Source organism: Petaurus breviceps, unplaced genomic scaffold (assembly GCF_028583685.1).
Source record: "Petaurus breviceps papuanus isolate PSGF00001 unplaced genomic scaffold, PetGlider_PUasm1.0 404, whole genome shotgun sequence".
Taxonomy (NCBI): domain Eukaryota; kingdom Metazoa; phylum Chordata; class Mammalia; order Diprotodontia; family Petauridae; genus Petaurus; species Petaurus breviceps.
This window is the reverse complement of record NW_027186317.1, coordinates 1-57549: the sequence shown is the minus strand read 5'-3', so window position 1 is coordinate 57549 and position 57549 is coordinate 1. Positions and strand designations below refer to the sequence as shown.

Below are 57549 nucleotides of genomic sequence, written 5' to 3'. Positions count from 1 at the left end.
GTGTGTGTGTGTATGTGTGTGTGTGTGTGTGTGTGTATCCTGGAGAGAGCAGATAGCAGTTTGGAGTGGAGCACAGGCATGCAGGAAAGGCTAGCAGTCATAACAACATTTAGAAGGTTCGGACTCTGCACTGAGCACGTTACCATAACTGTCTGAGAGGAGGAGGTGATTATTGTGCCCATTTTAAGTAAACTGAGGCATAGCTAAAAAGAACCTAAAAGTGAACTGAGGCAACTTTTTGAGAAAAGGAAATAGATGCTCGGACCTGTGCCTGCCTCAGCCTGCGCCTGCCTCAGCCTGCTCCTGCCTCAGCCTGAGCCTGCCTCAGCCTCTGCCTGCCTCAGCGTCCTTTCCTTCTGTGTCCTCTCATGCACTTCTGAGCCTGAATCATGAATCAAAGACACTAAGGGCCTACTTTGTGTTAAGCCATGCTTATACAAAAAAGAATTCCTGCCCTCAAGGAGCTTACAGTCTAATGGAAGAGACAACATGCAAGCAAATATATACAAAGCCAGCCATGGACTGTATGCTAGGGAATAATTAGCAGTGGGATGGCAGCAGCCTTGACAGGGGGTAAGGAAGGCTTCCTGTAGGAGGTGGGATTTTCATTGGGACTTAGAGGAAGCCCAGTACTTACTTAGAGGTCAGTAATCTGAGCAGGAGAGGGAGAGCCAAGCATGGGGAACGGCCAGAGAACATGCTGGGAGGCAGGAGATGGAGGGTCTTGTTCTTGTAGCCCCCAGGAGGCTGGTGCCACTGGATTGAAGAGGAGGTTTTGGGGGGTAAGGTGTGGGAGATTGGAAGCTAGGACAGGCTGTGAATGCCAAACCCAGCCTTTCGTATTTGATGGGAGGCAGTGGGGCCCCACTAGTGGGGGGTGACGGGATCAGACTTGCCCTTTAGTGGCTGATGGAGGATGGGATAGGAGAGGGCAGGGACATGAGGTGGGCAGACCCCCTGCAGCTGCTAGTCTAGTGCAGGGGTGAGCTGGGGAGGCCTGCCCCTGGGCAGGGGCAGGGGTCTCTGTCACCTGCTCTGGAAACCTCCCAAGGGCCATAGAAATGCTAGCTGTTCTTAAAGACCTGTTGCCTTCCCCACTGGCACCTTTTCCCTTTTGCCAAGCTTGGCCCATGGTAAGTGATCCATGCTCCCAGGCAGGCAGGGTCTTCCTCTTGTCCTCTTGAGGCTGTCTGTGGCTCCCAGCTGGAGAGTTGGAAGGGACCTCGGTGACACCTTGTCCTACCCAGGCCCCAAGTGTGTCCCCACCAGGTCCAGGAAGTGGTCGTGCAGCTTCCATGTGAGGATGGGGGAGCTGCCTGTCCCTGGTGAAGGGGCTCCTTCCACCTGGGACAGCTCTCACTGTTGAGGCCAGTTCAGTTTCATTTTTTTCCTCAGAAGTTAAGCTCTGATCGGCCTCTTTGTACCTTTCACACGTCACTCCTGGGCTTGTTCTCCGAAACAGTACATGTTGCTTCCATGGTAGGATCTCTCCTTCCAATACTTGAACAAGGTGCCGTGGGCTCTGTTCTCTGTCAAAGCTGGCATGAAGTGTCAGCGCCCTGAATTACTCAGGTCCTGTCAGGCATAACGCCGTTCATCGTTAAGGCAAGTGTAAATGCCTAGAGATGCTGTTGGGCAAGACTGATGGGAGCTGTCCGCCAGGAGCTGTCCACGCTTACCAGGGCACAGCCCCATGGAGCTACTGGGTTGTGACTCATCTTGGGCAGTCAGGTGGGCTCCCATATCCCACTGGCAAATCACCTTAATGACAAAGCTGACTGGTCTGTTCTGGCCAAGGCTGGCTGACCACACTGTTCAGAAGGGCACAGTTATGTGGAGGGAGAAGGGTTGGAGCCTTATCTGGGGCAGCAGAGGGAGCTCTCACAGTGCCTCGGGGCCCCTTAAGCTTAGCCATATGAAACTTATGCCCAGAGGGTAGAACCAGTGGGGGCAGCTATGACTGTGCTAACTCACGTTTGCTTTATAAATTTTCAAAAGGAGTAATTTGTCGAAGGGAAGGGGCACGTGCCTTGCAGTTACATTCACACATGAGATGGAGGCTTGAGGAATTCTCTGGATTCCACATGTCCTGACACAATTAAAAACCCCAAGTTGGCCCTTTTTTGTTGGCCTCAGACTCAGACCATGAAGAGCTTGAGCATTTCTAGCCTTGGATTTACTTGTCATTGGATCCTCCGACTCCTGTTTTTGGCTCCATTTTCTGTGCATTTTCTTTTCAGACTTACATTAGCCAGTGAGTTCTCTCTCCATTGATGTTGGTTTCTTGGGATGACAGTTATTTTTCTTCTTATTGAGATTCTTTCCCTTTGTGTCTTGATGACTAGCTATTGGAATGTCCTTCATTACTCTTGGGCTGACATCCCATAAAGATCCGAAGGGATCATCTCTATCTTTTCTTGGAGTGAGTCCCAATAACCTGCCTCCTCCCAATCCGGTTCAGGTCAGTCCATTCCCAGATTTCTCCTCCTCTGTCCCTTTTTCCAGGAGGGCTTTGGCACTTGCCCCCAAGGGATCCATCATTTCCATGCCAGCAATCAGTTCTTTCCTTGAAGTGACAGTTTCAGAGTGAAATGTCTCCTTTTTGATATCTTGAAGACTAGTAAGGACATTATTGACTACTCTCTTTGAGAGAGAGACAGACAGAGTGCATACTCCAGCCAATGTTTGTTCAGTAAAGATTCCTCATCACTACTCTCTCCTGCCTCTGGGCCAGCCTAGATGTCCCCTTTCTTTGGAAGTACAGTGACTGTTTCCTTCCTAGACAGCAGATCTGGCTCCTGTTGCATGAAGTTTTTCCTCCCTTCACTAATGAATGCCAATGAGCCAGCAGGAATCAGAGAAATAGTTTTCTTACACCGTAGAGTGCAGTTCACCAGATCTTGAAGGCAAGTTGTATCATTAACAATTCAGCTAGTGGTGTTTATACACTGCATAAGAAGAAGGAAAATCAGTGAGTCCTCATTCTATTGTAGCTGGCTCTGCAGACCAGAAGGTGTGCTTGTTAAGGAGAATGAGTCTCATTGGTTAGAGGAGATAGGTGAGCAATGGTCCTTGTTAGCATGGCTAGTGGCACTAAATCCAAGGGAACTCTTTGTCTGACTAGATAAGAGAGGAGGCCATTCTGGTGGTAGTGGTTTCTGACCTTTATTCTGGAAGAGGACCAAACATCATTGTTATGTTAGAGTCAAGGCATGGTGTGTCCATCTGTGACCAACACAAGCTTGGAATGCTCTACCCTAGGTTGGGCACAAAGACTCTGTGTGAACATTTGGGGTGGATTCTCCAAATTTTCCCATCCTGCATTTCCTTTGAGCTTTTCAATTCTCTTTGCTTATAGAGCACGGCACCTTCCCTGATGTGGGCACGCCATGTTGAGCAGTCCTATGCCAGTGTCTCCCATGTTGTAGCAGCAAGCACCCCAGTGTCCCCAGGGTGCCTGCTCACACAGGTTCTTGGATCTGCTTTGTTAAAGGAAAGCAACTCAAAATGGGTTAACAAGCTTACTTTAATCAGTCAGACATATATCGTTTACCTTGTTCAGGAGAAAAGGTCAGCACCCTGAACCTCAAAGTATACAGGCATAATTATCAAGACAGAAACATCAAGTAGACAGATTTCCAAACTGTGCAACCATTACATCCATACCCAGTCAACATCTGGGTTTCCACATTCTGGGTTTTTCAAAGCCGGGGGACTCTCAACAACGGCTTCCCAGAATTCAGATCAAATCACAGAACACTTCTCAAAGTGAGTCCCAAAAACAAAGCCACACTTCAGGGCTTATATAGCCTTCTCCTGGCTCAGAGAATGTAACAACCTTATTGACTCACTGGCCAATCAAGAAGTATCTAATGAAAAACAAGCCTCCCACCCCAGGCTCCAGGTGCACTCTAGCCTAGGGGCAGGGAAGATCTTTAAGTTTGCATTTCCATTACACATGTCACCCCATCAATTCCAAAGTTCATAAGAGACACCTTGGGAGTGTCCTTATATTGCTTCTTCTGACCTCCATGAGAGTGGAGTTCTCCTGTGTGAGTTCTCCATAAAATGGTCTTTTTGACAAGCGTACTTTTACATTCAAACAATGTGGCCAGCCCATCAGAGTTGCACTCTCTGAAGCAGAGTTTGAATGCCTGGCAGTTTAGTTTGAGTAAGGACCTCAGTGTCCAGTCCCTTATCCTGCCAGGTGATCTTCAGAATCTTCCTAAGAATTCAAATGGAACTGATTTCATTTCCTGGCATTGCACTGAGAGACTGTCCAGGTTTCACAGGCATACAACAATGAAGTCATCACAATGGCTCTGTAGACCTTCAGTTTGGTAGTCAGTCTAATACCCCATCTCTCCCATATTTCCTTTGGAACCTCCCAAACTGAGCTAACCCTGGCAATGCATGAGTCAACGTCATTATCAATGGGCACACCCCTGGAAAGTACACGATCCAGGCAAGTGAACCTATTCACAGTATTCAAAACTTCCCCATTATCTGTAACTTATGCTTCCACATATGAATGGTGTGAAGCTGGCTGGTAGAGAACCTCTGCTTTCTTGGTGTTAATTGTTGGGCCAACATTAGCTCAAGCAGCAGATCCGTACTTTGTTATATCTCAGCTTCAGAGGTTGCACTGTGAACAATAATCTGTGAACAAGAAATCAAGTACCAACTCTCCCTCCACTTTAATCTTGGCTTGTAGCTCTTTCAAGTTAAATAATTGACCATTAGTGCAGAAGCTGACCTTGATGCCATGTTCTTCCTCATTGAAGGTATCTGATAACTTTGCTGTAAACATGCTGAAAAACTTGGGAGCAAGCACATGACCTCGTTTCATTCCATTGGTATCTGGGAAAGCACAAGATCATCCATTATCTAGACCCTGGGTGAGCATGCTGTCATGAATACTGATGAATTTCTTCAGGCAACAAAATTTTGACATAATTTCCCATAAACCCTCATGACTGACAGTATCAAAGGCCTTGGTCAGTTCTACAAACATTGTGTATAGACCTCTGTTCTGCTCCTGGCATTTCTTCGAGACTTAGTGGGCGACAAACACCATATCCACTATTTAATCCTTGGTCCTTTCTGAAGCCACACTGGCTTATAGGTACATGACCATCTTCCAGGTGGAGGATCAGCCTATTAAAGAGGACTCTGACAAGAATCTTGCCAGCAAGGACTGAGAGATCTACCCTCCCGACCCCCATGATTGTCACAGGATAATCTTTCTCCTTTACCTTTATAGAGATAGATAAGGAAGGTGTCCTTGAACCCCTGGGAGATAGCCTCCTCTTGCCCTATAACCTGGAACATGTCAGTCAACTTTCATGTGAACAGTGAACACCCCACCTTGTAAATCTCAGTTGGAATAGAATCAGCACCAGGTACTTTGCCACATGAAAGAAGCCTAATAGCAGTCAAGATTTCTTTAGTTAGAAATTGGTCTCAAGACAGATTGACTTCAATCAGTCAATGGCTTCAGCATTGGTTGATGAACCATTGTTCTGTTGAGAACACTATGGGAGTGTTCAGCCCATCTTCCCAGGATCGTGTCTTTATCACTGATCAATGTGCCTCCATCAGCACTGAGTAGTTGCCATGCTTCATAGGTTGTTGGCCCATAAATTGCCTTGAGGGCACCATAAACATACTTTGGATTACTACTATTAGCATACAGCAGGATTTCATCTGCCTTCTTACTTATTTGAATGAAATGCTCCCTACTCAAATGAGCCTAATTTCTAATGGAGGAGATAACATCAACAGAAAAGTGAATTCAAATAAGTAAAAGGGGCTACATGCCCAGGGGTTTAGTAGGGAGGATACCAACAGCTGGAGACAGCAGGGATGACCATGCAGAAGATGGTGCTTGAGAGGGGAGAAAGGGATTCCAGGTGGAGGGAAGCAGGGAAGGACCTCCAGGTAAGGGGGATGGGCAGTACATAGAGCTGGGAGGTAGAATGCTGTGGGTGAGAACCCAAGAGAAGGCCCATGTGACTGGATGTCAAAGGACAGGAGGCTGATGAAACTGGAAGGAGATATTGGGGCCAGCTTGGGTGGGGCTTTACCAAGGAGAGGGTTGGTATTTGATCCTAGAACAAGAGGGATCCACTGATCACTGTGCTTAAGGAAAATGGCAGGAGTGTGGAGGGTGGACTGGGGTGGCGAGAGACCCAAGGCAGGGTGTGGAAGGAAGGGAAGAGAAGGGAGTAAGCATTTATGTAGCACCTACTATTTTATTCCAACTGCAAATATTAAAACCTTTTTTCAATATTGTCGTGAGCTTTTCATGACTATTGCTCTTGCCGTGATGTGGATGCTGCAGCTCCAACGCGGAGCACTAACCACTGTATGATCATAGCTCGCCACAAAGGAGACTCATGACTATTACTTTCCCTTTCTGGAAGGCAATTAGGGTTAAGTGACTTGCCCAAGGTCACACAGCTAATTTTTGTGTTAAGTGTCTGAGGCCGGATTTGAACTCCGGACTCCAGGGCGGGTGCTCCATTCACTTTACCACCTAGCCGCCCCTGGGCTTTACTTTCCTTATGTAAATTGATGAGCATTAGCCTAGATGAATTCTGGAGTCAATTTTACCTCTAAACCCTGTGACTTTTGATGGTTAGGAGTTGGTGACGTTCCAGGATGTGGCTGTGAACTTCACCCAGGAGGAATGGGGACTCTTGGACCATTCTCAGAAAGAGCTGTACAAGGAGGTCACCATAGAGAATACCAGGAACCTGCTATTTCTAGGTAAGGACCACTTCTGGAGCTATGAATCTACCATCAAAAGGACTGCCTTCATTCCTTCCCTGGTGCGCATGGTTTCTAGCAAAGGTGAATTTTTTGTGTCCAAGAGACAGAACCTTCCTGCTGCCTGGTTTTCCTGTAAAAGGGCTTTGCTGTGTGTAACAGGGATCTGGGGTCCCCTTTATCGCTCTTGAAGTTCTTTCTTGCTGGTTCTAGGGAGCTTCAGGTCAAAGATCAAAATCAGTGTTGAAGAAGCTCAGACTTCGAAGGCAGCACAGAGGCTTTATCTAATGAATTTCTACTTCAACAGGAATTTTATCTGAAACCTGCTCAGACAGCTTTTTCACAAAGACGGGCAGTGAAGGGAAGCCCCTACGTCCCAGAGTAGCCCCTTTTTCTTTGGATTGGGTCTGGTCTTTGGCATGTTCTTGTTAACAAGCATAGATTTATAGCTCACTACTCATAGCCTTACTCTCAGAACCCTGGTCTTCCTAAATCCCCAGGATTCCAGTGCAAATTGTAGGAAAGAATCAGAAGGGAATTAGCTTTATATATACCTTCTATGTACCAGGCACAGTGTAAAAAATGTTATCTAATTAGAACCTCACAATAAGCCGATGAGTTAGATGATAAATGTCCCCATTTTACAGTTGAGGAAACTGAGGCAAACAGAAGTTAAATGACTTGCCTGAGGCACTTAGCTAATAAGTATCTCATGCCAGATTTGAACTCAGAGTTTCTTGAATCGAGGCCCAAGACTCTCTCCACTATATTGCCAACTGCCTCTTAATTTCTATATAATGGAATCTATGGAGTTTGCCCATTGCTCTATGAAGGAATTGGAGAAAACAGAATTTTCTGATTCCAAATTGGATTTCAAATGATCTTCCTATCCTTCTGTAAAGTTCCCAACTAGAAATACCATGTTAACAATCCTTGAGGAGTCCTGGGAACCCTCTTGTGAGGCCCCTTTCATGGCCCCTTTCCCTAATGAGAGCTAAGTTACCTGTGTCTCTCCATTCTCATCCTTTCCTTATTCCCACCCCCAGGACTTCCAGCTCCCAGAGAAGGTTTGATCTCCCACTTTGGACCAAGGGAAGCACCGTGGACCCTGGAGCCAGAAGACCCCAGAACCTCCTATACAGGTGAATGAAGGGAAAGTGGGTGTATGAGGGCTGTTATCACAAGCAGTAGCTACATGGCACAGTGAAGAGAGTGCTAGATTTGGGGTCAAGAAGACCCAACTTTACAAATATTTTTTGAGTGGAATCCTGGGCAAGTCACTGAACCTCAGTTTCCCCATCTGTGAAATGAAGGGGTTGGACACTATGGCCTTTCTCTTCCCTTCCAGCAATAAAACTATGATCCTATAATATCTACCGTTTGAACTTTGGGTCATGGAGCTCTCCTGAAGGAATCCAGAAGGGGCCTGGGCTGTCTGACACAGGCTCTTTCCTAGACCCTCTTCAAGTCAACAAGCACTTGTTAAGTGCCTGCTATATGGGAGGTCTCATGTTAAGTGTTGGGATTCAAAGGAAGGCAAGGGACATGCCCTGCTCCCAAGGAGCTCACAGACTAGTGGGGAAGACATGGACAGAGCCATGTACAACATGCTATATACATGTTAATTGGAGCTAGTCAAGGGAGGGAAGGCACTTAGATTAAGGAGGGTTGGCAGAGCCTCGTTGTGGGGGGTGGGCTTGAGCTGGGGCTTCAAAGCAGCCAGAAGAGCATTCCAGGCATGAGGGGAGCCAGGGAAAGCCCACGGAGACTGGAGACAGTTTGTCCTGTTCAAGGCATAGGAAGGAGGCCTTTGCTGCTGGATTATAGCATGTGTGAAGTGGGTGTGAGATGAAAGAAGACTGGAAAGGGAGGGGAGGGGCAGGTGAGGAAGGCCCCTAACAGGCCAGTAGAGGACTTTCTGTGCTACCTGGTGCTGGGGAGCCATTGTGATTCATTGAGGAGTCAGTGACGGGGTCAGCTGTGAGCTTTAGGAAGGTGAATTTGACAGCTGGGTAGAGCATTGACTGGTCCAGGGAGAGACTGGAGACAGTGAGACCAATCAGCAGGCTTTAGCAATACTGCAGGTAACTGGGGCTTGAAGGTGTAAGGTGGCCGTGTTGGGAGGGAAGGGAGTTTTGTTAGGAAGTCAGAGTAAAGGAGCTGGAGACCCCAAGTGTACATGGCAAACTCTAGGTGTTTTGCCATGAAAGGGAAGAGAGACATAGGATGGCATCTACTGGGGATGACTGGATTGAGATGCATCAATGCTTGGAGGACTGGGGAGAAATCATTTCATTTGTGGCAATAGGGAAAGAGCTAGTAGAAATGGAGATTGAAAATTAGTGAGAACAAGGAGATGGTAGAGTGAAAAATACACTGGAAGAGGAGGTGAGATGGAATGAGATCACTGGGGCGTGTTTGCCTTGTCAATCTGGAGGGTCCCCTCTTCACCAAAGAAAGAGATAAGGAGGAAAAGGCATTTGATTTATGTGAGATGGGGGGGGGGGGTAGGAGAGTCCTTGGTAAATGTCCAATTGTTTCAGTGAAATACAGAGCCAAGTTTTCAGCTGAGAGGGTTGGTGGGAGCAAGCCATATGGGAGGGTTGGGGAGGAATGAAAAGATCTGGAAAAGCTGCCAAGGTGAGTGGGAACAGGGGTCATTAGGGAGATGTCAAGGATTGCCTTGCCCCAGTCAGGGCCCAGCTGTGAGGTGTTACCTAAATCTGTAGTAGACCCAGGCAACCTGGTTTCATGGTTTTCTCTCTTTTCATTCAGCAGCCCATGAGTAGCACCAATGACCAGGGTCTTACCTGGATGTAATCCAAGGCTGAGGTTTGCATAAGTCATCAACCCAAGCTCCTTTCATGATCTGTATGGTCCAGTTTTTTCTCCATTCTTGGGGAATCACTGGCCAGATTTATGTAGGTCACTAACACCCTCAGTTTAGGGAGAAGGGAGGTAGAGACTCCCAGGTGTCCAGTGTTGGGTCTGGTCAGGTTCTATTTGCATTATAACCAGACTCCTTTAGGTTATAAGGTGAAAGAAGGAGATGGAAAGCATAACTGAGACCAGAAGCTATATTTGACCAATGGAGAGAGACTTGATTGCAGGATTAAGGTAGTGGGTAGGGTCTTGTATGGATCTGGGCCCAGACAGTCAATGAATAAACATTCATTCAGTGCCCTCTGTTCTAGGCACTATGCTATACTCTGGGAATACACAGGAAGGCAAGAGCCTCTGTTTCCAAGGAGTTCACAATCTACTATCAAAATAGGGAGATGGTTTGAGAAGAAGCAAGAAATCATGAACCTCAGTTTTAGATGATGAGGCAAAGGAGGGTGTTTTGGTATAGTATTAATTAAGTTCAACAGGGGCATAAGGAAACAAAAGGAGAGAGGAGAATTGGCAGTTCAAGAAAGAGAACGGAATTGAGGAGAAAACTGTCAAAATAATGATGATGATAATAATACTAACAATTATGTAGTGCCTTGTGTATGCCCAGAACTTTACAAATATTGTCTTATTCGATCCCTGTGAGAATCCTAGGCAATAGGTGCTACCCTCACTTCACAGATAAAGAAACAGACAAACAGACACACTGGGAGTCGCCCAGGGTCGTGTTCATGAAGCGTAAGCAATTGGCTCTGGAGCTGGGTTTTCTTGACATACCCATTGTGCCACCAGCTGTATTTTGACTGATAACTAGACTGCAATAAAAATGTTCTCTCATAGAAGAAGGGGGAAATGCGAGAATTTTACCAGTTATCTTCCTGAGAATTGGGAATCTTTTGTTTTTAACTCATCAAAATCAATCATTTGAATTGCTAGGTGCCACGCAGAAAATTGCTTTTTCTATTGACTAATGACAAGTAGTGTATTAAATGATGACTGTGCTTGAAGGCCAATTGCACAGACTTCTTTGGGTTTTTCAAATAAGGAAAAAATTTCTTCAGATGTAACTTTTTTATTTCTACCACTGCCACCCCTGGCTGTACTCTCACAAAAACTCTTCTGAATGATTGACCTCTGTTGTCAACCAATTCCACTGGAAATCTACCAGACTGAACAGACAGCATTGACATAAGTGGAGGACAAGTTCAAGTCATAAAATAACATTAAGGCTGTAATGAGGGTCAATATAAGGACTGTTTCCATGGAATGGTTGTCATGGTCCTGGATGCTTTCAAGATACTTGAAATCACGTGCTCGTGATTCCCAAAGAGCCTGCCATCTGTGAAAGTATTTGTATCTTGATGTGGTAACTATGCTGCTGATGAGCTGTGCTTCCAAGGTCACCTGGGCACGAGCGGACTATTCTGGTGGAGTGGCAGGAAGCAAGTGACCACAAGTGCATGCCTGGGACCATCCCCTGGCAATTGACTTGAATGTCAAAATTTTCTGGCTGTTGGGAAACAATTTGAGTGTCATGATGAAAAACTGAAGGAACGTGTTGCACTTAGAAGTGGTCATGTTTGGGTGTAATCATTACCTGAACTTGAAAAGCAGTGCATGCCTGATGATGAGGGTTTGGAATCACTGGAGAAAGAAAGCTATTGTGCTCAGAACATACACATGTGTGTTGTTCCAGAGGAAGGCATGTATATACCTTGCTTTTATTCTTATTTAAATATTTTCACAACAAAATGGGGCAATTATTTTCTGCTAAGGATCCATAAAGAATTTTTAGTGCAAACCCCTGAGACCATTACTGTGAAGCCCCAAAGGGTTTGTCAGCCACTAAAAGGCTAGGGCTGCAAAAGGACCGATAGTGAGGCATGCTGCCTACTCCCTGACAGAAGGATAAGCAGACTACGGTATAAGACACAGTATATTTGCACATGGGAAATACATGGATTTTTTAATTGTGATTATTACAAGGTTTTTCTTTTTTGAATTGGGGAGCAGGGGCATTGAAAGATAAATTGGCATTTGAAAATGGGATTGAAAGTATGAGGAGTTCCTGCCTAGGGGTGTGGAGGGGGGTGAGGCTGGGCTGAGGAGTCAAATGCCTCCTGGGAGTGTAGGCTTCTTCACTCTGGGAGGTCTCCAGAGGTCTGGGGGCCTTAGTGGTTGTGGGTGTTGCTGTGAAGACCAGCAGCTAACAGGCCACTTGTGAGAGAGAACAAGGATCTCAGATACATGCCCCCCACCCCCACTTCCCACTAAGTTTTCCTGCTCCTCACAGTGTCTTGTGCAGCAGGAGCCACCTATGGCTTCTGTGTTTATGGCTCCTAGGGGCTGTGTGCCTCCTCTGAGCCTGAGGCAGAGATCTAAGACTTCTCTATTTTAAGGCTTTCTTACACCAAAAGTATGGCTCCTATAGTCAGTGCAGAGAAGCAGAATCTTAACCTCAGGGAATCCCCCGGCGATGTTGACAAGTTACTGAGGGGCAATGAGGTAGAGGGTTATACAGTCATTAAGAAGGAAATGCTCACCAGGAGACTGGGCTGGAACTGATTGCATCAGGGACCCTTGTCTACTCCTGCTACTTGGTAACGGGCTCCTTCTATTCCAAGGTGAGATATGGGTCCACTCCCTACAATCAGGGAACTTGAAGTGATGCTTTCCCAAAGAAACTATTTTTCAAACAGCTGAATGCAAAATAGTAATCACTATTAATAATTTATTATTAATAAGTAATAACAAGCACCGTGAATCTACAGAATGTGACAGGAACTATACATTTAAAGCATCCAACCAAATTTGTATTTCAAAAATGTCCAAACTTAAATAAATTAGTTCTTTATAGAACATTTCTCATACTGTTTATTAACTCATATTTCTGCAGCAATACCCCTAAAATAATGTTACCAACATGCCAAGTGTCCTCCTTCCACTGAGTATTTGTTTAGCCTACTGCTTACACAACAGTCCATACACATATCTCCAAATACAAACAAGGGAACATGCAATAATAAAATAGTTTTACTTTACCAAAAAAAGTGCAGAGGAGAAAGGCCATCTAGTACCATGTACAGTGCTTGCCCCATCACTGAGTTAATGTATCTTTTGTAGAGATGTTGGTCAGGTCACTCACCCACTCTGAGCTTGTGGTCTGAGTTGTGAACATGATGAGCATGTTGGGCCTGTCTGTGTATCGGCTTTGTTGTGAGGATCTGGTGTGATTATTTGTAAACCTCTGTGGAAATTAAGTCATTTTGAGGATGTGAGCAAAAGGCACTTTCAAATGATTGATTCTGCCCATGTAAGTTTGAAGACTCTTCTCTTTCCCTAGGAAGGAAAGATTCCAAATCAGTTTCCTTTCTGTCAATGGAGAGAAGAGGATATATTTGTGTATATGTGTGGCTGTTATATATGTGTGTCTTTGTTTGCTTTAGATGGAGAGACTAGGCTTGAAGAGAGGAAGATGACTGCCAAGCTGAACATTTCTTCTGAAGACTCACAACAGCAAAGATTCGTGAATGGTCATTACTATGACCTCAGTTTGAGAGAAATCTGTGATTCCAATATCAATATTGATAAAAAACAAAAGAGTCACTGTGGATTTGATAAAGATGCAAGGAGTTTCACACAGTATCCAGTCCTCATTCACTGTAAGAAAATGACCTCTGGAAATGGCTGCTGTCAGGATAGTAAATGTAAGGAATGCTCTACTGAGCAGGTGGGGATGGTTGAGAAGCCTCCCGAAGTGCAAACTGATCAATGGGAGAGGGCTTTCAGCTTGAATTCCAACCTAATTAGACCTCAGAAAAGCCATACTGGAGAAATGCTTTATACAGGGAATGAAGGTGAGAAGACCTTCAGCAGTAATTCACAACTCATTGAACACCAGAAGATTCATAATGGAAAGAAACATTGTGATTGTAACGAATGTGGGAAAGCCCTCAAGGGTCAGTCATCCTCTGTTCAGCATCAGAAATTTCATACCAGCGAAAAGCCATATCACTGTATGCAGTGTGGAAAGACCTTCAAGAAGCAGTCCTCCCTCATCTCCCATCAGAGAATTCATACTAAAGAGAAACCCCATGAGTGTCATGAATGTGGTAAAGTTTTTGATGAAAAGTCATCCTTTATTGTACATCAGAGAAGCCACACTAAAGAGAAATGTTATGAATGTAATCATTGTGGAAAGACTTTCAGACAGAGGTCCAATCTTGCTGAACATCAGAGAATCCACACTGGAGAGAAACCTTATAAATGTAGTCAGTGTGGAAAGACTTTCAGACACAGCTCTAGTCTGGCTAATCATCAGAGAATCCACACTGGAGAGAAACCTTATGAGTGTAATGAATGTGGAAAGGCTTTCACACAGAACTCCAATCTTGCTCAACATAAGAGACTTCACACTGGAGAGAAACCGTATACATGTAACCAATGTGGAAAGACTTTCACACACCACTCCAGTTTTACACTACATCAGAGAATCCACACTGGAGAAAAACCTTATGAATGTTTTCGATGTGGAAAAAGTTTCAGACAGAGTGTCAGTCTTGCTGTACATCAGAGAACACACAGGAGGTAAATCTAATAAATGTGATCAATGTGGGAAGGCTTTCAGATGCAGCTCCAGTCTTGCCATAAATCTTAGGATCCACACTGGAGAGAAACCTTATGAATGTAATCAGTGTGGTAAGACCTTCTAACAATAGTCATTCCTGATTTCCCATGGGAAAATTCATTCTAGATATAAATTTCATCAGTATGATGAATGAGGAAAGACATTCAAATGGAGGAAGGGCTAGCTAGACATCAGAAAATCATTCTGGGCACAAGCTCTATATGGACTCAATGTGGGGAGATCTTCCTTGAGAGAGCATGTCTTCCTTTACATCTGAACATTCATAGTGGAGTAAACAATATGAATGTGCTCAGCTGGGGCGTCTTTTGTGGGAAGATGGAGATCCAGCACGTTCATACTGGAAAGAAGGCTTCTAAAAGCAGCAATTGTGGGAAAGCCTTGACATGAAGGTCATCCTTGACTACACATTGGAGACATTATACTAGAGATAGAACTTATGGATCTAACTAACAAAAGAGAAGGCCTCTTGCTTGAGCAGCCCTAACTAGATATCCCAAGTTTCATACTGTGTGTGGCCTGTCAATGTACTGACTTTTACTCTGATGCTGCCGTTTTTCAGCACTCCTCCATATTCTGTAGCGTATGCCACAACTTCACCAGCCATTTCCCAATCAGTTAACACTCCCTTGTTTCCTGTTCTTGGTTGACACAAAAAATTCTGGTAAAAATATTTTGGTAACTGTTGGACACTTATTTCTGTAATGATTTCTTTTGACTGGGAGGTAGTGCAGTGAATAAAATACTACTCCTGAAGCTATATCACCTGAGTTTGAGTTCAAATTCCATTTCTGGCCCTTACTATAACTATATGTGTGACCCCAGGCAAGTCATTGAACCTTTTAATTCCTTAGTTTTCCCCATCTGTAGAATAGGTATACTAAGGGGTGGAGCCAAGATGGCAGAGTAAAGGCAAAGACCTGATCTCCTCCAAATCTCCCTCCAAACAACTTTAAATAATTCCTCAAGATGAAATCTGGAGTGGTATCACCAAGAAAAGGATGTGGGGAAACAGTTTTCCAGCCCACAACTTAGAAAGATCTGTCTCCCTGGGGTCAGAGTGGACTACACTCCAGCGAAGGCTGTGCCCTGGCAAGTCAACTATGGGCCCTCAGGAGCAACTGAATCAGCAGGCCAACAGTGACTTCAGAAGCTCTCAGCCCACATGTGGTAAGCATGTTGGACACCTGACCAGAAGGGTACACTTTACTGCCGCTGGGCGCAGGACTCCGTTGCATTGTCCAGGGTTGCTATCAGGTGAGAAGCACACTACAGATTGCACCTATAGGGGAGTGGGTACTTTGGTCACTATTCTAGTGCTGAACATGATTCCTAGAGTGGTAAACAAACCTTTGTGTAGGTCTTACCACCTTGGAAGAATTGGAAACTTACAGATTCCCAGGTCTAGTTCTGCAGATAGGAGCAAGAAAAACCCGAAACTTGGAACAGTGCCTTCTCCACCCCAGGAACAGAGCCCAACTTTAACATAAAATTAAAAGTTAAGAAGTAGGTAGGGAAAATGAGGAAACAATGAAAAAAGAACCTAACCAAAGAAAATCACTGTGGTGACAGAAGATCAAAACATGAACTCAGAAGAATGGCAAAGTCAAAACTGTTTCATCCAAAGTCACAAAGAAAAATGTAAATTGGCCTCAGGATCAAAAAATAATTTCTAGAAGATGTAAAAAATATAAAATAAATAAAAATAAAAACCAAATAAGAGAAGTAGGAAAAGAAATGAGAGTGATAGAAAACCATGGGGGTGGGGGGTGGCGGGAGGGGAAGAGTCAGCAGCTTGGTAAAGGAGACAGAAAAAATACTGATGAAAATAACACCTTCAAAAACAGAATAGGTTATAAACAGGCAGTTTTCACACAAAGTAATCAAACCTATGTATAGCTATGTGAAAAAATTCTCTAAGAGAAATGCAAATTAAAACAAGTTTGAGGTACAAACACACCTATCAGATTTGCTAATATTAGAGAAAAAGAAAATGATAAATGTTGGAGGGGATGTGGAAAAATTGGGACAGTAATGCACTGTTGGTTGAATTCTGAACTGATCCAACCACTTGGAATTTTTTATTATGCCCAAAGGGCTATTAAAGTGTACATACCCTTTGATCCAGCTATACTGCTATTAGTTCTGTATCCAAAAGAGGAAAGGGGGGGGGGAGAGAAAGTACTATTTGGGTATTTTGTTGCTGTTTTCCTTTTTAGTATTTTATTTTCCCCCAGTTACATGTAAAATTTTTAAAATTTGTTTTAAAATGTTGTGTTCCAAATTCTCTCCCTTCCCCTTTCCCCCCATTGACAAGGTAAGCTTTTGATAGAGGTTATGCATGTGTAGTCATGCAAAACATTCCTGGAAAAGTCATGTTGTGAAAGAAAAATCTCAAGAAAAATACAGTTTGCAAAGTGTGCTGCAGCCTGTGTTTAGACACCATCAGTTCTTTCTCTGGGGATGGACAGCATTTTTCTTCCTAAGTCCAGGAAGGTTATTTGTACAAAAATATTTATGCCAACTTTTTGTGGTAGCAAAGAATTGGAAGTTGAGGGGCTGTCCCTCAAGGGGGAATGGCTGAACAAGTTCTGGTATATGATTCTAATGGAATAGTATTGTGCTATAAGGAATAAGGAGCAGCATGATTTCAGAAAAACCTGGACTTAGATGAGCTGATGCCGAGTGAAGTGAGCAAAATGAAAACAGTATTCACAATAACAGGAATATTGTACACTGAACAGCAAGGAATGGCTTAGCTATTCTCAGTGATACAACAATCTAAGACAATCCCAAAGGATTCATGAAAAATGTTCTCTGCCTCCCAAGAAAGAACTGGTGGCATCTGTCTACAGAATTAAGCATACTTGTTTCCCCTCCTCCCTAGGTTTGATTTTTCTTCCAGAAAATGACTAATATGAAAATACGTCTCACAAGCTTACACATGTATAACCTATATCAGATTGATTACTATGACAGGGAGGGGGAGGGGAAATGTGGGGAAGGAGGGACTTAAAACTAAATGAATTTTAAATATCAATAACATATAGTCTGTAGGTAGAAAATAATGTAAGATGAAAGCAAAATTAGTGGCCTTGAACGGTTCTGATGTGTGACAAACTTTACCGAGAAGAATATAACACTCAATTTTTAATAAAAAAAATATCTTATTTGAATCCTTTGCAATGAGCTAAAGAATTGAAAGATACATATTAAATAAAACTTCTAGAGTTAAAAAAAAAAACCCAAACCTGAATAGACCAAAAGTTAAAGGAGGCACAAAAATCCAACCGAAGGGGACTTCTTATAAAACCAGAATTGGCTAAATGCAAGATCATGTACAAAAATTCACTGAAGAGAAGAACTCAAAAAGTATAATTGGTCAGATGGGAAAGAAGGTACAAAAGCTCACTGAAGAAAATAGTTCCTGAAAAATTAGAATTGGGCAAGTGGAAGCTAACGACTGCACAAGACATCAAGAAACAATAAAATAAAATAAAAGGAATGAAATAATAGTAGAAAATGTTAAATATCTAATCAGGAAGACAACTGACCTAGAAAACGGATCGAGGAGAAATAATTTAAGAATTATTGGCCTACCTGAAAGTCATTTAAAAAGAGAGCTTAGTCATCATCTTTCAAGAAATTATCAAGGAAAACTGCCCTGATATCCTAGAGCCAGAGGTTAAATTAGAAATTGTGAGAATCCATCAATCACGTCCTAAAAGAGATGCCAAAGGGAAAACTTTCAGGAATGTTATAGCCAAATTTCAGAGCTCCCAAGTCAAGGAAGAAATATTTCAGACAGCCAGAAAGAAATAGTCAAAATATCATGAAGCCATAGTCAAGATCACACAAAATGTAGCTGCTTCTATATTAAAGGATCAAAGGGTTTAAGATATGATATTTCAGAGGGCAAAGGAACTAGGTTTACAACCAAGAATCCCCTTCCCAGCAAAAGAAACTCTAATTCTTCCAGGAGAAAATGGATATTTAATGAAATTGAGGGCTTTCAAGCATTCCCAATGAAAAGACCAGGACTGGATAGAAAGTTTGACTTCCAAATACAAGACTCAAAAGAAGCATTAAAAAGGTAAAAAGGAAAGAGAAACTATAAAGGACTCAATAAAATTAAACATTTCTGCATGGGGAGATGAAATTTATAAGTCCTAAGAACTATCATTATTAGGACAGTTAGAAGGTACATAAGCAGACAAACAGTATGGCTATGAGTTGACTATGATGGTATGATATCTAAGAAAAATAAAATTAAGGGGTTAGAAATAGGGATGTAGTATGAGAAGGGGAAAGAGGGAGAATGGAGGAAATTATCTCACATAAAAGTTTTTACAGTGGACGGGAAGAGGCAGGAGGCAGAGGAGACTGCTTGAACCCTACTCTAATTAGAATTGGCCCAAAGAGGGAATAGCACACAATTGGGTATAGAAATTTATTTTTCCCTACAGGGAAGAAGGAGCAGAAGGAAGTAAAAGGAGTGGGGGCTGACAAAAGGGAGGGCACATTGGGAGAGGAGGTAGTCAGAAGCAAAACACTTGAAAGACAAGGCCAAAGGAGAGAAGGATAAATGGAAAAATGGGCTGGAGGAAAATACACAGTAATGATAACTGAATTTTTTTCTGACAAGTTCCTCTGATAAAGGCATCATTTCTCAAATATATAGAGAACGGAGTCAAATCTATAAGAATATAAGTCACTACCCAACCGATAAATCATCAAAGGTTATAGACAGGCAGTTTTTGGATGAAGAAATCAAATCTATAATCATGAAATAATGCTCTAATTCACTATTGATTGTTGTTCAGTCATTTTTCAGTTCTGTCTGACTTTGTGACCTCATTCAGGGCTTTCTTGGCATAGGTACTGAAGTGGTTCATTTCCTTCTCCAGTTTTTTTTTTTTTTAACAGATGAGGAACTGAGGCAAAAAGTGTTAAGTGACTTAACCCAGAGTCACACAGATAGTAAGTGTCTGAGGCCAGACTTGAAATCAGGTCTTTCTCACTCCGGGGTCTATATGCTCTACGCACTGTATCACCTAGCTGCCCTCCCAACATAGTTCAGTGTACTTAGATTACAAATTGCATGGAGAGCAGTAAGGTATACGAACACTGGGGGAAAAAAAGGTAGGAAGGGTCTGTGGGGTTAAGAGCTTTAAATATCCATAAAAATGACTTTACATTTGATCCTGGAAATTATAAGGAGTGACTGAAGTTCATTTAATTGAAAACTAATATGGTTAGATATGCTCTTAAGGAAAATCATTTTGGCAGGTGAATAAAGGATAGACTGGAGTGTGAAGACAGGTGAGGCAAGGAGACCAGTTAGAAGACTATTTCAATAGCTTGTGTGTATGTGTTTGTACAAAGCAGAAAAGAGAGAGAAGTAGATGGATGGAGAAGTGATCACTAGATACATAGGAAAGAAGGAAGGAAATGCCTTCTGTATGCCAGGTGCTATGATAAATGTTTTTTACAAATATTACATCATTTGAACCTAACCAGCCATGAGGAGGGTGCTATAGGTAAAGCATTGATTCAGGTCTTTGTGCTAGATACTGAGCTAAGCAGCGTGAATCCAAATACAAGGTGGAAAAAAAAAAGTCCCTTCCTCAGGGATGTGCTAGACTCATAGCAAACCCACTTTAGATAGCCAATGGTTAAATTTTCAGTGTGAGGATGCCTCAGAATCAGCAAGTCCAAAAATCTGGGTTCCATTTGTTAATTGGGCTTTAATATAAAAAATATCAATAAATGTGGTTTCAAGTAGATGCAGAATAGTCTTGTGTTATTTGGATTTCTTTTCCTTTATCTTTGAGGGTTTTTCTCCTGGTTTCTTGAAGAATTTGTTGTTTGTCATTGGATCTAATAAGTCTAACTACTATGCATCTTCATGTTTGCAGCATTTTTTCCCCTGTAGTCTGTGGATTCTTTCACCGAAAGAACCCTTTACATTTTCTTCCATTGAAAGGACCCTTTACAACTGACATAAGTGCCAGAAAATTTTCTTGTATTATTTCTTGTATTGTGGTGTTCAGAATTTTTTGACTTGCTATATTTGTCTGGGAGAACTATAACCTCTAAATTGTTTCTTTCTGCCCTGTCTTTTAGATTACTGTGTCCATATGGAAGTCATGTTTCCTTTTAATGTCATTGCTTTATTGCTTTAGATCAGCATTTACTAAACTGTGGGTTTGGGCTCAGTTCTCTATATTTGAGAAATGAGATTTTCATCTGAGAAAGTTTACTAACATAATTTTTTTTCTTAGTTTCCTAATTTTCTTCTATTTTGACTGCATTGTTTTGGTTTATATAAACCCTGTTTATTTTCATGTAATCAAAATTACCCATTTTATCTCCTGTCAGCCTTGATCTCTTACTTGGCCATGGGCTTTTTCTCTACCCATAGATCTGACAGGTAGTTTCTGGCAGGCTACACTTATTTGCTTGTAATTATCACCATTTATCTAAATCACACATCCACTTTGAGTTTATCTTGGTAGATGGTACAAGATGCTAGTAAATGCCCATTTCTGCCAGACTACTCTCCAATGTTAACCAAGATCACCTCACCTTTAAGGTGGCAGCTGCCAGATCTTACTTCAGCTCCTTGGTACTGGAACTTTCTTCTGGGCCACTTACAGTTTTTTTCCTCCCTTTGACCCAGAAGTCCTGGTTTCTCTATGAAAATCCTGGAGGTTTTCACTTTGGGGTTTCTTTCAGGAGATGATGAGTGGATTCTTTCCATTTTCACTTTTTCAACTGGTTTTGAGTTCTGGGCAGTTTTCACCTATTTCTTGAAATACGGTATCTATGATGTTGGTTTGTTTGTTTTTTTGGTCATGATTTTCAGATAGTCTAATAATTATTAATTTATCTCTTTAATGTGTTTTCCAGGTCAATTGCTTTCAATTTTATATTTCTCACATTTTATTTTTTCCAATTTTATAATTCTATTTTAATATCTCTTATTGCCTTGTTCGATTGTTTGTTTGTGTTTGGTTCATTCTAATTTCCTGGGCATTTAGTTCTTGTGTTAGGATTTTCACTCCAAATTCTCAGCTGTCTATATACGTGTATGGGGTTTTTTTGCCATTCTTTTCTTCCTAGCTATTCTACTTTGTATCTCGTTTCATTTCTTCTGGGTATTCTTGTACTCCTTGTGGCTCAGATGTTGATGTTTCTTGCTCTCTGAGGATTTAAGTAAGCTCATGAGACTTCTCTCCTTTGGAGGTCTTACCCCTTGGGCATCTCTCAGTCAGTTCTGCCATTAAATCACCATGCTATATAAAACAGGACAATAAAAAACCATAGTGCTCATGGGGGAAATGGAATGAGGAAGACAATATTCCCAGCCACGAACATTTATTTTTCTGGCATTGTCTCTGATAGGCCACAATTTCTTTATGCCTGTTGCTTGACAGATACCACATGTCCTAACTTTTTTTCAAAATGTTTTATTTAAATCTTCTATTCAATGCTTACAGCATTCCTTCTGCATACACTGCTTGGTGGTTTTGAACCAGGATGCTTAGAGATATGTTGAATGGATGGGGTTCTATTTTTTTTTTTTAATATAAAAAGGTTCGCAAATGCAAAAGACAACTTTGCAGGATAACCCATGTATGTGGTGAACTGGGGTAGATGTCTGAGGTGTGTGTATGTGCGTTTTGTGTATTTCTATAAGGCTTGGTTCAGGTTGTGCAGTCAGACAAAAGTGCAACAAACATGAAATTAATATTGTGCTCAAATTATTCCCCAATATATTAATTGCATTGGGACAAATTATGTTTTCAGTACAAGTGTTCTAGCAGAACTGTATTTGGAGTTTTCCTTGGTTCTGTCATCTAAGTAGCTTCAGTATCAGAGTCTAGATTGGGAGGACTGATCGGGTCCAGATTTGATATGGCACTCTTCTAGGCCAGAAGGGCCTGCCTCATCCTAATCCTGAGTGTAGTGGTCAAAGCTAGGTCCCTCCTTCAAGAGACTCCAGGCTCTTCCAGGGTTGATCTCCCACCACAGAGCTCTGGGGTGCCCCACTTTGCCAGGGGCCCTTCCCTCCAGCTCCTGGGCTCCCACTGTAACCTTAGGATCTGATCTTGGCCCAAGGTCTTTCTCCAGCTCTAGGGTTTAGGACTATTTCCTTCTGTGCTGGCTCTGGCAGGACCCTGCTGGGCTAGAAGCCCCTGTCCAGGTGCTCTGGGGCTGTTTTGTGTTTTGTTTTAGAAGCTTCCAGTTCAAGCTTTCTTGTCTCTGGTCTACATGGAGTCTACAGGGGATTCTCCTTTGCTATTTAATCAGGGTGGGGGTTACAATTGGGTTTCTCCAGCTCATAGCACAGCTGCCATCTTCCCCAACCCCCATTTGGCCTGTAAGGCCCTTAACAACCTCACCCCATGCCTCCTGCCTGCCACACAATTATTCCAGCCAAACTGGCTCACTTGGATTTCCCCTCTACACCATTTCATCTCATCCCTGAGCCTTGGTAAAGACTGTCCCCCATGCTAGTCATACCCAAGGGTGTTGTTGTGAGGTTTAAATAAGCTGATGGAGACCTGGTGAGGGTAACATGAGGAAGAGGGTAACTAGAACTTTAAGGTTATAGGAATGTACTGGCAAATGTTTAACAACCAGGCTCTCCGGAAGACAAAAAACATAAGTACACATGCTTTTAAATTTCATTGTCGTTATTAACACATTCTTAAGTCTATATAATCAACAAAAGAATAAATCAAGCCCCGACTAGTATCAATTGCTGATTTCACTGCTGACAGTGAAACTTTTTTCCCAAGCCACAGAGAGCTGGCTGCAGAACACCACTGGGGAACTTCAGATCAGTCTTTCAGAGACCAAGTTCTGCCTCCTACAAGAGGACTATCCTGAATCCTTCAGCTGTTACTGAAGCCCCCACCCCACCAATTACTTTACATATGTTTATCTGTATGCATAGGATTTCCCCAAGAAGGAATTAAGCTTTAGGAGAGCAGAATTGAAACTACATTGCAGCTAATCTCTGTTCTAATTCCTATATTTGTTGATTGAAGCATTTTAGCACTTAGAAGAGAATACATATTCTAGGGACAACAGACATCATTTAATCCAACCCCTAAGAGAACAAAAAAGAAAACCCTTTACAACATGCTAAAAAGTGGTCATCCAATGTTGGCATGAAAACCTTTAGTGGGTAGGGGACTCACCGTCTTCCAAGGCATCCCATTTTGCTTTTGGCTCACTCTAATTGTTAGGATATTTGTCCTTACATTAAACCTAAATTTATCGTTCATAACTTTGGATCAAAAAGCTGTTAATATAGCCTTTTTTTTGGAGGGGGGAAGGCAAGGCAATTGGGATTAAGTGACTTGCCCAAGGTGTTAAGTAAGTGTCCAGTATCCAAAGCCACATTTAAACTCAGGTCCTACCTAGCTGCCCCTGTTAATATACTTTCACCATTGTATATTAAGGAATATTTTTTATTAGACATGTATATTAATTCTGCACAAATATTTAATATGACATAGAGATAATGTACTGATCTGTATGAGAGATATCCTTAATCTAGGAATAAATCGTTATAAATATTCGTTGGAAAGCCGGGAAGGTTTTCATTACCTTTATCTTACATTTATTCTACACTCCTAGTGAATGGGCACCTCCCGAATGAAGAGTACAGAGATTCAGACAAATGTGAACACTTTTACGCTGCTTCCATTAGAATTTCCCACCTGGCCCTCCATTGGCTAGCTACAACCTCCTGAATTGCCCATGTCATGCTCCCTCAAACAGCTGGTCAAGCATGCTTCTGCTGGATCACAGTTCTGCTTAGAACCAGTCACCCCTGACCCACATTCTGCTGTCACTCAAAGACAGGAGGCACTTAAATCCTGTGCAAACAACATTCCTCCCATCATCCCGCCCATCTACAAGCATATTTAGGAAGTAAAAGTTGGGTTTTCTCCCCACAATCTCTTTTATTTCTTGTTTGGTTAATTTTCCCCCAGTCGTAAATGTAAAAAGTTACTCCTACCATTTTTTTTTTTTTTAAGCAATCGGGGTTAAGTAACTTGCTCAAGGTTACACGGCCAGTTATTTCTGGGTGTGGTGCTGAGTGTCTGAGCCCGGGATTCGATCTCCAGGTCTCTCAACACTGGAGCCGGTGCTCTTACTCGCTGTGCTACCTGGTCGCCCCTACTCCTACCATTCTTAAAAAACAAACAAACAAACAAACTGATTTGACATTTGTATCATGTATCTATTTGGAACTTAGTATGGACATGGCATAAGATACGGTTCTGAATCCATTTTCTGCCAAAATGCTTTCTAGGTTTCCCAGCAGTTCTTGTCAAATCACAAGTCCTTCCATAAGTATTTGGACTAGTCAAATAGTGGGCTATTGAATCAGTGCTACTTGTCTGGGTTTATAAGATCCCCCCCCCTAAAACCAAAAGAATTTATCTGATCCTCCTTAGCATTTTAATTCCTAAATTCAGAAGTAAATGTCTCTCTAAATAAGCGATTCTGTAGTAAATCAATGTCCATGCTAGGGAAGAGAAAAGGAGAAAGCCCTTATTAAAACAATGTACATATGAAAATCCCATTTTTGGAAATAGTTCACCCAACTCAAGCCTCAAGAGGGTTAGAGACAAGAGTGCTGCAAACCTCTAAGAGGCACAGCACTGGGTAAAGACTTGGATGTCTGAGAAACGGGTTCAATACTAAGTATAAACTATTAGAAAAACATTAACTAAGCAGAAAAACCCAAAATATCCACCAATCCACAGTGAAGCACCCTATGGCTCCTCCTCCCTTTGTCTGAGTTAAAAAATTACCCAGGGAATTTTTGGGGTCCTTGTGGGGATCCATCATTGGTGTGGCTGCCACACTAGACTGAAGATTGTTACTCTCTTGGCAGGAATCCATCATACTGCCCCAATGTAAGCAACCCAATTGATTAAGCTACTACCTACCATCAATCTGGAGTTCCTTGGCCTCTTCCTTTGGTATCAAACTTGCTCCACTGTTTGGGAGGGAGGTATAGGATTCCCCAAGTGGGGGAATTCTGGACCTTATGGAAGGATATAAACATTTATTAAATGCCTACTATGTGCCAGGGACTGGGTTAAGCACCTTACCAAAAGATCATCTTATTTAATCTTCACAACTCACAGAGGTGGATACTATTATCCTTCCCATTTTATAGATGAGGAAATTGAAGCAAGAGTTAAGTGACTTGCCCAGGGTCATACAGCTAGGAAGCATTTGAGGTCAAATTTGAACATGTCTTCCTTTCCTCAGTCCCAGTACTCTGTGAACTGTGGTGCTCCCTAGCTGTCGCTAACAAGGGGATGCATACATTTTATTTGTGATCCGAGTATGAGGCCATTCAGATCCAAGTGAACACATCTATGAAATCATAATTTTGAAAACAGGAAGATTTTCTTAGTTGTATTACAAGTGTAAGAACAAAAAATAGGAAGAAAAATTATATACACTTGCAAAAAGCCAAACAAACAAAAAGCAACTGGCATAAGCACAAGTCTTGGAGACCTGTGATCCAACAAGTCTTTATTAACAATTTACTAGGTGCTAGGCACTGTGCTAAGGACTTGGGATATAAAGCAAAAATAAATAAATAAATAAAAGATCCCTGTCCCCAAGGAGTTCATACTCATAGTGGCAAAGACACTATGTAAATAAGCATATCCATACAAGATAAAAAGAGAGTGGATAAAAGGTAATCTTAGAGAGAAGGCACTAGCAATAGGAAAGTCCTGCAGATGGTGGGATTTGTGGTTACTGCTGTTTGTCCTTCATTCTCACAGAGGGTCATGACATCAGGAAAGTGATGCCATGACTTGTAAGTGAATTGGATTTAAGTGAGGGAGGGCTATATAAACTCATCAGCCTCACTTTCTCCTGTGGGGCCATCTGGGTCCAGTGGCAAGATATAAATCAGGATGACTGGAGATGGCTCAGTGAGATTTGAGTTGAATTATGAAGCCAAGGAGATTAAGAAAAAGTATCCCAGGCATGGCAGAGAGTCAGTATAAAGATGGAGTATGGAGACTAGTGTAACTAGACCCTAGAGAGTGGGGAGGAAAGCAAAGTATAAGAAAATAAGGGCATCAGGTCATGAAGGGGTTAACTACCAAGAAACTTCATATTTGATGCTGGAGGCAAGAGGCAGAACCATTGGGGAGGGGTGATAATCCAGTCCGATCTGTGCTTTGGGAAGCGAGCAGAGGAGCACTGCCAAAGGGGCTCCAACATGACCAGCTTGGCTATTACCAGCCACAAGGCCCACTCTTTTAACGTAATAGGGAAAAGAACCATCAAGGGCCTAGTTTTCCTTTTGTAAATGAAGGGGATAAAAACTCAACAGATTTCAAAACTAATGTTAAAAGAAAAAAAATCATTTTACTAGAAAACATTCCTATGGTTTTATTACAAAGAGATTTTTGGTAACATAGTCATTTCAACAACTCATCACTCTATAAGCTGTGCTAATAGCACGCCTGTTTTACCACAGCCGTGACAGTGCATAATTGTGTCACTTTTCAATATCTTTTGCCAATTTCATGGATATTGTAGGGCAAACTTGTCAAACTTGCTGTCTGGCCTGAGAGCATCAAACAGTCCAGAAATGTGGGGAACCAGATACAAATGTAACTGGGAAACATCAAACTAAATAAATAAAGCTACAGCGCAATAGAGATAATGCTCGTTTGTGATTCTCCAAGCCAAGACGCGGCTGGTAGAGATCAGTTTCTCCGTTCGACACTGTTAGGAAATCTGATGTTTTCATTTGAATTCTTCCAAGTAGCAGAGATTTAGAACACCTTTTCATGTGGCTGTTGATATATTGTTTCTCCATCTGAAAACTGTCCATTCACATACTTTGATAATTTCCCTACTGCAGAATGGCTCACACTGCTGTGGATTTGTCAGATGCGTATCAATTTCTCATGCCAGACTTTTATGAGAAGGTTGTGGAGTGGGGAAAGAGCTCTGTCCAGAAACGACTTTGATGTAAAAACAGAAGGCATCAGTAAACCTTACTGAAAAGTGTGAATGCACTTATATACATACATCTGAATATTTCAACTTGCTTTTAAAAACCAACATTTTTTTTAAGCAATTGGGGTTAAGTAACTTGCTCAAGGTTACATGGCCAGGTGTTTCTGGGTGGGTGCTAAGTGTCTGAGCCCGGATTCGATCCCCAGGTCGTCCCAACACTGGAGCCAGTGCTCTTACTTGCTGTGCTACCTGGCTACCCCAAAACCAACGTTTTAAAAAATATTAGTTTAATCGCTATTGATTCTGCACAGAACACACCTGCAGCACTGACTTGTGGAACCCTGCTGCTATGTGGAGGAAGTCAACATACTGTGGTGGAGGCCTAAAGGGAGGTGTAGTTACTTTTCTTCCCAAACACCACAAAAATCTTATGACTGACAGCAACTCAGCATCCTTGACTTTCCAGCACTGACCAAATGGCAGGTTGCCATGATGCTTTCCCATCATTATCAGATCTCCATGCACATCATAGACTGCAAGGTAGAAGGTACCTCAGAAGTCACGGAGTTCAGGCCACTCACTTGCTTGGGCTCAGAGAAAGGAAGTGACTTTCATACAGTTGTACACTCAGAAGTTTCTGTGGCAGGATTTGAGTTCAGATCCTCCTGACTCCAAGTCCAGCACACTATTCACTATACCACGCTGACAGAGTTATTGAACTGTGATGGCAGAAGGAAGGGGAGGCAGAATATATTGTTCATTTCCTGCCATGCATAATGTGGGGGTCTTCAGACTTTAGACTGGGGGTCTATTTCAAGTGAAAAGGGACTGTCACAACTAATCCTTATGGGGAGCTTTCCCATCCCTCAGTTCTTCTCCAAAGCCAAGCAAAAGATGGAGTGCCCCTTGGAGTAGATGATAATGTCTCTGCATCCCCTCCCCTGGAACATAACAACTCAGCCCCAAGGCTAGGGGCTGATCATTTGTGAACTCAGCATGTGTATGTGTTTTCTGTCAGTCACATGCTGCTATTGCATATAACAAGGTATGAAATAAAGTCATTCACTGACTTATCTTCTACATTACAATAAAGTGGGTTCTTTTTTTGGACTGCATAATCTTTTTATTCTGAATTAATTCTCTGAAAGGGTTCAACTAGTGCTAAAGGCTTTCTCATATTTAATTGCATGTATAGAGTTTATCAGTAAAGTGTCCTTTCTGGCTGAAGATTCCATATTCATTGTTTTAATGTATTTTTTCTCAAATAAGAGCTCTCTAATATAGTCAAGCATGAGGCATATCTAAAGGTTTTTCCATATTCATTCTGGACAAAGGCTTAGCCCCCAGTGGGAATTCTGTTTTGTAAGTTTTCTTCATTCTAGAAAAGCTTTCCTACATTCATTACACAAATAGGATTTTCTCACAGGATCACAGACTTAGAGTCTGTGGAACCTTAGAGGCCACTAAGTTCAAATCACCCATTTTATAGAGGAGGAAACAGGCTGAGAGAGAGGTTAAGTAATTTGCACGGTGTCATACAGCTAGGAAATCTCTCAGACAAAATTTAAACTCAGGTCTTCCAGATTCCAAGGACAGAACTCTTATTTACTGGACCACCTAGTTGCCTTCTCAGCATTCCATATCAATTCTCACATTTGATGAGTGATGGATGACCTCTGGCTAAAGTTTTCCAAATTCATAACACTCAAATGGTTTCTCTCAAATATGAATTCTGGTCAGTAAAGTTATCCTTTCAGGTGAAAGCATTCTCCATAATTATATATAATGGGTCTCTCCAGTACATTTTCCTGAATTTTCTGGTGTTCATTAAGCTGAGATTTGTAGTAAAATATTTCCCATTAATTATCTTCAAAGGGCTCCTGTCCAGAATGAGTTATCTGATGTGCAATAAATGATAGAGTCTCCAAATTCATTGTACTCAAAACGTTTCTCTCCTGTATGAATTTTCTGATGTTTAATAAATGATGACCTCTCACTGAAGTTTTTCCCACATTCTGTACACTCCAAAGATTTCCTTCTAGTATGAGTTCTTTGATGTACAGTAAGCTGAGATCTGTTGTAGTAGGCTTTCCCACATTCTGCACACTCAAAGGGTTTCTCTCCAGTGTGAATTCTCTGGTGTGAAATAAGAGATGACTTCCAGCTGAAGTTTTTCCAACAGTCAGAACATTCAAAGGGTTTTTCTCCAGTGTGGGTTCTCTGGTGTTTAATAAGTGATGATCTCTGGTTGAAGTTTTTCCCACATTCCTGACACTCAAAGGGTTTCTCTCCAGTGTGAATTCTCTTATGTGAAATAAGGGATGATCTCAGGCTGAAGTTTTTCCCACACTCTGCACACTCAAAGGGTTTCTCTCCGGTGTGAATTCTCTGATGTTCAGTAAAGTGAGATTTGTTATAGAAGGCTTTCCCACATTCAGTGCACTCAAAGGGTTTCTCTCCAGTATGAATTCTCTGGTGCTGAATAAGTGATGACCTCACAGTGAAAGTTTTTCCACATTCAATACACTCAAAGGGTTTCTCACCAGTATGGATTCTCTGGTGTTCAGTAAGTTGAGATCTTCTGTAGAAGGCTTTCCCGCATTCATTACACAAAAAAGTTTTCTCTCCAGTGTGAATTCTCTGGTGTAAAATGAGCTGAGATTTGTCATAGAAGGCTCTTCCACATTCACTGCAAGAGAAGGCTTTTTTCCCAGTATGAATGCTCAGATGAGAAGTGAGTGATGATCTTTGGCTAAAGTTTTTCCCACATTCATTACACTCAAAGGGCTTTTCTCCAGTATGGATTCTCTGATGAGAAATAAGAGATGATCTCTGGCTGAAGGTTTTTCCACATTCATTACATTCAAAGGGTTTCTCTCCAGTATGAATTCTCTGATGGGAAATGAGTGATGACTTCAGGCTAAAGTTCTTCCCACATTCCTTACATTCAAAGGGTTTCTCTCCTGTATGAATTCTCTGATGTACAGTAAGCTGAGATTTGTTGTAGAAGGCTTTCCCACATTCTGCACACTCAAAGGGTTTATTGCCAGTGTGAATTCTCTGATGTGAAATAAGGGATGACCTTTGGCTAAAGTTTTTCCCACATTCGCTACATTCAAAGAGTTTCTGTTCAGTATAAATTCTGTGATGTGCACCAAGTGTACATTCCCACTGAAAGGCTTTGTCACATTCATTAGAATTAAAGAGTTCTTTCCCAGCATGTGCTTTCTCATGTTGAAGAAACACTTTCCCTGATTCATTAAAAAGATGGAGTTTCTTTTGGGCATGAATTTTCTGATAATCATTAGGGCTTCCCAAATGACTGAAGGTTATCTCACTTTCTTTAAATTTACAGGGTTCTTCACCATTATGAATCATTTTCTATAGAAGAAAGAAGGAATTATTAATGAAAGCTTTCTAGCATCCATCACATTCACAGGCTATCTCTTCTAATATGTATCCTTTCTATTTTTACTTAAGGCTTTCTCTAGTCCATAGGCCTATGAAATGCATTATGGGCTACATGTTAAGTGAAGGAATTTCTACATTTGTTGGCCTTACAAAGTATCTTACCTAGGGACATTCTATTACAGCTAAAAACTATTTGCAGCTCCGGCCAACTATGTCCTATTTAGAATGATGCACTCCAGACGGCAATTCCCAAATGTACTGGATTCAGACATTCTATTTATCACAAGTATTTCATGAAGGGAATTTCTGCTGTTTCCTTAAACTGAAATCACATTCCCAGTTTCTCTGAGCATTTTGCCATCCTCAAGACCAACCTCTTGCAGTCTCTCCCGGAAGGAGGCTATCAGGCGAATGGCCTGATGCCCAGCAAGGTCCTTGGTGTCACGTTGCTCTTCCTGACAAAGGGACCCTGAAGGAAACCAAAAAGTCAATATTCACTTTTATCCGATCAAGCAAAAAGAGAACTGTTGGACATTTAAAGTGTTAGACTGTTCTTTCAAGCAGAATGAGGAATTGTCTGCAAAACAAAGAACACTGAAATAGAGGCAGGGAGACCACAAGGAGTTAAGGAGGGGCAACAGAGGACACCGATCATCAGAACAAAGTGAGTCACAATCCAATACACTGAAACCACCGACACATAGGCTGGTTAGTTTTCTAATTTTTTTTTCTGTAAGAGGTAACATTCTGTAGAAGGATAGGAGGTGGGCCAGACTGGGAAACAAAGGGGCTACAAGAACCAAAGTTATCGATGAGGTTTAACACTCAGAGAGCTCAGCCAAGAACTATCCCTGATCAGCTTCTTTTTAAAGCAAATGAGCAGAATGCCCAACACAGATGCCAGGGAACATGCAGTAAAGAGGAGACATCTTTACTCTTTCTAAGGAGACATCTCTTTAGACATGGTCAACTTAATGACCACTCTCTGGTTCCAGGGTTCAACAACTTCCATGTCTACCTAACTCTACAACTGTAAGGACCATGTCTTTCCATCCCTCCCACAAGAAAGAATATGAAAGATGTTATCAAGTGCTTTGGGGAAATCCAGGTAAACTATCTCCAGCATTTCCCTGATATACTAGGTTAGTAACCTTGTCAAAAAAAAAAAGAAAGTTAGGCTCAGATTAACCATTTAACAAAGTTTTACTGAAATCTCTGGTTTTTAAATCACTTTAATTTCTGCATTTATTGAAGTAGCAGTAACTGGAATTTTTACAGCTCTTTAAGGTTTGCAAAAGACTTGGCAAACATCTGATTTTATCCTCACAACAACCCTGGGGAGTAAATGCTGTCATTATGCCCATTTTACAAATGAGGAAACCGAGGCAGGGGCAAAGTGACTTGCCCAGGGTCACACAGGAAGAGTGTGAGGCTGGATTTGAACTCATGTCTCCTAGACTTCAGTCCCCACACTGTGTATACTATGGTGCCCCCAGCTGACTGCTGTATCCCCCTCTCCTACCCAACAAGCCTCCTTATAGCAAGAATAAAAATTAAAGGGAATGGGAAATACTTCAGCAAAATTAAGCAGCACATCGGTGGAGCCCTAGAGCATCTGACATGATCTGGAGAGGCGGCACAGTGGGTAGAGCCGTCACTGGGTCTGGAGTCAGGAAGACCTGAATTCCAATATCCCAATCCTTGGCAAGGCCTTTGACTTCCCTATACAGTGTCAGCCTGGCAGGACTGTTGCAAGGAACAGATGAGAGGGTCTTTGTAAAACGCCAGGAAAACCTTACAGGGCTTTATAAACATGAGCTCTTACTCTTATTATCATTGTTGTAATTTTTACCACGTTCTTTCCAGATGATTACTAACCAACTCTTTAAAAACAGGTCCCAGAACAACTCTGGGAGTCCAAGTCAAGCTCCCCAACCTGGAGTCTATCTCTTTAGAAATCAGAATGACTGTCCTTTCTTCACACCATCTTTTTTTTTTTTAAATAAAAAATTATGGTTTTTTATTTAAAAGCATTTTATTTTTTCCAATTACATGTAAAGACAATTTTCAACATTCATTTTTTGAAAGATTTTGAGTTCCAAATTTTTCTTCCTCCCCTCCCCAAGATGATCTAGGTTATATATATGCAATCATGTAAAACATATTTCCACATTTCATGTTGTGAAAGAAGAAACAGGACTAAAGGAAAAAAGCCATTAAAAAAAGTGAAAATGGTTTGTTTCAATCTGCATTCAGACTCCATCAGCATGTTCTCTGGATTACGCCATCTTGTGAAAATCCCTTGGGACAGTCCCAACTTGGCAGACACCCAAAGAAGCAGCCGCACACAGGTATGGGAGAATCCAGCCCCCTCATCCCCCAATCCCAGGACACGACAGCTAGACCCTGGATCACTGTGTCTGGAAGGCACTTTCCTGGGAATCTCTGTTCTGTTCTCCAGGACTGGAGACTAAGAGCCTTCCCTAACTTTCACTGTGGGTAGGAAAGTGAGTCACCCTGGATGAGCTGAGGTCTTTATCACAGACCTCATTACATGATCTTTTTTTACCCCAAACCCACTCCTGTTCATTTTGTGTGTGTCTGACTCCCCTTTACCTAGTTCAGGCGAGAGTGATGACATTCTCTGCCTGCTCCCTCCCTCCGCCCCTTCCTATGTGTGGGTGGGCAGACTCTCCTGCACCCCACTTCCAAATTTCCCTATGTCATGGGCACCACCCCCTTCTTGTCACTCAGGCTCACAGACTCAAGGTCCTCAATTTCTTTTACTTCACCTCTCCAAGCAGGGGTAAAACCATGTTGTTTTGGCCTCCCTGGCCCTTGTCACTTTGTTTCTTGATTAAGTCACCTGACTTAAGTAAGACACCTATGGACACCTGACAAAGCAATTTTCCTCAAACAGAGTCAATGACTCTTCTACCCTCAAATCTCCACAGCCTTCTACTACTGCTGAGACCAAATATCAGCTCTCATTGACAGCTACAGGTCTCCAAAACTAGGCCCCAAATAGTCATCCACTGTCACCATGCATTGACTATTCCCCTTCTGCACTCTATGGCTGAGCCAGTGTTACCTTGGCGGTGTTCTTCACACTCATACAAAAACACGGCTAAAATATCCAAATGGGAACAGGAATTTAGGGTATGAGACAATTGGCTCAACAGCACCACGGAGATAAGGAAGAACGGGCAGATACTGAAAACCAGACACAATGCGTGTGGGTACACAGAGTGTAGGAGCGACAGAGGGATATGCTCACAGTGGGGGTGAAACTCACTCACCTATGGGTTGATTCATATCAGGCAACTATTTAAAAATTTTTTTGGTTACATTTGAGTTCCAGGCTGTTTCTCTCCCCATCTCTGCCCCATCTCAAACCTGCACTAGAGAAGGTTAACATTTGACACAGACATATATGTGAAACTCTACATTGTTCCATATATCAGTTCTTTCTTGGAAGGTGGAAAGCATTTTCCTTCGTAAGTCTCTGCAGCTGATTGGAATATTCACATAGCTCAGAATAACTTAGTTATCCATGTTTACTCTTTAAGCAATATTGTTGTTACTGTATACAATGTTCTCTTGGTTCTGCTCATTTCACTTTTCATTATTTCATGCAAATCTTTCCACGTTTTTCTAAGGTCACTGAGCTCATCATTCTCACAGTGATAGTCCATCACAATCACATACCACAACTTATTTAGTCATTCTCCAATTGATTTGCTTCAGTTTACAATTCTTTGCCACCACAAAGGAGCTGCTATAAATATTTTAAAACATGGAGGTTTTTTCCTTTTTCTCTAAGCACCTTGGGAAACAGACCTAGTAGTGGTATTGCTGGATCAAAGGGTGTACAGGCAGTTTAATAACTCTTTGGGCATAATTTCAGATTGTTCTCCAAAATGGCTGAATTAGTTCACAATTCCACCAACAATGAATCAGAGTCCCAAATTTTCTACATCCCTTCCGACATCTGTTACTTTCTTCTCTCATTTTAGCTAATCTGATGGTACCTCAACGTTGTTTTAATTTGCATATCTCTGATCAATAATGATTCAGAGTATTTTCACACAACTCTATACAGCTTTGATTTCTTCCTCCCCAAAGTGTTAGGGATATTGGGTATTAAAAAAAAAAAAGTCGTTTAGGCGGAGCCAATGTGGAGGAGTACAGGAAGCCCTCAGCTGAGCTCCATCAACATTACCCTCTCCACATAACTCTAAAATAATGCCTGAAAGCAAATTTTGGAGCTGCAGAGCCAACAGAAGGCTGGGGCAAGACATTTTTCCAGGAGATGGACAGGAAAGGTCTGTGACACAGGAGTGGAAGCCTGCCTGGAGTGCTGGCAGCGGCAGCACTAGCAACAGGCTGTGGGGACAGCCCCAACAGCAGCTGCAGCAGCAGCTTCCAGAGTGCTCAGACCACAGACAGGGAGAGGGCAGAGATTACAGGGGACCCACTGCTGGCACTGGCGCTTCTGGTGCTGACTGTCAACTCTACTGCCCATACACAGTTCTGGGTCACAGATCAGAAGAGCAGTGACCATGTCTCTCCCCAGATCATATGACCATGGAAGCACCAAAAACTTACAAACCCTCAGAACCAGCTTCGAAAATAGCAGCACAAGGGGGCGGCTAGGTGGCTCAGTCAATAGAGCACCAGCCCCAGAGTCAGGAGGACCTGAGTTCAAATCCTGCCTCAGACACTTAACACACAAACTAGCCGTGTGACCTTGGGCAAGTCACTTAAACCCAACTGCCCTACAAGAAGCAAAAACAAACAAACAAAAACGAAAATAGCAGCACAAAAAAAGCCACCCTTCCCACTCTAAGGGAGCAGAGTCCAACTTTTACATAAAGTTCAGCCAAGAAGGAGCCTGAAAAAAGGAGCAAATAACTAAAAAAGAATCTAATCACAAAAATCTATTATGGTGGCATGGAAGACCAAGACACAAACTCAGAAGAAGAAAACAATGGGAAAACACCTACAAGCAAAGCCTTTAAGAAAACCGAAGTGGATGTAAGCTCAATAAGAATTCCTGGAAGAGTAAAAAAAAAAAAAAGGGCAAAAATACCTTGATTTTAATAATCAATGAGTGGTGGAGTTAAAAATTGGGAAAAGAAATGAAAGTGAATCAAGAAAATCATGAAGAGAATTAACCACTTGGCAAAAGACACAGACAGACAGACAGACACACAAAATACTAAAGAAAACAGAAGAGGCACAAAAACTCACTGAAGAAAAGAATTACCTAGAAACAAGAATTTAGCAAGTCAATGCTAATGATTTCATGAGACATCAAGAAACCTGAGGAGACTTATATAAATTGAAGCAAAGTGATCAGAACCTATCAGAACCAAGAACTATTATACACTGTAACAGTAATACTGTAATGACAATCAGCTGTGAAACTCTTAGCTACTCTGATCAATACAATGATTCAAAACAATCCTAAAGGACTCATGATAATAACTGTTATCTACCTTCAGAGAGAACTGATGGAATCTGAGTGCAGACTGAAGTCTATTTTTTTTCTTTTTCTTAATTTTTCAGCAACATGGCTATACGGCGATAGGTTTTGCATGACTTCACATGTATAACTGATATTGCTTTCCTTCTCAATGGGTGGGGGAAGGACTAGAGGGAGGGAAAGAATCTGGAACTTAAAATTTTACAAAATGAATGCTAAAATAAAATATAACTATGAAATTGTTTTTTAAAAAGATCCATTTACTCAGCTTGCAACATTGTTCTTATTAACTAAAAAATTAAAAAGAATTAAATTAAATGAAAAATTAAAAAGAAACTACTCATATTTATATACATTTCTCTCACCAAAATATTAATTTATTCATCATTTGAATATTTAAATATGCTTCATTATATTTAAAATTCATAATAAAGTGTTTCAAAATAATGTTTACTGCCTCTTTCTCACACTTTAAAAAGTTCTTTTTTGCATATGCTTAATAATTGTAATAACTATTACATAAGCACTTACTAAGTGCCAAGAGCTAAACACATTAAAAATATTATTTCATTTGATCCTCACAACACCTCAGAGGGGAGGTAGTATCATGATCCACATTTTAGAGTTGAGAATGCACAATACTGAGCTTCTCCGGGCAACCAAATCTTGCTAGTGATCTCCAACAAGCTCTCACGACTAACAGTATCAAAGGCCTTGGTCAGATCTACAGACACTGTATACAGGCCTCTGCTCTGCTCCTGACATTTCTCCTGGAGTTGTCGGGCAGCAAACCCCGTAACGATGGTTCCTCAGGCCGTTCTGAAGCCACATTGACTCTCAGGTCTATGACCATCTTCCAGGTGAAGGATCGGCCCATTAAGGAGGACTCTGGCAAGAATCTTGCCAGCAGGGACTGAGAGAGAGACCCCTGTGATGGTCCCAGGACAATCTACTGTCTGTCCCTTTACAGAGGTAGGCAATGGAGGTGTCCTTGAACCCCTGGGGGATAACCTCTTCTTGCCATAGAAAATGTCACAAGCTCATTGTATGAGCAATGGATGCCCTTCCTTGTAAATCTCGGCAGGAGCAGAATCAGCACCAGGCGCACAAGAAGAGCCTAATGACATGCAAGGCCTCTCCTTCAGCTGGAGCTTCAGTTAGGGAGGCAATGACTTCGACCTGGGGGGCAAACAGTCAGTGGCCTCCGCACTGACTGATGAGGAGCTGTTGAGAACACTCTGGCAGCGCTCATCCCCTCTCTCCAGGATCATGTCCTTATCACTAATCAGCACTGAGTAACTGAGATGCACCACAGGTCTCTGGCCCATAAACAGCCTTCAGAGCACCATAATCGCACTTTGGATCGTTACCATCAGCATAAAACTGAATTTCCTCTGCCTTCTTCCTGAGCCAGGAACCCTGCATCTCTCCATCTCTCTAAGCTTTGCTGGCACTTTACTTCTGATGGAATGAAATGCTGCCTTCTTAGAGATGGATGAACTAGTCTGCTGGTAAACCATGTGGAGTTCTCGTTTTACAGTTAGCCAAGAATAACTTACCTAGCAAAGCTGAGTCTAATGCTACAGTGGAAAAAATGAACCCTTAATGAGAGAGAGGACTTCTCAGCATTGCTGATGAAAAGACCGGAGATGAGGAGAATCTTTGAGCTTCAAACACAGGAGTGAAGAGAAAGAGAAAAAACAAAAGTAAACAGAATGAACAATGACTAAAAAAGGATAAGCTGCCTGTGTTCAAATACGGGGAGAGAGAAGGAGAAATTCCACATCAAATAACTAGGGGGTGTGTGTGACTTCTGGGAGCCTGCCCTTCGCCCTGAGATGCCACAGCAGCCATCCACTGTAATGGTTTTAAGATCTGCTGAGCCGTTTACATCTACATTGCTAACCCATTTTACAGATGAGAAAATAGAGGCAGACAAGAGGCCAAGTGACTTGCCCAGGGTCAGACAGTTAGCAAGTACCTGATTTGGCTGGATTTGATCTCAAGTCTTCCAGACACCAGCCCTGCTCCCTATCCACTGTTCCATGCACAGCAACTAAATGAATACAACTACAAAAGACTGTTTGCAGAAATACAAACCTAGGTAATCAGAGAAATATTAACTGGTTGTAGGGATTCTGAATCTATATGATACAAATAACAATGCTACCTTAATTCATTTACTTACTCAGTGTCAAACAAATCGAACTATGGAAAAATTACCTTATAGAGGTAGAAAAAAAAAACCAATACAACTCATCCAGAGAAACAAAAGGTCACACATTTCAAAAGAAAAATGAAAAAAAAGCTGGGAAAGAAGGGGGCCTTGTAGCACCAGATCACAACCTATACCATAAAGGACTGATATCATCAAAACCTGGTACTGGTTGAAAAACAAAGGGGCTGGACTGTGGAACAGATTAAAGAAGCAAACAGAGTATTCAATAAGCCCAAAGACCCCAGGCTCCTGGTGTAAGAACTTACTCTGACAAAAGTCTTTTTGGAGAACTGGACAGCAGCTTGACAGAAGAAATTAGGCTTACAGCAAGACACACCATAATCCAAATGCATACAACTTAGATTAATTTAAACAACAACAAAAAAAAGGCCACACTCTAAAATTAGAGGAACAGGGAAGAAATTACCTTTCTGATTAACTGGAGGGAACAAGTGCCTATTCTGTGTCAAGCACTGTGAGGAGTGCATTTGATCTCCTCAACAACCCTGGGAGGTCCATGTTTCTACAGAAAGGGGAAGAGTTTGTGATCAAACAAGGGACCAAGAGGAATCAGAGAGGTTTTGCATAAATAAACCTAAGGCGGCTAAGATTAGAAGGAAAATAATTAACTTGGGGAGAAAAAAAGCCCTTGCTGCAAGTTTCTCTTCTCTTCTCCAAGTTATATAAGGAACTGATTCAAATTTATAAAAATAAAAGCCATTCCCCAATTGATAAATGGCTAAAGGATATAAACAGGCAGTTTGTCAAGGAAGAAATCTAAGCTATCTACAGCTGGATGATAAATGATAAAATCATCCAAATCACAAATAATTTGAGAAACATAAATTAAAGCAATTCTGAGGTTTCCTCCTCACACCCATCAGATTGGCAACATTGGCAAAAATGGAAAATGACAAATGCTGGTGGGGCTGTGGGAAAACAGGCACATTGAGGCTCTATGTGTGGAGCTGTCCAGCTATTCCCCAAAAGTTATTTAACTATGCATACCCTTGACACAGCAATACTACAAAGCATGTGTCCCAAAGAGACCCAAGAAAAAGATTCTTGTGTATGGAAATATTTGTAGCAGCTCTTTTTGTAGTAGCCAAAAACTAGGAACAAAGGAAGATGCCATCAAGTAAGGAACAGTTGGGCCCATGATCATACGTGAAGATAACAGAGCACCTTTGTGCCAAAAGAATGGTGCAGAAGATGGTTTCAGAGACCTCTGGGACAACGTGGGTGAACTGATGCAGAGGGAGGGAGCAGGGCCAAGACAGTTTAAAAAGACAACACTGAGTCTTAAGAATGCTATCAATGTGATAAGCCCATCCAACTCTGGCCCATTTCCCCATGCTGTCCACCTCCTGACAGACAGATAAGGGGCCGGAGGTGCAGAATGAGACACACACTTTTGGAGGTGGTCAGCCTGGGAATTTGTCTGGCTTGGCTATGCATATCTGTGGCTAGGGTTTGTTTGGCTTGGTTTTTTTTTCTTCTTTCTCAATGGGGGAGATGTAGAGCTGGTGGTGAGAGGAAAAGAGAATAAATGGACATTATTTGAAAATAAAATCATTTGGAGGGGGGGCAGAATCAAGATAGCAGAGAAGAAACAGGACTTCCTCATGGCTCTGGCTTCCACCTCCTCCAATTCATGTAAAAAATGACTCTAGACAAACTTTGGAGCTACAGAACCCAAAAATGACAGAGAGAAGCAAACCTCCCACTGAAGGCAGTAAAGCAGGCTGGCAGGAAGGGGCCAGCGCAGTGCTCTGGGAGCCTAGCCCAGCCCTGATTGAGCCCAAAGTTTTAGCTTCAGGGCGGCCACAACCAGACACCAGCTGGAGGGACCTCAGATGTGGTGGTTTCCAGAATTATCAACACATAGATAAGGACAAAGTGAGAGGTCAGTGCAGTGTGGACTTTGGGATCCCATAGTTTGGGAGTGTGGTCAGGCCTTTACCCCCCAGAGGGAGAAGCTGCTGAGGCTCCCCGGCCATGCAGCCGCCACGTAGTGGCCTCAGCTCCTGGCTTGCAGATTGTAGGGAGACCAAGAGACCAGTCTGAAGGGTAATCACTCTTGCTTTAACTTGCTTGGATCTGGATTGTGGTCTAGGGTGGAGGTCCTGGGGTACATGATCAGCTTGCCAGAGCATGTGGAGGCTCAGAAAGGGCACCCAACTTACAGTTCCAGCAACTGCGAAAACCCCAGTGATTGGGACAAAGCTCCCCTGTCTGGTAGCAGAGTCCCACTGTGGCAAAAAGTTCAAAAGTCAAGTAATTCTGTGGCAACATGAGCCAGCAAAGGAAGCAAAGCAAGCAGAGCAATTCAACTTTACACTCTTATTTTTGGGACAAAAAGGATCAAAGCATGGAACAGGAGGAAGACAGCACAGTCAGAACCCTTGCACCAAAAGCTTCCAAGAAAAATACAAGCTGATTACAGGCCATAGAGGAGCTTAAGAAAGATTCTGAAAACCAAATAAGAGAAGTGGAGGAAAAATTGGGAAGAGAAATGAGAACCATGCAAGAAAATTATGAAATGAGAGTCAACAACCTGACTGAGGAAAATAATACCTTAAAAAACAGACTGACTCAAATGGCAAAAGAGGCTCAAAAAGGCAATGAGGAGAAGAATGCTTTAAAAAGCTGAATTTTCCAGATGGATAAAGAATCTCAAAAGTTCACCAAAGAGCTATATGTCTATGTCATATATACGTCTATATAGGAGGATATATGGGCACATGAAGACATATGTGAATGTGTATATATACGTTTACAGGTATACATAGATAGAGGGCACAGGACCAGTTTAACAGGAAGGGATGATACTTAAAAGGGGAAATTAAGAGGTGAAAGGAATATAATGAGTGGAGATGGGGACAGACAGAATGGGGTAAACTATCTCATACAGAAGAGGCAAGGGAAAATGGTTACAATGAAGGGGAAGAATAGGAAGGCAAAAGGGAATGGGTCAACCTTACTCCCATTGAATTTGGCTTGAGGAGGGAATGAAATACACACTAAATAGGGTATCTCACCCTACAGGAGAGTAGGGGAGTAAAGGGATGAGAGGGGGGATGATGGAAGGGAGGGCAGGCTGGAGGGGGGAGTTGGAAGCACCCACTTTTGAAAAGGGACAGGATCAAAGTAGAGAATAGAACAAGTGGGGGGTGGGATAGGAGGAAGGGAAATATAGTCAGTCTTTTACAATATATCTACTACGTTATTGTTTTGCATTAGCCACACATGACAACCTATACTGAACTGCTTATCTTCCCAGTAGGGGTGGGTGACAAGGGAGGAAGTGAATGAATCTGGAATTCAAAGTTTTAAAATCAAATGTTTAAAAATACATACATATATACTATTATTAATATTATTTTACATGTAACTGGGTAATAAGATATACAGGTACTGGGGCACAGAAATCCACCATGTCCTACTGGAAAATCGGAGGGGGGATGGGGGAAGATATGGGAGAGAACAGATTGGAGAAGGGGATATCCAGTGGGATTGCTGTTTTGGGGTGGTGGGTAGGGGGAAAACGGGGAGAAAACTTGTAACTTAAAATCTTGTGGAAATGAATGATGTAAATCAGAAGTTAATAAAGCATTTGATAAAGTAAAAAAAAGAAAAGAAAATCATTTTTAAAAGGCACATTTCATTTCATTTTGGGGACGTTACTTGGAGCTAGCTGTGACTCAGTGCTTCTGAGTCCTTTCCTGAAGAAAGCCTTAATGCTGCAGAGGCACGGGGGCCTGTGTCATCTAGAAAGCTTCAGCCTCTCTCATTCCAGAGTTCTTTTCAGGCTTAGTAAGCTAACATTGATTAAGCACCTCCTATGGCCCAAGCACCATGCTAAGTGCTGGGGATACAAAGAGAGGGGAAAAAATCAGTCCTTTCTCTCAGGAGGCCACCTGCAAACACCTCTGTACAAACAAGATACAGACGTGATAAACTGGAGACAATGAACAGAGGGAAGGGACTGGAATTAAGGGGGCTGGGGAAGACTTCCTGAAGAATATGGGATTTTATCTGGGACTTGAGGGAAGCCAGAGATCCCTGTCAGGGCAGAGGAGGGAGAGCAGACACTGGAGCTGGGGGCCCTGAGCTGGAGGGTCTTGTTTGTGGAACAGTCAAAGGCCACTGTCACACCCAGGCATCCTTTGATGGCCCACGGGATTAAGCTCTACCATTGATGCCATTTCCTGGTGGCAGAGGGTAGTATAGGAGACACTCCTGACTTCTCCCTGGCCTACAGCCTCAGGGCGTCACTAAGATCAAGGCTGCATCCTGGCTGGATATCCTTTCCATGACATGGCGAAGTGAATCCCATCTTGGTCACTGAGAAAGCTCACAAGTCTCATTTCATTCCCACCAGACAGATCTGAGGCAGGCCCAGTTGGCCACTCCCCTCACCTATTTCTGACTGTTCTGAAGCAGCCGATCATCAGAGTCTGATGATGTAAATGGAAGAGCTTTATCAAGGTCTCTGGAGGATTCCCCAAACCCTTGACACTAGGCAACACAGAGTGCTCAGAAAAACTGCCATGATTTTGACAATGGCCTCTCTCTGCTGCTGGGTTTAGGACAGTCCCAACCCCTCCAATCCCTTTGCTTACTTCTCCAAGGAAAACCTGTGAGCCAAGGTTCCATGGAATCAGGGGCTCAGGCTGGAAGGAAAAGCCCTCTTTGAGGGGAAAGTGAATTAGCCTACCTGGACTCAGCAAGACGGTGTGCCTTTTTTTTTTTCCCATTAGCTTCCACCATTTATTAACACCATGTGGATGTAATACAGCCGCTGGGGCTTGCCCATGGTTCTCTTGATAGATAATGCCCTCCCATTTTGCCAGTTTTTCTTCAGTAGAGAAACCAAGAAATTGATGGCCAAAGGGATGTTGCAGACAAGCTCATCGTCTGTCACCTTCACATGGCCAACAGCCACCGCCAGACACAGCACCTTCTTCATCTGGAACTTGATAGTAGGTTTAACCTCACCAACCTTTGCCACCGTATTCTCATTGTGGGTGAGCAGAGATGGAAACTTGCCAGCTTTGTTCAGAACAGGGTCCAGGATTCGAGGAATGTGCTTGATCAAAGACTCAGAGGCCAAAAAGGCATCATACTTTTTAGCCAGTTTCTTGACCAATTTCTTGTTCTTATTCAACTTCTTCAGGGCCTCGATGTCCATGTGGGGGATTTCTACAGCCTTGGCTTCATCGCAATGCTGCTGGTCTCCCAGGCACACACAGAAAATTTAGGTCGGGGTGTGGATTTGAGCCTGACGGTGCCAGAGCAACGTTTGTCCTTTGGGGCATCATAGTTCTTCAGACTGATCTGCAGCTCCACAGTTTCCAAAAACTTTCTTTTTTTGTGCTGGGTTCCATGCAGGGCCTCCCACACAGCTTCATAGAGCGGGTTATGTGAGACTTTGCTGCTCGTGGCTCTCACTGGTCACAAGCCGGGAAAAGCGACGGTGTGCTTTCAAACATGTTCTCTCAAGGGAATGGGAAGGAGGAGAGAAAAGAATGGGGTGTGCCCCTCCCTTATCTCAGGGACTGATATACCAGCTGCGGCAGACCCATGAAGGACATCAATGGAGAAACAGTCACAGGGAGGTCCACAGAAACATGGCAACAGAAGATAAGGAAGCCAGAAGATGAGGTGTGATCCCAGGGGCAGCAGGACCAGAGGGAGGCCAGCCCATGGAGGCCAGGTTCCCATGGGATACAACTGGCTTCATGCAGCAAAGCCAACAACCCCTATCTCCTGCCCTGCTTTCCTTCTTTCCATCATATCTGGCCTCAGTCATCCCATCCCTGTCAAAGTCGTACAAAGGGAGAGCCTGGCTTCTTGGAATTATATAACTAGTCTAGGGAAAGTGAGTGAACGCCTAGGGTTTCCTCTGGCCCACGGGTCAGTCCTTAATCTGGGACCCCAGACTTCCAAGGGGTCAATGGCAGATGGCAGAAGGGAACATCAGAGACAGATGGGACTTTGTCTGGTTCCTTCAGCTTATCCTCACATCAACCATCATATCTCATGATCCCAATGCTCGAATAGGTTTAAGTGATTGTTAGAAACAGACACTTCTCAAGAGAAGAAACACAAATATCCAGCAGTAACCAGAAAGCTTGTTCCTTCCCATCCCCTGGGCTCAGGCCCTGTGGGGAGAACATCCTGACTGACATTTCAAAGGTGCTGCTGGCCTAGTTTCTGCCCACCCCTCACTCACTCACCTGGGTCAGGCTCTCTTGGGACCTCTCCCTCAGGCATCCATGGAGCTTCTCCTCTCTCCAATCGGGAGATCACATCTGGTTTCAAAACTGGAAGGCCTGATCATGGAGGGAGAAATGAAGAGGTTCTGGAGACAGAAAAGCATTCAGAATCCTATCTTAGTCCCTTTCCCTCTAGAGAAAAGAGGTCACACTGAGAGGGCCCAGAGGCTGAGGCTCATCACCTGCTGGTGTTTGCAGGTGAGAAGCAGAGACACCCCAGTGGTCAGAGTCTGGCTCAAGGGAGAGAGGAGAGTCCTTACCCAGGGAGACGAGGTTCTCAAAGTTCTCCAGCATCACCTCCCTGTACAGGGCCCTCTGGGTGGAGTCCAGGTGGCTCCACTCCTCCCAGGTGAAGTGCACGGCCACATCCCGGAATGTCATTGATTCCTGAAACATCCAACACATCTCTGCTCACCAGGGCCCTTCCTCTCCTGGTTCCTGGGGGCACAGAGTACCCAGAGGAGGAAACCTGGGGAGAACTTCTCCTGGGTGCCAGAGTTTGAGGCTTTCCACGAAAAGCCTTTGCTGAGTCCTTTCCAATAACCAGCCCAAGCCTCATGTTGTACTAGATTTCCAAGCGTGTAAATGGTTGTCCTTTACTGCTTTATTTAATAGAGCCCAGAAAAACCCTCCTCCACATGAGGCCCGGGATAATCCTGTCGTCTGGTCTGAAAGCCCCCAACCACACACCCATGGACTGCCCTTCAGGTGTGAGTGCTGGCTCTCCTGGTCAACTGGTCACCGTGTTCTGTGGAGACTGACTTAAAAAACCAGAGAGAGGAAACTGAGGATCAAGGTCTCCTTGTTTCCAGCCTGTCTGTCTCTCTCTCTCGCCCTCACAGAACACCGCTCCCCAAGCACTCTCTGGGCCTGGAACCCCCCCCCCCCATTGATCTGATCTCTCCAACATCCCCTATGCGTGTGCAGTGGGAAGGGCCCAGGTGACCCCCGCACAGAAGCCCAGGAGGGCTGTGGCCAGCAGGGTCAGGAAGGCGGGAGCCACGGCGGTGACAGGGGCCAAATGGTGGTCTGTGACGCTGGGAAACCCCAAAGAGGCAACGTGGCCCCAGAAGAGACAGGAGAGGTCTGCCCACCTCTGCGGCCAGGGGAGGGCAGAGTGGGGGCCATGCGCGACGAACACCCCGTGTACATGGGGTGGAGGTGTCAGTCAGGGCCGCTGGGATGGCAAACAGGAGGGGGGCGAGGGGCCGGGCCCCCAGCAGCGCGGGGGAGGCAGGAGCTCACCTGCGCAGGCCGGGCCGCGCCCTCCTCCTCCTCCTCCTCCTCCATGCTGGTTGGGGGCGTCCAGGGAAGGTCCAGGCAGGCCGGGCTGCAGGGCGGAGGGAGACGCGGTGACTGCCCAGGACTGTCCAGGGTCTGCCCCATGAAGCCCCCTCTCCCAATGCCCCAGGGTCCCCCTCCCACCTCCAGGCCTTTGCCCCGTGGGCCCCCTCCCCCGGGGCTGGGCGCTGGCACACTGCAGGCTTCCCGGTGGGGGAGGGGCAGAGGCGGCAGTGTGCCCAGCGGGGAGGGGGGCTCCCCGTGACCACGGACGCCCCCGGGTACACAGCAGGAGCTTCATAAATGCTCCCCAGGGGCTGACCAGGGTTCGAGTCCCCTCACCCCACACCGGCTGCCCCGGGATCCTGGGGGAGTCACCAAAGAGCCCGGGGAGGGCTTTAGGACGGCATCCCAGGTGGGGGGCACGGGGGAGGCAAAGGCCCAGTGGCAGGACATGGGGAGGGGACCACCCAAGCTCAGGGACCGAAACCTGGCGGGGGGGTGAGGGGGGTGGGGGGGGGGCCGGATCTGGTCAGAGGGAAACTGAGGCCCAAGGAAGAAGTGGGGAGGGGCGTGTCCGGCCACCCCTTCCACCCGGGCTCCCGGCTCCGCCCCCAGCAGCACCATGTTCTACGCTGGGGCTCCCCCTCGTGGTCCAAGGGGAGCCAGGGAAGGTTCTGGAGCAGGGGAAGTGCAGTGAGGACAGCCCCCGCCCTCCAGCGGCCCCGCCCCAGAGGGCTCCGCTCCCACCGTCCGGCCCCGCCCGCACTCACCTCCCTACACTCCCAGGACCTCCGTGGCCTGGCGGCTGCTCTCAGGCCCCGCAAGCCCACAACGCATGCGCATTCCCCTCCCCCCAGGAACAGAAGCTAGCCCCACGCCACTGAGCCTGCGCGCACGGACCGCCGAACTACACCACCCAGAATGCAACGGGCATCGTGGGCCCATGTGGAAAACGGAGCCAGGCCATAGGAGGATGACAGCGGAACGTAGATTATGCTGGGGCCACAACCCTGAGCCGCGTATGCGCAAGCCTCCCCTGTGACTCGGTGCAACCTATGTAAAGGGCTCAGGTAAGAGGGCAGAACGGACGGGGCCATAGCCACTGCGCCTGCGCACGCTCCTGCGGCTCCTCCCAGAACGGATGTGAGTATGCGAACAGGCAAGGAATCCTGGGAGATGGAGTCCGTCCTACTCCGTCCCTTCTCACCCCAGAAATGGCTGCGGCCTGGGAGCGAGGCGCGGACTGGTGTCCTCTTCCACCACCGCCAGGTGGAAAGGAGAGCCGCCCGCGGCGAACTCCCACTCCAGCCCAGCAGGCCGAGTCCGGCTCTTTAGGTCACTGAGAGTCCCCACTCCCGCGAGTGAGCGCCCTTTGGGGGCGGGGCTCTGCCCAAATGAAGACTCACCTCCGAGGCGCCGCCCCCTCCTGGCAGCTGCCTGCTAGAGCAAATCAGCTCTGACTGACTCCAGCTCCTCACAGCTCCGCCCCTTGAGGGGCGGGGCTTGGACAGTGAGAGCTCCTCCCAGAACTTCCATTTAAGGAGGGGGCGGGGCTGAAGACTCATTTCCCACGTGGCTGCAGGAGTGATAGGTGCTCCCTAGACTCTGGTCCTTCTCCAGCCTTTCAGCATCTCTTTGCGCATCCCTCCCCGGGCTGGCCTGGGGGCTCCCCGCCCCACTCGCCCTGGGCTCCCAGAACCTAGGACAGCGCCTGTAGCCAGCCTGGCAGCCCCTGCTGGAGCTCCCAGACCTGGCCTCTCTTCCTGGGTGCCCAGGAGGCGTCTGTGTATGAGGGCTCTGAGGGCGAGGCAGAGGCTCTGAGGACCCGCCTCCCTCCCGTCCAGTCCACGGCCCTCCGGAAGCGCCTGCTGCCCTGGGTCACTGGGGGCAAGGACGAGGAGAGCCGACACCTCTCCAGGGGGTGACCGCAGGCATTTACTGAGCCCTGCTTGGTGCAGCAGTGTGCCAAGTGCTGGGAACTCGCGGCGTCTGCCCCCAAGGAGCGCACCATCTAATGGGGAGGCAGCGGGCACACAACCACGGGTGTGTCAGTGCGTGCTGGTATAGCCGGTCCTTGAGGCAGGAAGAACTGAGTTCAAATCCCGCCTCCGACCATTCTTAGCTGTGTGACCTGGGCAAGTCACTGCACTCTGTTTGCCTCAGTTTCCTCATGTGTGAAATGAGCTGGAGAAGGAAATGGCCAATCCCTCCAGTGTCTCTGTTGAGAAAGCCCCAGCCGGGTCGCGGATAGCCCGACACGACTGAAATGACTGAACAACTGTAGGAAAGGCTTACCGTAGGGGGGTGGGGATTTAGCTGAGACTTGAAGGAAGCCAGGGAAGCCCAGGTGGGGAGGTAAGGAGGAAGGGCCAGGCCTGAGAGTGTGCATGAACTGTCCAGGAGTCTGGGATCAGCAGACTGAAGAGTATGTGGGGGGAGCCAGGTGCGGGGATAGGAGACTCAGAGTGCTGCTTTAAGCTTGATCATGGCATTAGGGAGCCACTGAATTTATTGAATGGAGGGAGACGTGGTTGGACCTGTGCTTGAAAAAAACCATTTTGATTAGCGGGGTGGGGGGTGAACTGGACAGTGACCTTGAGAGACAAGGAACAGACAGATGCAATATTCTAGGCATGGGCTGATGAGGGCCGGAACCAGAGTGGGGTCAGTGCGAAGGGACAGAAGAGTGAGGAGTGCAGGCTGAGGCCAAGGGTGAGTGTATGAGTGCCTGGGAGAGTGTGGGTGCATCCAACAATAATGGAAGAATTAGGAAGAGGGGAGGGTCAGGAAGGAAGAGGACGAGTTCCATTTTACATGAGCCAAGTTGAAGATGTCTATGAGGTGTCTAGTCAAGAAGTCCAGTGGGCACAGGGCAGCGAGGTGGCACGATGAATAGAGCACCAGCCCTGGAGTCAGGAGGACTTAACAAGTCACTTAACCCCGATTGCCTTGCCTTCCCCCCTTAGGAAAAGAAAAGAAGCCCAATGGGCATTTGGAAACATGAGACTAGAGGTCAGGAAAGGGGTTAGGCCTGGCCAAGGAGAGAGGAGTGTCACTAATACCCTTAGAGGAGACAATATGCAGCAGGAGAGAGTGATCTAGTGTCTGAGGCTGCAGAGAGGTCAGGGAGAATGAGGATTGAGAAGAGATCATTAGTAACTCTGGAGAAAGGAGTTTGAAAGTCAGAGTTAAGAGGGTGAGAGGAGAGAAAGTAGGGGCTTTGGTTGTCGATGGCTTTTTGAGGAGTTTAACTATAAGGGGCAGAAGAGATAAGGGAAAACAGGAATAGAGGGATCAAGTAAAGGTTATTTGAGGATGGAGAAGACATGAGCGTGCTTGTAGGAATTTGGGAAGCAACTGGTAGACAAAGAGGCTGATAAGTGAGAGAATTGGGAAACAGCCTTCTGGAGAAGATGAGGGACTGGGGCCACTTGTGCGTGAGGAGGGTTTCATGTTGGCCAGGAGGGCCACCTCTTCCCGTGAGACAGCAGGGAAGGAGGAGGAAGGGCCATAGGCAGCATGTGAGATGGGGGGGTGGGGGTGGGGCAGAGGGAGCTCTCAGTGAATGCATCAGTCTTTTCACTGAAATGTGAAGCCAGGCTGGGGGCAGGTGGCAGGAGGACTAGGAATCCTCCTCCTGCTGCAGCCAGAGTCAGATTTATCCCCTTCCTTCAGTTTGCTTTTAAAGTGGAGCTCAGTCTCTGGCCCCTAAGTCGCAGTAGCAGCATCTGTGGGCTGCTCCCATTTTCTGCCAGTCTGCTGTCCAGTTTTCCCTGCAGATCAGAGGTCATGCCCACCCTCACAACTCCACCCCTCCCCACTGCACCCAGTGGCCCTTCCAGGTTCCAGAAGCCCACAGGGAACCTGGGAGAGGGGGACTGCTTCTGACCACATGTGACTCATGGAGGAGGTGCCTTCAATGGGAGATGAAGCCAACGGCTGGCTGAACTTGAAGAAGTCACAGCTCTGGGGGAACCCAGTGTGCTCCTATTTCCTTTACTCTCTGCCTGGGAAGTGGGCTGTATTCAGCTGAGTCTGGAGAGTCTGGGGGCTCAGGGGAAGGAGGGATGGGACATTTGGCCTGTGTCCAGTCACCTTCCAAGCAGCCATGACAACTTGGCCACTGCATTGTTTCCTTTTCCTGATCTTTGGCAAACCAGTATCCCATAGTGGACATGTCCAAGACTGGCAGTAACCTAGTGAGTTCCAAAAGGTCCCGAGGTCCTGGGAGGCCCAGGCATGATGTGGAGGCCTTGTCTCCTGAGCAGCACTAGCTGGTGTCTGGGAGACATGGAAAGAATGAGCACAACACGGGGAGTGGCCTGAGCTGACCCACTGGGCCGCCCAGAATGCCAGGGATGGCTCGAGCAAGGCTGAGTTGAGGTGAGCGGTACTGAAGACCAGCTATGTTTGATAAGGCTTAACTGTTAGCTTCTCAGCCGGCTGTTCAGTAATTAGTCTGTTAACCCCGCGTGGTTCTTTTAAGGTTTAGAATCTCATTCTGTGTTAGCATAAACTACCTGTGCCACCCCCGATTCTTGCCATGTGTCTTTTCTTACCTCTTAGAGTTTTGAGCCATAATGTTTACATCTCAAGCCAAACCCTGAAAAAGAATCATCTGGGGCCTGGGAGGGAGCAGACAGATTCACCTGGACCTTAACTTCCTAGTCTGTAATATGAGGCGAGGCCAGATAAGAGGGTTGGCCCAGAGGATCCTACAAAAGCCACTGGCTGTGACAAACCAGTCCTTTCACACTTCCCTAATCAACTGACTCTCCCTCAACACAGCAGCTCTTCCAACTTTCTCCTCCCCCTCAATCCTCCCATAGTCCCTGCTCCCTCCACCCTCTCAGCCAACAACCTAGTCTCATATTTCACTGAAAAAATTGTAGCTCTTTGCAGAGAGCTCTCTCTTCTCCCCTCCTCCTTCTCCTCCTCTGCTCACATGGATGACTTTGCCTCTTATTTTCTCCTTCAGCTTTATCACATGAAGAGGCAGGAAGGCCAAGGCAAACCCCTCCACATTCCATCCAGTCTCTGACAACAGAAAGCCTCTGCCAGCGATCTCTTAACTGCCAGATTTAGTGGCTTTTCCTCAAACAGCCCTCTTGTCACCTCTCAGTCTTTTCCCTTCTCCAGGATGCTCTCTCCTCTCTAGGTTTGTGGGCCACCACTCTTTGATTCTGCTGTAACCACCTGAGTGTTCCTCCTCAGTGCCCTTTGCTGGACCTTCATCCAGGTCACACCCTCCAAGCATGGGCGTCCCCAAGGTCTTGGCTGTGGGCCCTCTTCTCCTCTCTCTGCTGTTTCATCCAGTGATCTCCTCAGCTCCCATGGATTCAACAGTCTCTGTGCAAATGATTCCCAGATCTGTTTGTCCAACCCTAACCTCTCTCCTGACCTTCAGTCTCATGTCTTCAACTGCTTATTGGACATCCTGCCCTAGACGTCCCAGAAACATCTTAGATTCATGGTCAAATCTTTTAAAATATTATGCCACATATTTTCTCATTATTATTATTCTAGTTGATTATAAATTGCAGTCATCACTTTCATGAGAGATAGTTTGAAAACCCTTACATCAATAATAAATCTTTTCCTGTCCCTCAAAATATAGTCTATTCCACTCTTTGTGATATTGTTTTGTGCTCCCCAGATCCAGCTCCACTAATTTTTTTTGTAAAGAAAATGTTCGTGTTATATTGGTGTGAGGCTTCTATATAATCGACTACTTTGGCCCCTCTCATTTCTTTCCCCTCAGACATATTTTTCCTTATAGTTCTCCCCATCCAAACTTTTCCCCAAGTTTGCATGGAAGTTATTAAATGTCAGAGTTAATTTTATTTGGAGGGTCTTAGCAAAATTTCTCTACCACTTCATCCACAACAACTTTTGATGTATCACTTCAAATTATTCTAATACTGATTTTTGGAGGAAAAATATTTTATCATTGGCAATGCATGGTGACCAAATGTCCTAAAAAATAATGTTTCTTGTTACTTCGGAGCATATAGTAAAACCCATTCTGCCAGATTCCTTCTTTGCCTCTCCATGGAGAACATGTGAGCCATCACTTCATTCAGCTGCTACCTTCTTCTGCTTTTGTGAATACCAACTGTGTAAACACTGATAAGATTTAGGTCCTCTAGCAATATGTCATTTATTGGTCATTAGGCAGAGATCTTACATATTTTAAACATAACATTTTAAAAACCTAGTTTAATTATTATTTAACATCCTGCATCAGCCAAAATTGACTTACTGAGTTGTGCAACTCTACTGCCCCCTGATGGCATGCAAAGGGAATTACAGTGAGGAGGAACCATGGAAGATGTGGTCATTTCTCTCTCTCTAAATATCACAAAATATTGTGACTGGTGATGAACCCAATCATCTTGACCCTGCAACAAATGGCAAGTCATTCTACTGTTTTCCTATAATTGTTTAATTGGTGTAGGCCATCACGAAATCAGTAACATCTAATGATGAATTATACCCCAAAATTCTGATGGCCATTTTCATTCATGATCTTTTTCTTTTATGTTAATTCTGCAATACATCCCAAGGATCTGGTTAGTGTTAAAGACTTTCTCACTTTAATTGCATTTATTATTTTCTCATCATTATGTATTCTCTAGTGCACATTATGAAGTCCTCTCTAGCTGAAGGTTTTGACACATGCATTGCTTTTGTGTATTTTATATCAAATACAAGAATTTTGAGAATATAAAGAATGTCTAGAGTCTTTCCCACATCACTTATAGTGGAAGACTTAGACTAGAGCAGGAATTTTCTTATGTTTACTAAGTTTTATTTTAAGTTGGAAAGTTTTCCTACCTTAATCACAGTAGGAATTCTCCCCTGTAGCAATTCTTTCATTCCCACTAAATAAAGCTTTATGGTTGAATTTGTTTTTTACATCCTATACACTCAATGGGTTTCTCATATGAATTTTAAAAATATATTCAGGAAATTGGTCCTTTTAGGAGAAGGCTTTCTCATAGTTACCTCATTCAAAGCATTTCTTTCCACTAGGAATTGCCTGATGGAAGCTAAGTGATGCTATCTGGATGAAGTTTTCCACCCCCCCCCCAATATTCTTCACATTGAAAGGGTTTCTTTCCCCTATGAATTCTTGTAGGTGAAGGCTTTCTCAATGTCATTATAGTAAAGGGTTTTTTAACTGGTATGAATTCGCTGATGTGAGATAAATGATGACCTCTGGCTAAAGTTCTTCCCACATTCATGACATTCAAATGGTTTCTCTCCAGTGTGAATTCTCTGGTGTGAAATAAGTGTTGCTTTACGACTAAAGTTTTTGCCACATTCATGACACTCAAAGGGTTTCTCCCCAGTATGAATTCTCTGATGTGAAATAAGTGATGATCTTCTGCTAAAGTTTTTCCCACATTCATTACATTCAAAGGGTTTCTCTCCAGTGTGAATTCTTTGGTGAGAAATAAATGATGACCTCTGGCGAAAGCTTTTTCCACACTCCTTACACTCAAAGGGTTTTACTCCAGTATGAATTCTCTGGTGTTCAGTAAGGTGAGATTTGCTGTAGAAGGCTTTCCCACATTCATTACACTCAAAGCTTTTCTCCCCAGTATGAATTCTCTGATGTACAGTAAGGTGGGATTTGCTGTAGAAGGCTTTCCCACAATCATTACACTCAAAGGTTTTCTTTCCAGTATGAATTCTCTGATGTATAGTAAAGTGAGATTTGAAACAGAAGGTTTTCCTACATTCAGTGCATTCAAAGGGCTTGTCTCCATTATGAATCCCTTGATGAGAAATCAGTGTTGACTTCTGACTGAAGGTTTTCCCACATTCATTACACACAAAGGGTTTCTCTCCTGTATGAATTCTCTGATGTACAATAAAGTGAGATTTGAAATGGAAGGCTTTCCCACATTCAGTGCACTCAAAGGGTTTCTCTCCAGTATGAATCCCTTGATGTGAAGTTAGTGATGATCTCTGAGTAAAGTTCTTCCCACATTCATTACACTCAAAGGGTTTCTCTCCAGTATGAATTCTCTGATGTTTTATAAGTGAAGACCTCTCACTGAAGTTTCTTCCACATTCATTACAATTAAAGGGCTTCTCTCCCGTATGAATTCTCTGATGTACAGTAAGATGATATTTGTCATGGAAAGACTTCTGACATTCATTACACTTGAAGGGTTTCTTTCCTGTGTGAATTCTCTTGTGTTTGTTCAATTGACTCTTCCACATGAATACTTTCCTGCACTCATTACATTCAAAGGGTTTCTTTCCAGTATGAATTCCCTGATGTGCTACAAGTGACAGCCTCTGACTGAAGTTTTTTCCACATTCATTACACTTAAAGGGTTTCTCTCCAATATGAGTTTTTTGATGTTCAGTAAGTTGGTCCTTTTGGGTGAAGTTTTTCCCAGAGTTATTATATTTAATGTGCTTCTCTCCACTATGAGTTCTTTGATGAAGAGTAAGTGATGTCCGTTGGCTGAAGTTTTTCCCACATTCATTACACTCAAAGGGTTTCTCTCCAGTATGAATTCTCTGGTGTGAAATAAGTGATGGTCTCCAGCTAAACTTCTTCCCACATTCATGACACTCAAAGGGTTTCTCACCAGTATGAATTCTTTGATGTTTAATAAGTGATGATTTCTCACTAAAATTTTTCCCACATTCAATACACTCAAAAGGCTTCTCTCCAGTATGAATTCTCTGATGCTTGATAAGTGATGACCTTAGGCTGAATTTTTTCCCACAGTCAGTACACTCAAAGGGCTTCTCACCAGTATGAATTCTCTGGTGTTGAGTATAGTGATATTTGTTGTAGAAGATTTTCCCACATTCATTACACTCAAAAATTTTCTCTCTTGTATGAAGTCTCTGATGTATTGTAAGTTGAGATTTGTTGTGGAAAGCTTTCCCACATTGACTGCACCCAAAGGGTTTCTCTCCAGTATGAATACTCTGATGTAAAATAAGCGATGATCTCAAGCGGAAGGCTTTTCCACATTCATTACATCCAAATGGTTTCTCTCCACTATGGATTCTCTGATGCTCATTAAGTTTACACTTCCATCGAAAGGCTTTGCCACATTCACTACATTTAAAGGGTTTCTCTCCAGTATGAATTCTTCTATTTTTAGCAACATTTCGCCTCTGGCTAAATTCTTTTTCACAGTTTACAAATTCCAAATGATTTTCTCCAACATGAATTCTCTTGTGCTTATCAAGCTGACTCTTCCATCTGAAGATTTTTCCACATTCATTACATTCAAAAGGTTTCTCTCGTGTGTGAATTCTCTGATGTAGGATAAGGTAAGATTTGTAATGGAAGCCTTTTTTACATACATTACATTCAAAGAGTTTCTTTCCAGTGTGAATTCTCCTATGTAAAATGAGAGATGATCTCAGCTTGAAGTTTTTCCCACATTCATTGCACTCAAAGGGTTTCTCTCCAATATGAATTCTCTGATGGTCATTTAATTTATATCTCCTTTCAAAGTCTTTTCCACATTCATTACAATCAAAGGGTTCCTGATTAACCTGAACTCTCTGATGTTTAGTAAAAGTTTTCCTGAATTCATTAGAAAGATGTAATTTATTTTTAGCCTGAGTTTTCTGATCATCAGGGCTTCCCAACTGTTTAATTGTTTTTCTACATGCTTTTGAGTTGTCACTTGTATTAATTTGCTCACAGTGCATAGGGGGTGCATTGTGGCTAAAGGCTTCCCCACATTTGTTGAATTTATAGCATTTATTGCCAGTGTGAGTCCTCTGCTGTAAAAGAAGACAAGAATTATTACTGAAGGCATACCTGAATTTGTTATATTCACATGATTTCCCTCAAGTTTGAACTCTGTTATACATGAAGGCTTCCCTACTGAATAAAGGCTTTTATACATTCATTTTAACATTTAGAGTTTTATAAGAATTTTTTTCCTTAAGGCTTTTTCACATTCATTATATTCATCACGCTTTTCTCCATTATTTGTGTGAAATGGAAGATAGTCCAAGTGCAGTGATACAGGAGATTCCTACATATGTTTTCTCTACCAAGCATCCTCTCCAAGGATACGCTATTACATTTAGTTTAATCTGCAGACTTTGCAGCACCTCCTGAACATATCGTATTTGTGGTGATTTGTTCCTGTAGTAACTCTGTGTCCTGTAGACCAATGACTCATGATTCCAAACTGAAATGCCTATCAAAATCATGAGACTCATCTTATTAAAAGTGTTGCAATCTCAAGGACTAACCTTTTGCATTCTTTCCTTAGAGGATGCTTTCACACAAATGCCCTGATTCAGAGATTGGTCCTCAGGGATACACCGACTTTTCTGACAGAGAGAGTCTGAAGGAAAACATATGGCAATATCCACTGTTTTTTGTGCTAGGAAAAGGAAAAATTTTATATTAGGATTGAGATTCAATTTGTTTCATAAAGAAGCATGATGACTAAAATGCCAAAGACAGAACATTGATAAAGAAAGCTGAAATCCAAGAGGACTAAGAAGTAAATCAGAGAAAGCATGTCTGTATGCCAAGCACAATGCTGGAAGCTAGGGACACAAATTACAAAAAAGCAAGATACTATTCCTTCAAGCAATTTGTATGTATATGGGAGGAGCAGCAAGAGGGAGGCCATCCCTGAGAGGTCAAAGGGATGACAGCTGGAGCTAAAAGAGAAGTCAACTGATGCACATCCTTTCCAGGAATTGTAGGCTTAACTTAATTACTATTCTCAGAGCTGGACATGAAAAAGGAAGGGTACACATGAAGAGGTGACATTTCATAAAGAAGGCTACAACAGCAACAAGAAGCATGATAGGTCTGGGTGAGACCTGGAAGCCACACTGCCCACCCAATATGGGGACACACACCTGGAGCCTTGTCATATGCCACTCCTGACACTAGCCAGACGTAAAGAATCTCCTTCAATAAATCTCTTTGGGACGCGTGAATTTTCCACACAGGCTTCCTTCTCCCCTCCTCACCACAGATTACCACATAATCACTCATTTAGAGAGGGCCATCACCAATTATCCTGACTCGTGTCACTCGCAAGTCAAGACATCACCCTCAAAGCATTGGTGGTCTTATTTGGGAAGGAGGAACAATATTCTGTGAGTAGAACCGGAGACCCAGAGTTCCAGAAGGGGGAGGGGGAGGGTCTCCTCCTGCTGCATGTGGTCCCTCTCTCCATTTGGGCAGTCATACCCTTACATGTGGGTGCTCTATCCAAAGGAATATGCCTTTTGGTTGCGGGTATTTTTTTTTTCAGGAGAAAATTGCTACCAGAATCTTTTTTGGGTGATAATTTTTTTTTCAGGAGAAAATTGCTACCAGAATATTTATTGGGTGATAAATTTTTTTTTCAGGAAAAGCTTTTATTTTTTATTACTTTTTTTTGTCTTTATTAATTTGTTCATTTACTTTGAGTTTACAAGATTCAGTTCCCCAGTTCTTTGAGTTTCAAATTTTCTCCCCATCCCTCCCCTTCCCCAGCCCTCCATGGCAGCATAAAATCAGGTA

The 57549-nt window shown here is 43.8% G+C and overlaps 2 protein-coding genes, 1 long non-coding RNA gene and 2 pseudogenes across 5 annotated transcripts in view; 2 read left to right on the top strand and 3 right to left on the bottom strand.

Annotated features, from left to right (window-relative positions):
* LOC138171026 (uncharacterized) overlaps window positions 1-6772 on the top strand; it is an 8781-nt gene extending 2009 nt beyond the window's left edge. Inside the window, exons 3-4 of the long non-coding RNA XR_011170791.1 lie at window positions 4785-4898; window positions 6645-6772. This is a non-coding gene — a long non-coding RNA (uncharacterized lncRNA). The remainder of the gene's footprint in view (window positions 1-4784; window positions 4899-6644) is intronic.
* Window positions 1-20095, top strand: part of LOC138171024 (zinc finger protein 850-like) — a 113494-nt pseudogene extending 93399 nt beyond the window's left edge.
* Window positions 20096-26715: 6620 nt separating this feature from the next.
* Window positions 26716-47549, bottom strand: LOC138171022 (zinc finger protein 345-like). 3 transcript variants are annotated; one of them, XM_069100476.1, is made up of 6 exons: window positions 46790-47549; window positions 45981-46065; window positions 44996-45122; window positions 44697-44792; window positions 31123-31217; window positions 26716-30718 (listed from the first exon to the last, which is right to left on the bottom strand). In XM_069100476.1, the coding sequence occupies exons 2-6, from the start codon at window positions 46023-46025 to the stop codon at window positions 29207-29209; spliced, it is 1875 nt and encodes a 624-aa protein (XP_068956577.1). In that variant the 5' UTR covers window positions 46026-46065; window positions 46790-47549; the 3' UTR covers window positions 26716-29206. The 3 variants fall into 3 exon arrangements, with proteins under 3 accessions (XP_068956577.1, XP_068956579.1, XP_068956578.1); XM_069100478.1 differs by lacking the exons at window positions 45981-46065; window positions 46790-47549 and having other exon boundaries at window positions 44697-44821; window positions 44996-45125; XM_069100477.1 differs by lacking the exons at window positions 44996-45122; window positions 45981-46065; window positions 46790-47549 and adding an exon at window positions 38882-38977 and having other exon boundaries at window positions 44697-44793.
* LOC138171019 (large ribosomal subunit protein uL1 pseudogene) lies at window positions 41903-44200 on the bottom strand (annotated as a pseudogene).
* A 4254-nt stretch (window positions 47550-51803) lies between the features above and the next one.
* Window positions 51804-56875, bottom strand: LOC138171021 (zinc finger protein 850-like). Its single transcript, XM_069100475.1, has 2 exons — window positions 56274-56875; window positions 51804-55793 (listed from the first exon to the last, which is right to left on the bottom strand). Exons 1-2 carry the CDS (start codon window positions 56280-56282, stop codon window positions 53199-53201), a joined length of 2604 nt encoding a protein of 867 aa, XP_068956576.1. The 5' UTR covers window positions 56283-56875; the 3' UTR covers window positions 51804-53198.
* Between the last annotated feature and the right edge of the window lie 674 nt (window positions 56876-57549).

Bases quoted from the DNA above. Each gene is read 5' to 3' on its own strand.
- LOC138171022 (XM_069100476.1), bottom strand. From the start codon at position 46,025: ATGGAGGAGGAGGAGGAGGAGGAGGGCGCGGCCCGGCCTGCGCAG. The intron at 44,793-44,995 runs GTAAGGACTCTC...CTCCATGATCAG, and splicing joins TGAGAACCTCGTCTCCCTGG to GCCTTCCAGTTTTGAAACCA. The intron at 31,218-44,696 runs GTGAGTGAGTGA...GGTTTCCTTCAG, and splicing joins CCCAAGAGAGCCTGACCCAG to GGTCCCTTTGTCAGGAAGAG.